The following is a 66,525-nucleotide window of genomic DNA, read 5'->3' on the forward strand; positions in this document are numbered from 1 at the left end:
TAATATAGGTAACAAGCAAATAAAAATAAACGTAGTTGATTGATTAATATAACAACAAGAAAAAAGAGGTAAGATAGAAAGCAAATAAAACTAAGCTCTTCAAATCCTAACGTTTAGTAATCAAATCATATTGATACAAGCAGCCAATCATGTATAATAATAGTCTTGCGCTCCCGGCTTATAATAACAGACAATAAGCATGCTTTCTGCAGCCAAGTGTTTTAAGGTGTCACTATATATTTTTAGGGCTCCAATGAGCATCCACGGGTTAAATATAAAACACATACAAAACCTACAAACTCATGGGTGCAAGTCTCCACCCATACCCGAACCCATTGGGTACCAAAGCCGTTAGGGCCCTAGGCCTGTCGGTCCAATTGCTATTCCTATGCATGCACTAGGTAAACTAAATAAGAAGTTGATTATAATTATTTCTCGGTTTTTTGTTACTGATAGTTATGTTTTATATTATGGGATGGAGAGAGTATGTGCTTGGGATGGGTTCACATTGCTGAAGCCACCCTCAATTCGTTCCATTATGTATCAATAGTCTCTCCACTTAATTCTATTAACTGGTTAATTGGTTCTAGAAAACAAATATAGTATTATATTTTGGTGTAAAGGCCATCTTAAAAAATATAATTATGTTAATTTAGTTATAAAAATCATCTAAACAACTAGAAGTTTAGATGGTCTTTACAAGTTGCAAATTATTAGTGAAAGAGCATGTAGCCTAGTGGTTACAAATGTTTTAGTAGCAACTTTAATCTTTTTCAGGATTTTCTAACGACTTTGTGCTTTCAGCCGGAGACGAAGTTGTAACGTGTTCATAAGTTAGTCAAGACAAATTAATTGGATAAACTAATGTGTTAATCAATCATGCGGCGCGTGCGATACACAATATATTTTAAGAATTCCTACCATATGTATACGTACATGCAAAATAGACAAAATATTATATACTTTATTTTTCTTCACGAATTCTATCATTATAATAATAGATGGTTAAGACTAACTAATACACGTGCGGAGTCCAGTCGCGTCCCAATTGCATGTTTTCACTTTGTCTTTAAGCCATGGTGTAATAATGCTAGTAGCAAGGTGTGCACGTTTGTGTCCTTTCTTTTTATCTACCTTACTGTGCATAAAGTGATTTTACTCATTGGATAAATACCCCATTGGCATTTCATTTTTGTTATTCCATTGGACAAGGCTTTATTAGTCTATTATGTACCTATCATCAAAATCATGCATCAACCATGACCATGCGGTTGTCCCATTACAGAATTCTTATTAGTCTATTATGCTCCATCCCAAAATAAATATTATTAGTTTTTTACCTACACTATAAGAAAATAAAATAAAGTCCAGTTAGTTTAGTGCGGTATATACGATTTTATGATTCATTAAGAAAATATGGTCAAAATCTTGCATTCTCATATTATTACAAAGAAAATAAGACGGTGCCATAGACGTGGACACATAGAAGGGGAACAGATGACATATTTTCACTATCGCGTCAAAACCGGTTACAACCTAGCCTACAGCTAGATCGAGCTACAAATAAGAATTGACACTTCAAATTATGCTTATGTGGATAAGATTGTGGAAGAAAAACAATACGTAACTATTATATGAGTTAACCATTATATTAAAACATTCCCAGTAGTCTATCTATTCTATCCTCCATCCTAAAAATAGAGGATGAAGACTAAAAATTAAGCTCTAATAGAACAATCTATCATATCTTCTATTTTTGGATATCATCTATATTAGGAGAGAGAAACTTCATATTTACATGTTCTCTGTCCATTCTCCGAAGAGATATAGAGAATGTCGTATATGAATAATCTGCTAGAGTATAAAAAGATATAAAATATGAGATTGTTTTAGATAATCATTCAAATGAAGACATGGATGATTAAATTTAGATTAGTTATTAGGACGCTGTTAGTAAGTTCATTTTTAGAGCCATTAGTTAGCTTGCCCTAAAGCTATTGGTTGGTCGCCGGCTCGCCGCACTGAGCCTATTAATCTGGCACAAGGACACATGTCACACATGGCAGGGTCAGATACTCAGGGGGTGTTTAGTTGCCAAATTTTTTTGACAAAACATCACATCGAACGTTTGACCGGATGTTGAAAGGGGTTTTTAGACACGAATGAAAAAACGAATATCACGGCTAGCCTAGAAACCGCGAGACGAATCTTTTGAGCCTAATTAATTCATCATTAGCACATGTTGTTTACTGTAGCACTTATGGTTAATCATGGACTAATTAGGCTCAAAAGATTCGTCTCAAGATTTCTTAATTAGTTTTTTGGTTTATCTATATTTAATGTTTTATTTAGGTGTCAAAAATTCGATATGATGTTTTTGATAAAAATTTTGGGAACTAAACAAGGCCCAGATGACTCAGATGCGCTCTGCGCACTAGATCGATCGCCCCCAGTTTACACCAGGGGGCCCGCTGATTGGCTCTTTTTTGTAGTCTTGTCCGCCCGTCGTTTGTTACCGCGGCCTCCGTGTATCGATTGATTTTCGTTAGCCCTAGTGGTCCTTCGGATCGGATTGTCTCCGTGTATCGATTGAACGGTGCAGTTAGTTGATCAGTTTGATCAGACGAAGGGCTAAACGCATCATGAGTTAACGACTTGAGGGCAAGGGCAAGCTCTTGTTCACCCAGTGCATTCATATTCATATTATCATATCCGACCGTAGACATCTACCAGCACAACCTATATTTCAATCGACTGTGTATTTGGAAAGCTGTAATGGTATAATTTGTAAAAGGGGTTTAATATGGTTCCTAACTTCGCAAGTCAATGCCATACGTACATATCTACAGCCACAAGAATGGACATACGTAACCAGGCTTCACGATTTGTTCATTCAACCTGCATCCTCCATCCAATTACATTTATTGGATGCAACCGAAAGCGATTCCCAATACTATCTATACACGCAGGTATATAAAAATTGAGCATGTCTTCGAGTCTTGAATGATGTGAACATTTGGACGTGGAATGCTAATTGTTCATGGGTTCCATCTGCATTTGCTTTTTACCTCTCAACAAATTTCTCGATGCATGAGATCAGTGTACTCTCAGGCACAGCTCCAATCACTGCATCTTTCTTTTCGCCATTCTTGAATATCATCATGGTTGGGATGCTCCGGACTCCATACTGAGTTGCTATATCTGGATTCTCATCAGTGTTGAGCTTGTAGCATTTCAGTTTTCCTTCATACTCCTGGGAGAGCTTGCCAACAACTGGATCTATCATTTTGCACGGTCCACACCATGTAGCCCAAAACTCAACAAGGACAGGAAACTCGCTCTCCATAACAAGTGATTGCCATGTTGACTTTGTCACATCTGGAACTACAAATAGAGAAGTATCATAATGAACAGTTCAAAACACATGAAACGATGCAACCGTAGATACAATACTAGAATATCAGCATCATATAGCTTGCAGAGAAGTGTAAATCTATTGTGAAAACAAAAGCTAACTATGGGTGGCTGACAACTGAAAAGAGAAGCTTAAAAAGCCACACTGACAGGTAATTTTTTTTTAAAAAAAAAGATATCTAGCACTATGTTCAATACATTAAAAGACATACCTACAATAAATTGGGCTAAAATACAAGTAACATATCACAGGTTTAATTGTTTTGACCTTTTGTTTCGTAGCCATTAAAAACCTTAAATCTTCAAATACTATATTATTATATTCTATGCAATGTACCATACAATCCTACATTGCTCAGATGTATTTGCCAACCAGCGAGTATATCCAAATGTTCACTGATGTGCTGTTGACCAAAGAATTATAAAAACAATAAACGAAGAAACAAAAAAAAATACCAGTTTATAGAAAGCAATATCGTAGTTGATGACCATATTACTGGAATTGTTTATATGCTATCCAATGATCTATAATCCAAAAGACCAAAACCAACCAATTTGGTTGATTCCTGGTAAAGTCAGAAAATTTATATTTCAAAGAATATTCTGGTATGAAGTGTAACAATAACATGAAACAAATTTCTGAATACATAAGTTTTAACTAAACACACTGGAAGCTCAACCACCCTATGTACAGATCATGGGTTGTGGCGTGAGTTGTAAAACCTTGGTGGTGGTGCGTTAGGGTTTAACTCTAGCACTCAGTACCTTTCTTTCTCCTTCTTAATGAAATGTTATCAGATCTACGTGTTGAAACAAATGTACAGATCATAGGTATCTCCCTCGTAAATTGGCTTATAAAATTTCATTAGGAATTCAAAACATTTATGTAATACTGCCAGATTTGCCAGCTTTATGTCTTGCACTGGAGGGAAATAACTTTTTCTTTCTAAAGGGAGCCATAAAATGCATTTAACCGCAGTTTCAATCATGCAAGTTAGATTATTAACCGGAGCTGATATGTATTCTCTTCTTTATCAGTGAAATGAGGCAGAGCCTCTGCCTATGTTTCAAACAAAATAGAAGCATGCAAGATACTGATCGTTGGATGAATTTTTGTCTTGTGTAGTTGTGTGAATGCAACATAACTAACCAACTATAAAAGAATATTAGGTTGAGTACATAGTTACCATGCTTATAGACCTATCTTATATAATATGCAACTGAATTTATGAAGTCATTTATCTTCCAAATGACAACTGGGCAAATAAGAGGCATACAAGGAAATATATTAGCTGTGTAACTCCGACAACCGTTATCAAAATTATAATTATAGTTGTTATACAAATCTATTATTCCCTCTGTTCCATATTATAAGACTTTCTGACGTTGTCTAGATTAATATATGTGTTAATGAATCTAAACATATATACAAAATATATACATTGATACATAGATAAATCTAGACAAACCCAGAAAGTCTTATAAGATGTTACGGATGGAGTACTTATTAACAATTGATCAAGGAGAAAATTTCTAGATTAATTACTTGTCTCAGATTTTCCTTAATCTTAACACTGTCCTGGTGCCCGGTGCCTTTTGAATCCCACTGATTATTCTAATCCATATAAATGTAGCCCCAGTCTTTCTCATGCTTATATCCGAGTACTGAGTGCATGAAAAGGGTGGTTTGCTCACACGTCGAGCTAGTGTGCAATGATATTGCTGCACGACAGTACGACACAGGTGCAGCGTACAGAACCATGAACAAGAAGTTCCCTGAAATGCCACTGGAACTCTACACTCGAAGCCAACTTCCTGCATGTACCTCTTGCATGCGCATACAAGTAAGCCCAGAGGTACAGGCATAGACGTTATGCTCACATACTCACGCACGCGTAGTAGCTAAATTAGCGCATCCAAACGAGATGAATGCGCTGCATCTCACGGTTAATATAGCTAAACTATCTCATCCAAACGAGATGAATGTAGTCAATGTGCTGACTCTCACGGTTAATAACTAACAGGGATGCTTCCGTAGAGGAACTACGCCTAAATGACCGAATCCTCGTGTCGAAACGAATTCAGCACCTGAATACCGACGGCAAAAAGGAAAAATCCCTATGCAGTAAAATATTGTGTGAGATCCATAAAGATCGCACCAATTGAACGAGGAAGTTCGCCACCTAATCTCGTAAACAGATCGACATCAACCCACAACCCATGTGTGAGATTCAGCACGAGCAGAAGACCAGCGTGCATACCTTGGATGGATGTGTCCTGACCCTGGACCTCGCACATTACCGACGCTCCACGGCCGCCACCCTGACGGTTCGCGGCGAAACCAGGGACCGCGCGGAGGGCGTGGTAGCGGACGCCGCGGGAGGGCGGGACCGCGCGCAGGCGGCGCGCAGACGAAGCGGAAGCGTAGGAGGAGGAGGAGGCAGCGGCGAAGGGAGAGGAGCAGACGGTCGTGGAGGAGGTGGCGAGGGCGGCGGAGGCCATGGCTGGGGGCTGGCGATCGAGACGGACGGGGGTGGAGAGAGAGTTCGAGAAGGTGGGGGAGGGAGGCGCGTTTGTTGTGGTGCGAGAGGGAGACTTGCGGGGAATGGGACGGGAAGGAAAGGGAACGTGGTGGGGGTTGTTGCGATTCCGGCTCGCGTGTGGTGTGGTGGCGATGCGCCTGCCCGCTTCGGCTGGGCCCCGCCTGATGCCTCATGCAGTACGGGCCGCACACCACCCACTGGGCCGCTAGCCCAGAAGGCACCAAGCCGTCCACTAGACGCCCCCCCGACGTCTTCGATAACAAGCAGCGAGATGAGAGTTCAAAATCTGAACAGTTTGTGCCAAATTTTATTTCATGGCATAAATTTTGCTGCAGTGAGCAATCTTATACCCAAGAAATCTTTACAGCAAGCAAGATTCTTGTACAGTTGTACAGCAAGCACGTTTCTACAAGCAAGTTTCTTTGTCATGCTTCGATGAGCAGCTCGTGTTCTTCCTCTCCCACCATCAGAACATGTGTTCCCAGGAACAGCACCCTTCTGCCTTCAGTGTTGGCTGAGCTCATTAGCTTGCAGGGATCGACAGTGATTCCCAAATCAGTGGATCTGCCAGCGACAGTATGCACACGCTCAAAGCCAACTAGTTGTTTGATAGGGGATCCAGGAAAGCTCGGTTTCGATCTTGCAAACAATAGAACAGCATGGCTCCCGTCCATGGTACCATCGTTGGAAACCGAGATGTGAACAGGAAATTGTAGTGCCTCGCATGAGGCAATGTCTTCAACTTGGGCATAATCAAGTCCATCCCTCCTTGTGTATGCAGGCTTCCTGCTGATAAGATCTGGAAGTGACGAATGGGACAAGCTAATTTTCTTTGGCGCCTGCAAGAAGCTGTACGAATATTTTGAGTAGCTCAGACCATACCCAAACCCATACACAACATCTCCTGTGTAAAATCTATATGTTCTTCCTGGGTAACCACGTGACTCGTCAGCTCTCATGTTCATATCATTCATTGGAACAGCAGTGAAGGATTCAGGGTACCAAGTTATGGGTAGCTTTCCTCCTATTATCACAGCGCACAAGATTAGCAACAGCCGCAAGTTTTCACTATGCTGCACTCTAGTGAGCTTTTGTTTATAAGAAATTTATTCACTCACCTGGGTTGTATTTGCCAAAAAGAATTTCTGGAAGAACATGTCCGCCAACTTCACCAGGATAGCCAATCCAAAGAATACTTGCAATATGTGGATCGTGCTTTGCAAATGAAACATCAACAGGACCACCACCCAAGAGAACCAACACAAGTGGTTTCTTTGTTACACCAGCAATAGCATGTACTAGATCCATCTGGCTGCCTGGAAGGAGAAGGCTCACTCTATCGTGATCTTCAGTTTCTTCAGTTAGGTTCAACCCAGCAATTAGAACAACAATATCAGCTCTTTTAGCTGCTTCAATGGCTTCACCAAATCCATCTGTTGAGTTACAGGGAACATCCTTGCATCCGGCAGCAAAGGTTGTCTGGGAAACATAGGTTTGCATGCCTTTAACAAAGGTGGTGGAATCACAAGGGACACCTGAAGAAAGTAAAATTACCATTAATATATGTAAAACAGTAAGGTAAGGCAGATGTTTGATTGATTTCGGTGGTAATACCTGTGTAGTCACCACCTAATATATATGGATCATCTGCACCTGGTCCAATAATAGCAATATGACCAACTTCACTTCTCTTCAGAGGCAAAAAACTGTTGTCGTTTTTCAAAAGGACAGCACCCTGCCTTACAGCTTCTGCTGCAAGTTCCCTATGCTCTCTTGTGCACACATTGTTGGGTCCTAATTGTGTAAACCACTGATTCCCGTTGGACTGATCAAAAAAACCAAGACGGAGCTGAACCGAGAATAGATTAAAAAGGGCATGGTTGATATCTTCTTCTTGGATCTTTCCCTTCTCAATTGCGGACTTCGTATGCCGAATTAGAAAAGACCCACAGTTGATGTCCATCCCTTGAAAAAAAAAAGGATCATAAATCATTGATAGCAACTCTCAGCAAGAAATTAGATGCTTGCTTGAAGACTATTCAGAAGTGGTTCTCAGATATTTCAGTTTAAACTTCTGATGACAATTTTGGTAAGGTGTCTCCTAATATATGCTTCTAAAGTGCTTATTGAACAGAAAAGTTTTGAGAGTTCAAACTCCTAATCTACAAAGACAGCAACATGCTTATGAAATTTCATATGAGATGCTTGGAAAAGAGAGAGAGAGAGAAGGTGTTACAGGCCACTAACCTGCCTTAAGAACAACGGCAACTGAATCTTCATCTGAGACTGTGTATGTCTGGTTTTCATGAATTATGGCCACAGCATCACAATCAGATGTAACATACCTTCAAACAATCAAATGGCCAAACATAAACAGCAATGCAGGTTTGGGCTGATATTATGAAAATTTCTGCCCATATCAGAATATTTATTTGTTCAATGATCAAGCAATGTTCTGGGCAAGAGAAAGTAGTATACCCTTGAAATCCCCATTCATCCCTAGCCTTCTGCAGGATATCTTTGCGGGCACATGCTGGGACACCATTTACCTGGTTGTATGAACACATCAAGCAACTTGCACGACCTTCCTGGATGCAGCTCTTGAAGGGAGGCTGGTATGTGTCTTCCATATCTTGCACATTAACCTGTCAATAAATGGTGCCTTCTTGCTTTTAGGTTTCATGTAAAATGAAAATTGTATTTTGATGCATTGTTTGAATATTGCACCCCAAACTACATGGAAAGGAATTTTTCAGCTGAAGGATAAATCCACTAATAAATTTAATATTTCATTAGTACCAGGATATACTCACTATTTTTTCGATAACTTGTAGGAGATATCTGTGTTATATTGTTAACAAGGAGAATAAAAGGGGTACACAAAGGATACATTCACTTTGAAACTCTTGCTTAAGAAAGTAAATCTGCATGAAATTTTCGTGGGCGTGGACTGCTCGAGTACTGTGCTAATGTGATGTCCAATATTCTATCATCGATATGCATTCATAAGTTCAGAACATTCAATTGTGTAAGCATCACGCTCTTGTACTGAGGCACCCAACAACTAAATGAGCGCAAATACTATTAGGGGCTAACTACGCAACAAATATAATAAGTTCAGCTACTCAACCAGACAGAAAGCAAGTTGGTATGTCGAAGCCGGGAGTGTTCCCAGAACAATTGTATTGCCTTGATGTAATTGATCGAGTTCAATAAAACTTCCATTATCTAAAAAAATTGGTATCTTGAACGTGGAAGGGACCAAAACATTCATCACCTTGGCATCGAAGGTGTAACGTGTAAAACCCTTCCATTTCTCCAAATCATACGCGATGTAGTGCTTGCAGCAGGCGGAGAGCATCATCCTGCCTTCCTCTCCGTAGTCCCCCTGGAACCCCTTCACATACTCAACAGAGTACGCGGAGATGACGGCGGGGTCCTCTCCCGGCGTCTCCTGGCCGCGGCCCCACCGTGGGTCGCGGAAGACGTTGATGTTGGGTGCCCAGAACGTGAGCCCGGCCTGGCCGGAGTTGTGCATGGCGCGCGCCTCCACCGCGATGGCCTGGGCCACTGTGCGCCACAGGGAGCGGTTGAACGCTGCGGCTGAGAGGATGACCTGCGGGAAGGTGGTCGCCGAGCGGACGGGGCCCGAGGAGAAGTTGATCCCCGGGCCGTTGTCGCAGACGCCATGGAGGGACTCCGACCACCACTCGAAGGGGGGGATGCCGAGGCGGGGGACGCCCGCGGCGGTGTTGGAGAGCTGCGCTATCTTCTCGTCGAGCGTGAGGAGGGAGACGAGGGCGCGCGCGCGTGCAGGGAAGGGGAGGGTGGCGTTGCAGAAGGGGTGGGATTTGGCCGCCCACGAGCCGCACGGGCGCGCATTCGACGCCGCCGCGGCTCCATCGCCCGCGCCCGCGCCGGCGCCAGCGACGACAAGGAGTAGGAGCAGGGGAAGATTGTACATGGCGGGTTTGGGACAACAAATTGGGGTTGGTTGGCTGAGCACTTTGCCCTGCTGCTTGCTTCGTTTTCCACACCACGGTGCTCACGCCACGGGGGCAGCAACCAAAGTATGAACGGAGTCTGACAAATGGAACTGTTTAGGAGGATCTTATTTAAACTACAGTATTAGCTAGTATCAATCTTATATTTTTCTTGCTTATGCTTATAAGCTAAAACTTTAATTTTTAATCTTAAACTTAGAGTTAGATTTAAGGTTTTTATCGAAGTTTATTTTTTCATCTTAACTTTTATATTGCTAAGAATATATATATATATATATATATAAGTTTTATTTATAAATTATTTTTTATTTATAAATATGTTGTTTATTTTTTCTCGAAAAAGTCAAACAATCCACGTCTATATTTTGTTTTGTAGGTTACGATTCACCCAGTTAAATTAAGGGTTAATTAAATCCCAATTATGAGATCACCGTTTTGAAAAAAAAAGAGAACAGATTGAATTTGGCATTCATACTTAAGTAAAATAAAGTTTGCCACTACGTACGCCTCATGCGCTTTTGGAATAATAAAGTTTACTCAAGGTCATCGCGTCCGAACAACATATCGCCGGCTACTGCCTTCAATTCATATACAATCAATTCATACAATAGTTACCTATAAATATATTTATCTTTTTAAAATATGTTTATAGCTAGCTTAGAGCAGATACAATAGCAGACTATAAGCCAGCTATAAGTATATTTTAAAAAAATAAGAGGAGAGAGAAAAAAGATGTGGGCTACTAATTTATAGCCAGCTGCACACGGTCTCTAAAACAAAATGTGTGTATGACATGTGCAACCATATATTAATGTTTTATAGGTAACTATTGTATGAATTGCCTATTAGATTGACTTTAGATGAATTGGAGCTAGTAGTTGGCTATAATATTAAACTTACTCTTATAGTTTACTAGTGTACCTGGTCTTAATGAACTAACATAGCGCTTTTCACGTTTGCTTTGCCATTGGCGCCGGCTTCCCCTATGCTGCTCCGTCTCCACTCCTCTACCCATTTGTGCTTTCCCTCTGTCGGCGTCGACCTCTCCACGCGTTGCTCTCCTCAGTCAGCTTCGAATGTCGGCGACTGCCTTCCCCGATGCTCTACCTCCGTCATCCGCAATGCCTCGCAACCGGCACAGATGATACTAGTTGATACACATTGGTATTGTGGGTAGCAGACGATATCAATTAGTATCATATGGTAACATATAATACTAATGTTACTGGGTACCATGATACCAATTAATGTCATTCATTACCATTTGGTATCAGATGATCACCTAATACCAAACATGAAATTGAGGCAGTTTCTCCAATGTGAGATGTGTGGGCATATCTATGTGCTCAACTTTGTCAATATCTCCCGGTGCACGGCAGTAGGAATGTGCTTTCATAACTTCTCCCGTCCACACGAAATCCCATTGTGTAGTCCATAACTCCACATGTTTACAAATTAATCTCATTTAAACCGATAAGCGTGCCATTTATAATAGCATGAATCTCACTAACACGTATGTTAATGTTGCATGTTGCATATTTAGTGTAGAGTTTTGAGTATTTATATAGTCATGATTAAAAATATAGATAAATTTATACTCCTTCTGTTTTAAAATCTAATAATTTCTTGTTTAATTAGCAGATATTAAAGAAGATTTTGGTGTCTCACGATAACAAGAGATGGTTGATTGCGAAACTGGAAGGATGAATTGGAGGTATAATAGAATAAAATTTGAATAGGAAGTAGTTGATGGGATCAACACTACCGTAGAATCCTTGTAGCATAAAAAAAATTTTGGGGCGAAGAAATTCTTTAGTAATATAAGAGTATCGTTTACTATTCTTCATTCAACTATTGAAACAGCAAAGGTTGTATGATGATAATCATGATATGATGACTATTTCATCTTGGCTTGTATGATAATATGATGACTATTTTATTTTGGCTTGTCTTCTTGCATTCGTCTTAGTTTAATTTCTATGGATAACCCATGTCTTAGTTTATGGAGTTTTTGCTGGACTGGGCTCTTCAGTAGGGTTTAAGTATTTATAGAATGCATCGCTCAGTTGCTTGAGTTGTGCATTTTCTTTGATAAGAAATGGCTATATCAGGTTGTTGCTTGGTAAGGCAGACCACAGCACAGTAGACTATTGTGGCACCTTCTGATTGCCGGCCAGCGGTCTCTGTCTATATGCCCTTTTTTTCTCCTTCCAAATTTTGGGTTTCTTTGGTTTGCTGTGGAAACAAATATTAGTATCTAATTTTATCGATGCTAATAAAATATGGTTACCTTCCGTTTGCTACCAAAAATTGGTAATGCTTAGTTCACCGTAAACAAAAAAGGAATTATGTCAATGGCTTGGCACTCTTTTAAGTTTAAACTAAACAATACCATAATCAATTGTACATATTGTTTTGTCACTCCTTTATGTTTAAACTAAATAATAGCTTAATCAGTTGTACATGTTGTTTGTTTATTTGATAACTCAGATAAGGTTTAAACCACTAGTACAAAACTACTGTTGCATATATTCCCATTTAGTTTTTCAACGGGCTAAATAGAGGCCCATTGTGAAAATGTATGGGGCATACCTGACGAAGACTCATCTAAAAAAATCGATTTTCACAAACAATCGACATAAGAGAACCGTATGTAAAAATACACATACTTTTTACAAGCGGGCATCCAATAGGGACACATTGGAAAAGTGTGACTTGGATGCCCACCCATGACTCCCGATCAAAGTTCCTCTGTCTCTCTTATGGCTTCTCTTATAAACTCGATCACACCCTCTTTCTATTATCTTCATTGGCAGGGACCGGCGGCAGACGATGGTCGGAGTGGCATAAAACGAAGGGAATTAGCATTTTGGTAGGGCTGAAAGTGATTCGGATAATTTTCGTTGATCGGATTATTTTTCGGATTCGGATAGCTTTAGTCGGATAGTTCCGGAAATTTTTGGATTCGGAATCGAATTTGGACTTTTTTTCTTCGAATATGAAAACGAATACGGTAAGGGTGATATTCGTTGGATTTGGAAAACGGTCGGATATTATCTGGATTCTTTTTCGGATATCCGGACCAGCGCATTAACCATCCAATCCAATCAGCACAACCTAAAAAGCTCATCCCAATGGCCCAACTAGCGTTAACCTTAGTCGGTTCTGACTAACTGGCTTCAAGCAGTCTAGGCATCCATGACCTACAACCGTCGTCATGGATGTTTCTTTTTATGGTATTACTAATTACTTGTATTTGAAAATATTGATGAGTTATATACTTATATTAAAAATTAACAAGTTATATTTCTTCAATGATCTTTGGGGGTTAGTTTAAGAGGTTTTTCCGTATTCGTTTCGATTTATATATGCTCTGTATTTGTATTCGATAATATTCGATTCCGTTTTATATCCGTGTTTCTTATTTCAATTTCGATTCAGAAAAAATAATATGAAAATGAATATAATATAGCTAGTTTTCGACCGACCCGTTTTGGTGACAAGCTTTGGAAGTCAAGAAGTGCTTACGAATTTGGTATCATATATTGAAATCTCTCAGTTCTAAGGATCTAGTGCTTCCACGAGAGTTTGCTATGAGTAGGCATGTGCATTAGACCTAGCTAGGAGCAACAAACCATATTTGCTTTTTTTGGGGGCCTTTTCCACATCTGGTCTGCATTTTGAACAGACCTACTCCCTCCGTTTCTATCTTAAGATATTTAACTTTTCTACTTATAATATTTGACTATTTGTTTAATTAAAAAAAATTATGGAAATATTTTTTTTCTTGTGACTTACTTTATTATCAAAAGAACTTTAAGTACAAATTATTATTTTTTATATTTATACTAAACTTTAGAATAAGACGAATGGTGAAACGTTATAAAAAAAATCAAACATCTTCCGCTGTCAATCGGAGACGGTAGCTAGGAGCAACAAGCCATATTTACATATTTTTTTTCGCCAAAAATCGTTTGTGCAGTTGGTTGTCTTAACATAGCCGTTTGTGAAAATCGATTCCTGTACACATCCTATTAGTGGACCAGGCGCAAAAATCAATTTTTCGTGTGCGCTAATGGTGCCCATATGTGAAAAATTACGTCTGATTCTAGGTGGGTGAAACAACCACCTACGTTCTAGCACAACTTACAAATGCTTTTTACAGTGGTGAACGTTTTAAAAACCAAGGAGATGATCGTTGACTTTTTTAAAAAAAAAGATAAATAACCTATCTATTATATATCTAAAGTAATAGGAAAAGAAGGGTCCACGTTCGCTCTCACGGCTAGAAATTATCATGTCAATCGGAGAAAAAGAAAAAAATATGAACCATTAGATCACGGTGGGTCCAGATTATAGCGGTGTAGATAAATAGGAGAAAAAGAAAAAAATATAAACCGTTAGATCATGGTGGGTCCAGATTACAACGGTGTAGATAAATCAGAGAAAAAAGAAAAAATATGCACCATTAGATCATGGTGAATCCAGATTATAACGGTGTAGATAAATCATAGAAAAAAGGAGTTTTTTTAGAGAAAAAAGAACTCGATTTTTTTGGATAAAATTGAACGTGGATTTTTTTGGGGAAAGATTGGATCTTTTTAATATGGATCAGACAAGAAGGAAATATACGTTCGCTCTCATGGCTAGAAATTACCACGTTAATCGGAGAAAAAGAAAAAAATATGAACCATTAGATCACGGTGGGTCCAGATTATAACGGTGTAGATAAATCGGAGAAAAAGAAAAAAAATATAAATCGTTAGATCACGATGGGTCCAGATTACAACGGTGTAGATAAATCAGAGAAAAAAGAAAAAATATGCACCATTAGATCATGGTGGATCCAGATTATAATGGTGTAGATAAATCATAGAAAAAAAGGAGTTTTTTTAGAGAAAAAAGAACTTGATTTTTTTGGATAAAATTGAACGTGGATTTTTTTTTTGGAAAGATTGGATCTTTTTAATATGGATCAGATAAGAAGGAAACATACGTGATTTTTTATAGAAAAAAGAACATTATTTTTTTGGATAAAAATAGAATGTGGATTTCTTTGGGAAGGATTGGATTTTTTTAATATGGATCGGACAAGGAGATAAAAATGTTTTTTAGGAGAAAAAAGTGATTTTTTGGATAAAAAAAGAGCGTGGATTTTTTTGACCTGGATCGGACAAGGGGAAAACATGATTTTTTTTATTAAAAAGAACATGATTTTTAGAATAAAAAGAACTTGATTTTTGCATAAAAAATAACGTGATTTTTGGATATAAAAAAGAACGTGGATTTTTTTTAGAATCTGGATTGGACAAGGAGTTTTTTTAGGAGAAAAAACGTGATTTTTTGGATAAAAAAGAACATGATTTTTTGGATGAAAAGAATGTGGATTTTTTTGGAAGGATTGCATTTTTTATAATCTGGATCAAAAAAGGAGAAAAAACATGATTTTTGGATAAAAAAGAACGTCGATTTTTTCGGAAGGATTAGATTTTTTAATCTGAATTGGACAAGGAAAAAAAACGTGAATGTAAAAGTTTGATCTAAGTTAAGTCCGAGTTTAAAACTATATTGCCACTTTAATATTTATATTTTATAATATAATATGAATCTATATTTGATATTATAAGAAATTTCATAACGAAGCTAGCCGCGCAATCTGCGCGGGCCACGATACTAGTTTGTAATATAAAATAATTATAAATAAAACTTAGAGAGAGCCTAAAAGCAAATCCCAAAAAATAAATACGATGAAAATCTTAAAATAAACTCTAAACCTAAAATTAACTATTTAAATTTGGGTTTATAATTATAAACGGTAGAGGAATGACGAGGGTGTAAGTCTCGATGTTGTTCAAAAGGAACCACTTCGGCAAAGCATTGGGTCTTTTAACTGTGCTCGGTTTATTATCTTACCAAAACTTGAAACATTACAGGTGGAAATAAAACAAGCATACCTAAAACGTCAATACGACATTACATGTTAATTTGTCGAGTATTCTTTTCTACTATCGCCAAAGCTTTCTAAAGAAAGTTGTTCAAACTCTGTTGTCGTTCGAGTTGATCCCCCGCTCGATACTCACCGATCCTTCGTCGAGGCTGATTGGCGGTGGGCCAAGATCATGGCATAAGTAATAACATGTTTATGTTATTACTTATTACGAATACGTCTCGACACAACTAAGAAACTTACTTATTACGAATACGTCTCGACACAACTAAGAAACTAAGAGAACTGAAATACGTTACCACATTCTCTCCACCAACCTATCCGTTTGTTTCTATTAAACGTGAACATGGTAAGATATGCAAAATTTCGGCATGGTTTACAAAGTATATGTTGTGAAATTCATCACAACAAACATGTCTGTGACACTTAAAATAACACCACTTTCATTGTATTTGTTTTCAGAAAAAAGACTTCCATTGCACACCGTGGAAGCCAACCTTGGTAATGAGCCCTCTAGCTTTGGAAAAATTACAATAAAGTCCTTGAGCCTTTAGAGCAATCGCTATAAACTCGCCCAAACAACATATTTACAAACAAAAAATAATTTATAAATATTTGTCTCATATATGTATTCTTAGCGATCTAAAAATAAAGATTAGAAATAAACTTTAGTGAAAACCCTAAAATCAACTCTAAATTTAAGGTTTAAAATTCAAATTTTAGTTTATAAGTATAAGAAAAGGCGAAAAAATGGGGTGAATATTAGTCGAGATAGAGTAGAAAAAAAGATAAGAGACAAGAAGCTGTCCTCACGCAAAGATCAACCTCTACACAAATTTCATGAGAGAAAAAACACAGCGTTAGTGGATTGGAAGTCAACAAATAAAGTTTATTTTTAGAAAAAACTATGCTAGCCACCACTGGTGTTTATACTCAATCATATTTAATAGATGACATGGTTAATTTTTTGATATAGGTTCGATCATTTATCTTATTAAAAAAATTATAAACATGTGAACATCTAAGTTATAATTAAAAAACACTTAGTTATAAATCCAATCACAATAAAATAATTGCATAAAAGAATAAGTTAAGTGGTCAAACATGCGCACAAAGTCAATGATGTCATCTATTGAAATACAAATAGAATATTAAATAGTGGTATAAAAACAAATGAAATACATAGCTACAGTGTATAAGGTTATTGTATTAGAGGTAAAGTATTGTGTATGATGTCTCTAAACTGGTGACTTGGTGATGTGAATAAATTAAAGTGACAATAGCCTCTACCGTTAAACTTGCTGTATATACTAAACAAAATACTCGCTCCATAACTCTGAGAATCACGTTTGACCATTCGTCTTATTCAAAATTTATATTCAAATATGCAAAATTATAATGCATAATTAAAGTTTCTATAATAATAGATCATATTATAACAAAATAATTAATAATTATATAATTTTTTTAATATGACAAAAGGTCAAACGTGGACCTAAAAATCAACGGTGTCATATAAAAAATATGAAGGGAGTAGCAAAATAGACCCTACTTCGAAGAAGCACTCACATTGGGCCCTCCAATTTATTATCAATCCTTCTACTCCTAAATGACTAAATGAGTGTCTCCTATCACATAATTCCTTGGTTACGTCTCTGTTCACCTCCTATCTCAACTTCTCTCATTTAATATATTCACCTGCTTTCTCCTATTAATTAACCAATCAGAATTATTTCTCGCCTTAACCTTAATTCATCTCAAAATGACGCGTTATGCTTTGAATAGGAAGGAGCGCGCGTCTATTTGTTATTGATCGATAACAAGATACGGTGGGTAGACATGACAAAAAATGATTCCACGGTACTACCTTACGTTAGTTTTATGTCGTAAGTTTGACTTTTTTCCACTTTCGATTATTTATCTTATTTAAAAATTTAGTATAAATATAAAAATAACAAGTCACGCTTAAAGTCCTTTTATAAAGTAAGTCACAAGCAAAATAAATAATATTTTCATAATTTATTAAATAAGATAGATGGTTAAATATTACATTATGAAACAATGGGAGTATTTTAAAAACACAATATAAACCTGTGGTACTACCTTCATTCCAAAATAAAATCATTTTTTGTTTCATTCCAAAATAAAATCATTTTTTGTTTAATGTTTTGACTCTTCATCTCATTTGAATTTTTTTACGAATAATATTTTTATTGTTAATCGTAAAAATTTTTTAAATAAGACGAATGGTGACGTGAAAAAACGTAAATGAGGTTATTATGGGATGGAAGTAGTAGTCAATATTTACGTGTTTCGAGGGCACCAAAAGACATGACAGAATGACACCCCCCCTTTCTCCTTTTCTTCTTTCTGAACACCATGTTTTCCGTAAGATTTAAACGCATCAGGTATGGAAGACAAAGGCCTACGGAGCGATACATTTGGGTTTATTCGTACGGTACATTAAAGATGAAAGATTATTTAATTTTTATATCTATTTAAGGTATATATATGATAAAACTATCATACTATAAAATTAAAAATATACCTTATAAAGATAAGATAAAGAACATCTATATAGAATTTTCTTTTGTAAAAAATACATTATTTAGCAATCAGTAAACACATATAAAAAAGACAAAGAATAATCTAGTATTAAAGAACATAATCTTGGTATTTTCTATCTCGTATAGGGATTCACGTCGAAATCCGTGCATGTTTAATAAACTTTAAGATTCTGAAAAAAAAGTAGGCGTGAAGAGGCTAGCTTTTCAATTTCTGACTTATAGTTCAATATCTTAATTCTATAACTAGAGGTTCTAGAAAAAAAAACTGCCGATTTCAAAAGCTTAAAAAGGACGGTTTTCCAAATCGAAAATAAAATAGACCAAATGATGAAAATAGCTAACTATAAGGGACATGAAAAGTGTCAAATACTCCTATACTAAATGTACTATCTTCATCCCAAAATAAAGTTATTTTTCAGTTTTTTATAATGTTTTGACTCTTCGTCTTATTTGATTTTTTATTAATATTTTTGTTTTTACTGAATGATAAAACATGAATAGCACTTTATGTGTGACTAATTTTTTTAATTTTTTAATAAATTTTTTAAATAAGACGACTGGTCAAACGTTGGAAAAAAAATAAAATTATTATAGGACGAAGACCAGTAGCAAAATAGATTAAAGTTTAAGCCATTCTAAATAGTCTCGTCTTGGAACGGATAACGTACCAAGGTGAGCCGATAGGCCACAGGCCGTACAGCCGTGCACCACACGTGGCGCGCCCGAGCTCGCAGGTCTCTCGCTGCCCAAACTCGCAGCTCGCACTCTCGAGGCACGCGGGACTGGAGCCCTACACGCAGACGCAGGTTAGAGCAGTACAGCCGTCTTCGTTCTCCCCGTGAAAACCAAAGGAGGCAGCGACCCAGAACGCCTAGCAAAACTCGGAAACCAAACTACAAACCCGAAAAACCACGGGGGGATACGCGATACATACCTCACACACGTCTTCGTCCCTCCAGCCTGTCCCGGTCCCCCGCCTCTTTAACTCCGCATCATCTCATTCCCATCCGCCTCTCGTCTCTCTCGTCCCCCCACCCCCGTGTCCATAGAAATTCTATTCTTTGGTTGATTGATTCTTTATTATCATTTTTTTTCTCTTCTACCTCTCAGAGGAGGAGAGGAGATTTGGAGAATAATCAACGTGCATTGCGCAGTTTCACACTCCCACGATCCTCTCCAGGGCCGCCGCAATGCGCGTCCTCGCCGTGGTCCTGCTCGCCGCGGCGTGCGCGGCGGCTGCGGCGGCGGCGGAGCTGCCGGAGTTCCGGGAGGCGCCGGCGTTCCGCAACGGAGCGGGGTGCGCGGGCGCGCCGACGATCCAAATCGCCATGACGCTGGACGCCACCTACCTCCGGGGCTCCCTCGCCGGCGTCCTCTCCGTGCTTCGCCACGCCGCCTGCCCGGAGTCCATCGCCTTCCACTTCGTCGCCTCCTCGGCCTCCCCCGCGCGCCGCCTCGCGGCGCTGCGGCGGGCCCTCGCCGCGGCTTTCCCCACGCTCCCGGCGACCGTCCACCGCTTCGACGCGCGCCTCGTCAGGGGCAAGATCTCCACCTCCGTCCGCCGCGCCCTCGACCAGCCCCTTAATTACGCGCGCATCTACCTTGCCGACCTCCTCCCGCGCTCCGTCTCCCGCGTCCTGTACCTCGACTCCGACCTCCTCGTCGTCGACGACGTCGCCCGCCTCTGGGCCACTGACCTCGGCCCCGACGCAGCCCTCGCCGCACCAGAGTATTGCCACGCCAACTTCACCTCCTACTTCACCGACGCGTTCTGGAGTCATCCCGAGTACTCCTCCATCTTCACCAACCGGGCGCGCGTCCCGTGCTACTTCAACACCGGCGTCATGGTCATCGACCTGGACAGGTGGCGAGACGGCGGGTACACCGCGAAGCTGGAGTACTGGATGGAGGTGCAGAAGCAGGAGGCCAGGATATACGAGCTAGGGTCACTACCGCCGTTCCTCCTGGTGTTCGCTGGCGAGGTGAAGGCCGTGGAGCACCGGTGGAACCAGCACGGGCTCGGCGGGGACAACGTCGCGGGGCAGTGCCGGGAGCTTCACCCCGGGCCAGTGAGCCTTCTGCACTGGAGCGGCAAGGGGAAGCCGTGGCTTAGGCTCGACGCCGGCAGGCCGTGCCCGCTCGACGCGCTCTGGGCGCCCTACGACCTGCTCCGCCGCCGCGGCGCTCGCGACGACCTTCTCGCCGCCGTTGCCTGACAATGCGGGGTCCGCATCGCTGGAGCGATCGGTTTGTTCGAGTTCAGATCGGTGGTCTCGCGGCTCTCGTCGCGAGGTAGGTGTCGGCGCTGGGGCACTGACACTCCGGCCCGCTTGGCCTCCACGGATGGGCCAACATGGCTGAGGTTTGAGTGGCCCTGTCGGTACTGACACCCGGGCCCACATGTTGGTGACGGATGGCAAGATTTTGTTCGGAGGGGGAGCTGACGACGCATCGATGGGTTGTGTACAGCTGTCACGTTTTTTTTTTGCCTGTTTGAGGGAATAGACTATCAGGTATTCACATTCCATTCGTTTTTAGACGGGGTTAAAAATTCGTTGTCGATGTATTCCATAATAAAATACGCAACCAAAATGTATTACCAAAGGAATATTTTTTGGTATGTTTGGAACTAGGGTTATACACTTGTACTACTAGTAGTAGATCAGATGTTCAGTGGAAGCAGGAGATGTTGCTATTGGGAAACGGGATAAAGCTTGGTGTAAATGTAAACACTCCGTTTGTTAATTGTTTTCGAGAACAGCTAATTGGATGTCGTTTCTTGGCGCAAATCTCAAATCAGGGGCTCCAAATTTCAGGAATCTGATCTGACTTTTCCCGCCTTTGTTAAAAGCCTGATCGATCCATTATCATTTGATTAGTGGGTGTGTTTGGTGCCAAGTGAATGGCAAGCGCTGAAGTGAATCTCTTTTTTGTGTAAGGGCTCCAAATCCGTTGCTTCTCTGGCGCGTTAGGAAGGAAATAAAAGAAGCTGAGTTGCTTTCTGCCTTTTGCCCACCGTTACTGTCGATGGTTAGTAAAGGGGCGATCGGGTCACTCGATTGCAGTCGCGGGTGACCGTGATGTTTGCCGTCATAAACGTACTGCTTTGTCCTGGATTACTGTAGGACACCCTTTGCCTAAACTGAGGGGATGTTTAAGTTGGTGAAATGAAAATTTTTGCGTGTCACATCAGATGTTTTACCGGATGTCGGAAGGAGTTTTCGGATAAGAATAAAAAAACGAATTTCATGGCTGGCATGGAAACTGCGAGACGAATTTTTTAAGCCTAATTAATCCGTCGTTAGCACATGCAGGTTACTGTAACACTTATGGCTAATCATGTACTAATTAGGCTCAAAAGATTCGTCTAACGATTTTTCACATAACTGTGCAATTAGTTTTTCGATTTATCTACATTTAATACTCTATTTAATTGTTTAATAATTTGATATGATATTTTTTGGTGAAAATTTTTGCGAACTAAACGGGCCTAACCCTTGTTTAAGTACGCCACCTTTTGACGGGACACGCTGATCATAGCAAAGACAAGAGCACGTGCTCCATAGTACATACGGGCTTCATCACCCTACAGTCTACAAATGCGTCGTGCTTGCAGCTAGACTTTCCCTCGACCTGCACCGCTCTGCCATCGTACTTCTACAATCCTACTCACTCGGTGTCAAAATAAATTAACTTTTTAGTTTTTATATAATATTTAACTCTTTATTTTATTTAAAAAAATTATGATTAATAATTTTATTTTTATTAGATGATAAAATATGAATAGTATTTTATGTATGACTAATTTTTTAAAAATATTTTTTAATAAGACGGATGGTCAAATACTCGACATAAAAATGAAAAGGAGGGAGTACACTGTTTTGGTACCATTAGCTAGCATCGGGAATCAAGGTTATCTGAGTGGCGGCCGAGTAGGATAAAGAATTAAAGATAGCTTCCATCTTGCCAAGCTTCAGTCCTTATATATATCCATTTTGCTATCTTAGATCAAATACTAGCGAACAATTTCACGCAACCAAGCGAGCACGCGCTACGCGGTGCAGGTTCCAGCAGACAGCGGGGGGTGGTCTGATCATCTGATGGACCTGGGCCGGTGCACGGTGGTAGTTGAGCGTTAAGCTAATCTCATATTGACATGCAGTTGGGCCTCATATATAGGATGGTGAAGGGCGCCACCGACAGCCCTGGTGTTTTACCGGGGAAGGACAAGTCCCGACGCGACGCCCCGCCGGGCCATGAAGGCGCGCACTCCAGAGGACCGGCGGGCCACCGGCTATCTGGTTGTTAAGCTGGTTGGGACGGACTGGGAGTGAACGATGGTACCCACGACCCACCAGGTCACCACGATGTTGTCCGGCAGGCTGGGTGTTTACACCAAATTTACCACTGTGCATATGGTTTGGAGAAGAGGATCGAACTTCCTATGCTAAATCAGAACTCTGAGTGTGGGAATAATTAGGACAGGGTTCTTATCAAAACTCTGAAAATGCAAAAAAAAATACAAGATTATCAACTTCTACAAGTTAAAAAAAGATTTAATATTTCTACAATAATCATAATTTAATTTGTACTTTTGTTACAACTTATAGAGGTTAAATTTAGACATGCATGCTTATTGACTGAAATACGACGTATTAATATATCTTGTTATTTTTTAAAAATCTTCTCATAACTATTTGGATATCATTGAAGAAGTAAAGAAATATTCTTTCGAGCTATTAGAATTTATTTTGAAGGTTTTTTTACTGTACGTTGTTTTTCCAGCTTTGTTCTTTAAATTGCTAAGCATACGTATATATAAAAGTCATTTTTATAAATTATTATTTATTTTCAAATATACCGTTTGATCTTTTTATAAAAAACCAAACAATCACTCCCGGTCCATTTGCAACTGGAAGACACTAGTCGATCCCAGATCCATGATGTCTCACTCGTGCCGGTGCTAAGATGCTTACAAGTTTCATGGTTTAGAGCAGAATTGGTGTACAAAGTTTTTGCATATAAAGCTCCTTTTTACAAATCCATCGTAACAAATATTCTTACCGAGAAAGGAAAATGCTTCTTGCTATAACATGAAAGAAAACCACAACAATCTGCCCTTTCGATCAAGAATCGCTCTCCCATGCCGTGCATCATCCATACGGTAAGCACACGGAACAGGGCGGCGATCAGGTGATCTGGTCTCTGCTCTTGCGCGCGCGAATCCGGCGGGAGCAGGACACGCTCTCACCCCTCTGCCTCCCCTCCCTGCAGTCATCCACCACGCAGGCCGCCGGGCCCGACGCACCGCCCGCGGCACGACGCGTGCACGTTACGTGGTCGCCGCCGTTTCCCCTACCACGACGCCACATCCATGTGGGAAGGGCGAACCGCGTGCGCGGGTCCATCTTCAACGCCTATAAAGACTGCGCCGGCCACCGCGCTCGGACTGGATCTCGTCGTCTCGCCTGATTGCCAGTAATCGCTTCGGCGGCCGGCCTCGCTCTCCCCGGAAGCACCGACTCCCGGATCGATCGAAAGCAAGGGCCGGCCAGCCGGGCGCCGCGGGAGGTAGGAAGGTCAGAAGATGGTGCAGGGGATGCTCGAGGTGTTGCTCGTCGGAGCCAAGGGCCTGGAGAACACCGACTACCTGTGTACGCTTCGGTTCTCTTAACTTGCCCTTGGATTGGATTCTGGACATGGTTATTTTTGTAGCCTCGTTGATCAACTCTCGTTTCTGAAAGAAAGATCTTGTTTACTGCCTGCCGATAGCTGGTCAGAATTTGTGACTTGCTGATGATGAGTTACGTTGCTCCTGCAAACCTCCCTGCAGGCAACATGGACCCGTACGCGATTCTGAAATGCCGCTCGCAAGAGCAGAAGAGCAGCGTTGCATCTGGTATGTTCCAATACCTTTCCTCATACACAACGCAAAAGAAACTCGTTGCTTCTTTTGTGATCGAACTCTAGGCAGGCAGGCTACGCACTTACGCACATCGATGCTAACTTTTTTTTTAATAATACTCACCTAGCAATGTTTATACATATTACTCGTATTTGATTGTATTCCTTCCGTTTTAGGTTATAAGACTTTTTTCATTACCTAGATTCATATATGTGCTAATAAATTTAGACACATATATAAAACATATACATTGAGATATGGATGAATCTAGATAAAACCAAAAATTCTTATAACCTAGAATGGAGGCAATAGTGCGTAAGCCATTATATACTTATATATTATATGCGGAAAACGACGTGTTTCTTATACTCTGAAACCCCGAGCACTTGTACAGCAGAACTGCAAAAAAAAAAGTATAGGAACCAACTTCAATAGGAATAGGGAGCACTTAAACATCATCTAGATAGTTAGCAGCTGACATTGTCATGGATCATCAATTGTGTCAAAAAGAACCCGGACTGGTGAAATTGTATCAAAATGAAAAATATTAGATCCTATGGACGTGTTTAATACTAGTACCGAGTTATTAGTTTTTTAACGCTAAATTGCTAATATCATGCACCAATGACCACCCAAGTGAATGTAACTCGATCAATTTGGTGCAGGTAAAGGGTCTGACCCTGAATGGAACGAAACCTTTATGTTCAGCGTCACTCACAATGCAACAGAGCTCATCATCAAGCTGATGGACAGTGATAGTGGCACGGATGATGATTTTGTTGGGGAAGCAACGTGAGTACACCGTGTCACTCATTGATGTGTATACTACTCATAACTAACCATATTGTTTTTACACAGCAAATCCAATTGAACTAGAGGTTATTTATTGTTGATCCATGCTAGCTTCCAGGGCTTTGCTAATATCAAACAGCATCCATCTGAATATGGGGTGAGCCTAAACTGCTCACATGTCTGTTAGGTGGTACTGAAATTATACTAAACTCTATTTTGAGTGGAATGGTCTTTAAATGACTAGTTTTTTTCTTTAGATCTAGTACTATAATTCTCACACTGTAGAATCCAAACCTGCCCATTTCAACTGAGTATCTGATTCTTTCAGGATTCCTTTGGAAGCAATCTATACAGAAGGAAGCATACCACCAACTGTTTATAATGTTGTGAAAGACGAAGAATACCGTGGAGAAATCAAAGTGGGTCTGACGTTCACTCCAGAGGTAATTGTCACATATATTCATGCCCATAGCTAGCACCTGGTTTATCTGGTGCCATCGCCCGCAATGTGCTGTGTCATCTTAATGCTCTTTGCTATTCTGGGACCAAATAAAAACTTGTGTCAGTCCGTTAGGAAATTCTGACTAGTAGCAGTGTTTTTCGTTCTTAACTCTAGCATTTCTGTATTGCAAAACCTAATATCTGTGAGCTGTTTTAAGGTACTCCATCTTACCAAATATACAATCACAAAGGAAGGTGAATAAATAATATTTATTTCCTTAATTATGGGGTATTAAATGAGAGTGGAATCTCTTACCTCCTAGGAGGTCATAGAATTACTGTCCATTGGATACATACTCAATGAGGAGCACCATAAAAAAGTCCAACATATATATTCCAAAGTCCACATGATAATTTTTTTGGCTGGGTCAGGCAGACTGCCGACTGAAGATTTAAGATTAATAAGTAACAAAGCATACAAAGTACAGGATCGACAGAGATTGTCGGGGGGAGCAAAGAAGAAAAAACTGAAAAAACTGAAGAGGCGGGGGAAATGCACTATGTAGATTCTCTCCCAATTTTACTCGTACGTGTTATGTATGCTAGTGTTAACTCCATGCAATAAACTAAATAGCTACTGGTAATTATTTTTCCTCCTTTGCATTTTCACTACATATTCCTGCAAATGGCTGCCCTGAAAACGAACAAGCTGAACCCATCTTTTGATCTGCTGTACATTTTTGCTGAATTTCTCTATTTATTCACAGGATGATCGAGATCGGGGTTTATCTGAAGAAGACATTGGTGGATGGAAGCAATCATCTTGAGAAAGAAGCAGATACTTTGATGTCGTACTGCATCGCTACGAAGTCGTGTGGTGGAAGCCTGGAGCAAAGCATATGTAAAAGGGCAGTATTTTCAGAAGTACTTCTCATGATTCATGAAGCTCTTAAAGTTGTAATAATGGTGTTCGCCAATATGCCCTATACGTAAGGAACTTGCTTTGATGTCCAGTAAACTGTAATAACAATGAGAAATTTCTGATGCCACATAAGAGCTCTACTCCTTTCTGCGATCATAATTTCCTTTTACTTTTAGTTCTCAATCGAGAGGCTAGCGCAGTAATTTTTGGGGGAAGAAAGGATGATGAAATCCACTTGCGGTAACAAAAACAATAGAACTTATCTATGATCCATGTGCAGCACATTAACCATGCTAGTCAGCACCACGCACGTTCTGCACTGACAGGTTTCTGATGATGGCTTATGGGAGTATACTATACTAGCTTAATCTTCACTCAACTAGAGATACTGAGAGCGGGCTGTCCTTTGACCTTCCAGCAGCATCTCCACTTCCCAGTCTCCATGGTCGCACCGATCGATTATCCTGAACTATCAACCATTTTTTTATCCTCTACACGACGCCTCTTACCATGTGAGGGACGAGATAAACAGAGGGCACTGTTGATTGCGTGGTCGCAAGAAAACAAAAGGGCCAGTGACAAGTAATCATAATAAAACGAGGAGCGACAATGGCACAATGCACCCGCTTGTCCTGGCCCCCCATGTCTGTTTGCTAGCCTAGCTACATTGCTCGTCAGGGTAAAATGGAATACACACCTCGCCCGGAAATCACGTGCACAGCCGGCCGGCCGCCTCAATCCAATGCAGCTTTGCAGCTATCTCACAAATATCATTGTCCTAATGCAAATCATTGCTCAAAAAGGACGCAAGAGAAGGAACACATGTAATTACAGAGAAACACGCTCTCATCTTTGGATTTAGACTTTTTGAGAGCTGTGCAGTGCTAACTAATTACAGTTAAATCAGTTACAGTGATTCGAACACTGTGTATGGGATTGTATTGCTATTGCACATCTGCACTCCCCGCGAGCTAAGAGAAATGGAAGCTAGCGAGGGAGAACCTGTGCTAGTTGTGCAGCGGGTTAGAGCCCTGCGGAACCAGCCTCTTGGACTCACCGAGCGCCGCCGCCGCCGCTGCCGTGTCTCCTGTCCCGGCCACCACCGTTGGTAATAAGGTCGTCTTCATCGTCGTCGTAGCGCGCGAAGTCTTCGCCGCCGTCGTCGGCGCCACGAGCGCGTGGCGCTTCCATGCCGCCACGTCCGCTCTGGGGATCCTGTGGCCACAGCCGAGCGTGGCGAACTCCGACGCCAGCAGGAGCAGCAGCGCCGCCAGCAGCACGCCCGGCACCGGCAGCAGCGCGGCGCCGGTGTCTCTCATGGCGAGAGAGACGACGTACGGCGACAATGGGAGAGGGAAGAGGAGGAGGGTGGAGAGCGCCGGGAGGGAAGAAGAGACGGTCGTGCCGGTGCGTGTCTCTCCCTCTCTCTCCCGCCGGTGTTTGTATGGAAGGACGCGAGCGAGAGCAGCAGCAGCAGCAGCGGACGAGCGGGCCGGGCGGTGTTGGGATCTGTGGGGAGAGTGGCCCGGTTTGTCGCTCATGTGTGTCTGTTGCGTCGCGTTTTCTAGCTCTGTCTGTGGGAGGAGGACGAAGGAGCAGCGATCGAGCAGCTACGCGAGGTCCAATGATAAGTAGGTAGACGCTGGCCGGGCCGTGCCCTCCTCCTAAATACGACGGGGTGAACCTTTTTCTGAGGCGTGGATCGATGTTTGTCCAGCTAGCCCGAGATGATTGAGAGGCGGTGGTCAGCTGATCGCGAGTCTACGGACAAAGCAGCAAACCTAGCTATCAACTCGGGCTGCATATTCATGCATCTATGGAACGGTATGATTCTGTACAGTGTGTGGGTTTGTATCTCAGTGGAAATTTAAGTTGTGTAGCCGTGGTGACTGAGATATGATGCAGAGATGGTGTGAGGACATCATCTTTCACAGCATGGCCGTTTGGATCTACCGGTCAATAGTTAGCTTCCAAAGTTCTATATGTCGCTGAAGGTTTTCGATGAAATTAATGCCACGTTTCATCTTTATGGCCACTCTGTCACTCTGCGCTCTGGGCCTCTGGTCCTGTCGATCTCACGCTTTCTTCCGGTGGAAATTATTCAAGGGGTGGTTATGATTCATCCTGACCAAGATTAACAGTTTAACACCGGGGTGATTGGGAAAACCAAACAATATATTTACAAACGAAAAATCATCTATAAATAAAATTTTCATATACGTATTCTTAGCGATCTAAAACCAATGCTGAAAAATAAATTTTGGTAAAAAAACTCAAAAATAAACTTTAGATTTAAGATAAAAAGTTTAAATTTTAACTTATAAGGATGAATATAAGCGATAAGCGAAAAGATAAGTGTGGTGGTTCATGCTTGCTCAGCAGCGCCGAAAAGGAGAACGATAAAGGTGACACAAGAATGATGGCGTCAAACTGAACGATAAGAGAATAGATTGAAATGTAATAAAAAAAAAACTAACTATAATTTGAAAAACTTTTACCCAGATGAAATTTGGCAAATACACGCAAAAAAGGTAGCCATGTAACCCCAATCAGCTTAGCCCGGTGGAGGTGGGCCAGGTTGCCAGGCCACCACAGCCCAAACTTGGGCTTTCACGGACCGGGGAAGTTGGGCTTTTCTTCACTCCGGCCCATATAAGGATAAGCTGATAGGAACTCACGGCCTCGGATGGAACTGGGAGAGTCAGTCAGAGGAGTGGACGCGGTGCCCTGTTCGCGTACGCAAGGGCCAAGGAGGAGTTCGCCGCGGAGTCCTCCAAAATTCGCGGGGAAAAGAAAAAAGGCGGAGCCGCCGAGCGGAGGCGGCGGCGCGGGAGGGATGGAGTACCGCGACAAGCTGGTGCTCGCGCCCATGGTTCGCGTGGTAGGTTCTCCTATCGATCCAGCCCCCTCTTTCTTCCCCATACCGCAGCAGCGTCCACTTCGTTAGCTAGCCTTCTCAGGCCCTCCAGCGGACAAGGGGTGGCGTATGAGGTGGGAGAGTAGGATCCGGGTTTTAGCCCGGGGATCTGGATCCTAGGTTGAGGCATACTCAAGGCTAGAGCTGCCCCGTGGGCGAGGGTTGCGAGCTGCTGCAAAAACCCTACTAGCCTGAGTCATGTGTAGCTAGGAACCTGAGTTTGAGCTTCGGAGGACTGGAGCCTAGTGTTGTTGTATCACGATATGCTTTGGATCCGTGCTGTAAGTGAATAAGTAGCATGCTTCTCTATTGTTGAGCTGATTTTGGCTGAGTCTCGCACTCTGGGTGGTGATGTTTTGGATCAATAATGTGGTGTATGAATCAGGTTAACAACTCTAAAAACCCTAATTGATAACGTTCGTTATGTTAATAATGCGGAGATCAATTAAAGGGGTGAAACATTTCGTTAAACGCAGTAAGGATAGCTTTTGTCAATGCTGAATTATGGGGCATCATTATTGTTCTACTTCTTCTGAATGTCCCTGTGCATACCATCCCTGATAGATAGTCACCATACCCTTTGGAGATAGTTACCACTTACCAATGAGTGTTCTTGATGGGATTTCTGAATACATAGTATTTATCCTCCATGCTTACTAAAAGGTTTTTCATCTTAATTCAAAATTGTATGAAATATTTGCCTTATTCTTACCAAATTTTCATTGCAGGGTACCCTGCCGTTTAGGCTACTGGCTGCTGAATATGGTGCTGATATCACTTATGGAGAAGAAATAATAGATCACAAGTTCTTGAAGTGCGAACGTGTTACAAATGGTATCGTAGTTCAGTTGGCATTTGGCATTTTATTATGATCTCACCGCTATGCTTCTGCATTAACAGTTACGTAATTTTGTTCTTCTCGGAAAATTCTGTTAAGCAGTTAAGGGCATACATGTGATCATATTTTGGATGAACTGACTACAATAATATTCCACTTGAAGTACATAATCAAATATGTTCATCTTGAAATCATAAATTCTTATTGATGGTAAAGGGTTGGTAAGATCAAGGAAAAAAAATTTCAACAGCCTTGCAAATTTAGAATTGGATGCTTCAAGAAGTAAACTTCTTGACTTTACCTATGAAGTTAGAAAACATTAAGCACTTCCAATTAATTGATCTCTGTTGCATCCAGTACTGTCTAGATTTGTTCGTTTTGTGTCCTGTGATCCTCCCATACTAATCATGTTTATTGATGCTACTCAGGAACTCTCGGGACTACTGATTTTCTGGAGAGAGGGACTGATAGTGTAGTATTCCGAACTTGCCCACAAGAGAGGGACAGGGTTGTATTCCAAATGGGAACATCAGATGCTGTGAGAGCATTGAAAGCTGCACAGATTGTGTACGTCTTATTTCTGAAATCATGGATCCAAGTTCTGAAGCAAAATAACTTACATCATTGGTTGCTACCTGAATCGTTTCAATTGATCAAATAATTGGATTAATTGTTTTAACCCCTCCTGCTTTAGATCTTTTCTTTGATCATAGTTCATCCTCCCCAGGTGTAATGATGTTGCTGCTATAGATATCAACATGGGTTGCCCCAAATCATTTTCTCTTAGTGGTGGAATGGGGGCCGCATTACTCTCCAAACCTGAGCTTATTCACGATGTATACAATCTCACTATTTTGTTTTATTACTTTAATATCCTGGAAAATTCATTCACTTATTCAGGTATGCAAACTGTATCATGTAGATTTTGACCACTTTGCGGAGGAACTTGAGCACAACTGTGACATGTAAAATCCGTCTTCTGAACACACGTCAGGACACTGTGGAGTTGGCACGCCGAATTGAAAAGATTGGTGTTCCAGCTCTTGCTGTCCATGGACGGTTAGTTTTACTTGTACTTTTGAGTTCTGATATAAAATCGTACATGCTCACTCTACTTTATAATATGTTACATCTGTATGACTGTATCTCTCCAACTGTCCACTGAGATAAAACACCTACAGTTCAAGAGCCCAGGCAAAAACTGTACTGGAATGCACAACTATATTTGGCTTGTTTACCATATTTATAGGGCCCAAAATGATGCAGCTAAAATCGATGAACTGTTCAACCAAATTGTTGTCAATTTTTCCCCTTTTGCTTTCCTAAACACCTGAGCATTCCGTTGACTACATTTTATTTCTATGTTTTCTAAGTATTTCCTTTTGCAATAATGAAATGTAGCATAAGAATGCTATATGTCAAATGTCATTTTCAATCTGCCCTAGTATTTCTTTTTGGGTCAATTGGTTTCTCTGATGTTAGATTCATTTACACTTGCAGAAAGGTCAAAGACAGGCCAAGAGACCCTGCTAAGTGGGATGAGATTGCAGACGTTGTGTCTGCACTGTCAATTCCAGTTATAGCTAATGGAGATGTGTTTGAATATGAGGATTTTAAAAGAATTAAAGATGCTACAGGTTTATATACTCAATTAATATTTCTCTGTTTTCTTTATTTACTAAGGCAGTAAGTAGCTGCCTATTCAGTTCCTTTTGGTAAGTAACTATAATTCAACAGAGTAAAGCAAGCAGAGGGAGATATACATGTATCTGAAATCTGTCCCATTTGGATTTCTCCACTTACATGTTATCAGTATTGAGCTTACTTTTGTCCTACCTAAAGCACAGATCTATGTGCATTGGGAGTTGCCTAAATACCTAGGATACTAAACATCTGAAGAATTCTGTAACTACAATATTCATTTATGAACAACTGTATGTATCACAGGCTCACAGCATTTCTTCAAAACTAGCTATTGTTGTCCTTGCTATACGTGTTACTTGGAGAGTTGGATTGAATTGGTAGATGATACATTTTTTTTTGTGTGTTTCATTTCATTTTGGTTCATTTATATCTTGGTTTGTACAACTGTCAGGTGCTGCATCTGTAATGGTTGCTAGAGGCGCAATGTGGAATGCCTCAATTTTTTGTCCCAAAGGAAAAACACCTTGGGAGGATGTCAAAAGAGAGTATGTGAGAAAGGTATATGGTTGTTCTTCCAACATCTTTTCCATCTGAACTTCAAAACTAAATTATTTTAGCAATGCCCTACTTTTCACATTGGGTCTAAAATGGGTTTCTCTGTCCTAACATATAAGTGAATAATAGGTGTGCTTTATTTCTTTTATTAAAATGACTTACATTTTAATTCTTTTCCCCAGAGTATTTTGTGGGACAATGATATGAAGAGCACAAAACAAACTATAAAAGAAATGATAATGCACTATTCTTGCCTTGAACTCCCCGAAGGGAAAGGTGTGAACAAGTGTGATACAGCAGCTGATTTAGCGTAAGTGAAATCCATTTTCTGTTTGCTCCCCATCACAACCTTTACAATTAACATGTTGAATTGTCTGTTTTGCATCATACTATATAGATACTCTAGATGACAGGTTTTGTATCTCTTAACTCAAGATAGTTCTGTCCAGTTTGTTGTCCTAAGTTAGGTTTATATGCATTTTTGTAATACATCACATGCCAAATACCATCATTTATCTCTAACCATTCTGTTCATCCCCATCCAAACATTTGGGTTGGTAATCATTTATTTAAGTGTACCAAGTAGATAGCAATAACATATCAGTTGAATTCCTTGGATCCATTTACCTATTCACGTTAAAGTGTTTTTCATATTATCAGTTTCAACAAGTTGTTACCAGTATACTGTGAAATGTTTTAATATATTCTAGATTTACCTATTTGTCTATTGGTATTTCGAACTCTACTTTTAAGTGAACCATATCTTGCTAAACATGCTAACGAAGTTGGCTAGAATGGATCAATGGAAGAGCCTTTGCATTGGGGCTGGCCAAACACACTGATGCCAGTGAACAAACCACAGAGCAATACTACTTTTTAGAAAGCAGTAGACTTGCAATTGGCAGCCTCCAATTGTCTTTATGTTAGCTGTGGTTTGAATAAATCAATGAGGGCGCACAATATCTTTAAAAGACACATTCTGGTGTCTCCATGATAATTGCACATAATTCTGCAGTTTTTCCTCCTTTTCTTATGTCTATTATTAAATAGACATCCTTATTGGCAGTTGATCTTAATGTTTATTCTTGTATTTTCAGGAAATTATACGGGGAAGAGGGATACTATAATTTCATTCTTTCAAAAAGGAACTGAACAATTTTGCTAACCTCATGTGACACAGGTATTTATTACAGCTGCATCGTACTTCAATAATGCAACTTGTGAAAAACAAATAAATGCCTAGTGAAGTTTCTCGTCATGCAGAACTTGCTTGCAAAGCACAAAGTGCTTGAATATTTCATATTTATTAATTTGGATTTTAAAACATAATGTTGTTGGAGAGGAAAGTTCCTGTTATTTCAGCTCCTTAAAACTTACTCAAATACCTAGTAAAGTTTGCACTACCTTGTCAGTTATCACCAGGAGAAGATGCTTTGCTTGAGTATGAAATACATGATAGTATGGAATACGCCAATATGTCCACTTCGAGAGTTAGATGAAAATTGAGACCGGGTGTTAGGCTGTCAAGTCCGCCATAGCAAAATTACCTAGTGAGAAATGCCTATCCCAAGAAATACAACTCACAGTAATGACAGATCAATGATGCAAATCCAAATTTGTTTAGCATAACTATGAACCCCATGACTCATTATTTGGGACTGGGATTGCGGACTGTGTGAGTGAGCCACACTTTCAATGGGACATCTCTCTTCTTCAGATTACAAGTATGACATTGTATCTCCATATCAGCAGCTTGTGCTTTGTTGAACTATTTTTCCGTTTTCTTGTGCTTCAGTTCTGACTTGAAGCGTTTTTGCAGCCGCATATCAGTTTTATGAATTGGTTTTGGAGGAATCTGCCATGTTACCAAACAAATGCCTTGCAGTTATGGCTTGTCTTGTACCCTCTGATCTAATTGAACCAACTTAGTGAGTTGTTGGGTTTGGAGCGCACTGCATATCTGGAAAGTAGGATTGTTCATGACAAAGGCTGTTGATGTAAGAGCACTACAGGCTGTATTTATAATATAGATTTAATCCATGCCAGACACCAAGAAAGACCACTCTTTTTGAAGCTCATATATTATGACTATGCTAATTCAGACGCCAAGGCTGGGCCATTTATTTTTGTTTGAAACAATGTGTGTTATTTTGAAAAGTTCAAGCAGATCATGATCTATTGAACAGTATTACTTTGACGATATCCCAAATGCTTTAATTCATGTGGCATATTTGCATTTTGATAGTGGCGTATTTGTCGGGCCTGGTTTCTGTTCCATGCACCTGTCACTATCTTATATACTTGTTGTCGGTTTATTGTGCATATTAAGCTACAAAGAAAGTGTTTTGCTTTAAACTAAATTTGGAGAATGAGACATTTCATGTTTCAGTTCTTAATAATTTATACTGTTTTCGGACTGACGTTTGCTGCTATTTGCTTGTGCACACAGTTGGATTTGATTATATCGAGTTGTTGGACATCAGCTATGACTATGAGTGGGGACTCCAGTCTCGATCTCTCGTGTTCTTTAATCTGGATTCTGGAAGCACGACGTCTGCATCACTGATGACACCAGAAACTGTACCTGGATCAAATGGTAATTTTTTCGAAGTGACTTATATCGCAATATCTAAGACAATCGCTGCAACAGACAAATTATGGTGCGGTTGCATCGTGATTTCCCAGAAATTCAGTACCTTGCAACATAAAACATACGGTTATTGAAGATCAAATGAACTTATATTTCTCCAATACCAACTACCTCAACAAACGGAACCTACTTTTCTACTATTTTGATGGAGCAAAATATGTACAGGCCAAAGGATACTGTACCTTGTGATGTATACTAATAAATTTTGAGGCTTACCTCAAGGAATCACTGAAGCAAGTTTATTCAGAAATTTTGGCCCTTTATTGAAAAACCTGCAAACATATCAATGTTCTAGTAACTGGAACTTATCACGATACGGAACCTGCAAAGTGCAGACTCCCCGGATCCCCAATTTATGCTCAGTGATTTGGTGATTGGGAGGGGTTTCGTCATCCCGGTTACATTAGATTCGAGAGTACGGGAAGAGTGCAGACGGTAGTTATAAATCAATTGTGAACAGAGGAGAAAAATATAGTTGGAGGTAACACTCGAAACCTCTACTTTCGATCGGTTATTTCTCAACTCATGATCTAACACTTTACACCAAGGATACCGACACTGATCTTAACAAGACAGGAGGGAACTTAGTTATAGACATGGATTAACTACATAGTATTCAGCTGACGAGAACGGCCTCATCTCCCTCCGGAGAGGTCAGAGAAGGTGCCGGCGCTGGTGGAAGTCATCGGGTAGGACATGACGTAGGGGTCGAACCCCTGGTCCTGCATAAGCGCCAGCATGTTGAAGTTCTGGTACGTCGGCGACAGCTCCGGCAGCGGCACGTCGCCTTCGAGGTATTGCACGATCTGCCTCGTTCCCGGCCGGGCACCGGGCAGCGGGTGCGAGCACAGCAGGCCCAGCCGCAGCACCAGGCTGGCCTCGCTCTCGACGAAGTCGCCGTGCAGGCGCGGGTCCACCGTGTCCGTGATCGCCCCGGCGCGCCACCGGTCGAGCACCCAGTCGACCAGCACGACGCGGCCGTCGCGCGCGTCCTGCGCCACGGGCTTCCGCCCGCACGCCACCTCCAGCATGAAGGCGCCGAACGCGAACACGTCCGACGCCTTGGACGCCTTGCCGGTGTGCCCCAGCTCCGGCGCCAGGTAGCCCATGGTGCCCACCACGTGCGTCGTGTGCGGGTCGGCGCCGTGGTCGTACAGCCGCGCCAGGCCGAAGTCGCCGAGGCGGCCGTTCATGTCGGCGTCGAGCAGCACGTTGCTGGCCTTGATGTCCCTGTGCACCACCACCTGCTCCCAGTCCTCGTGGAGGTAGAGCAGCCCGGACGCGACGCCCTTGATGATGCGGAACCTCTGCCCCCAGCTCAGGCTGATCTTGCCCTGGTCGTAAAGGTGCTTGTCGAGGCTGCCGTTGGGCATGTAGTCGTAGACCAGCAGGAGCTCGCCTTTGCGCCGGCAGTAACCGAGCAGCTGGACGAGGTTCCGGTGCCGGAGCCGGCCGATGCTGACGACCTCTGCCACGAACTCCCTCATCCCCTGCCTTGACCCGTGCGCCACCTTCTTCACGGCGACCTCCGCCTTGGACGACGGGAGCACGCCACGGTACACCCGCCCGAACCCGCCGATGCCGAGGAGCCGCTTGTCGCTGAACCCGTCGGTGGCGTGGAACAGGTCCTTGTACGAGAACCTGTGCGGCCCGAACGTCACCTCCCAGTCCTCCTTGAGCTCCGAGAACATGCGCCGCCGCCGCATGAACAGGAAGACGGCGGCGGCCACCGCGAAGACGAGCACCGCCGAGGCTATCGGCAGCATGATCTCAAGCGTCTTGGACCGCGGCTTGGGGAACGTGACCGGCAAGGAGGGCAGGGAGGAAATGTTGAGCGCCGGTGCGGCGCCGTTCATCTTGAAGCTCCAGCCGAGTACGTAGTGGCGGCAGAAGAGGATGCCGGTCGCCGACGAGAAGCCGACGTACGCGGTGTCGTCGATGACGTCGGAGATGTTGACGATTTTGGACAGCAGGGGCTTCTTTGGCCGCGCCACCTCCAGCGGCGCCATGGTGACATTGACCTGCATGGTCTGGCCGTCGAAATCCACCCACACCTGCATCGGCCTGCGGTTCACCAGGCTCATGTTCTTGAACTCGCCGGTGCCATCGTCGTAGTACCCCGCGTTGTCGGCGTCGACGGAGTTGAGGCCGTTGACGTCGATCCCGACATGGTTGCCGCTCATGTCGTTGAACTCCGAGTTGAGGATGGTGTCGAACTCCACCGCGAAGAGGTGGTTGGTCGCGTTGCCGTTGTTGGCGGAGCTGACGAATCCCATGAACTGCCCCGGCAGCGCGGAGGTAAAGTTCTTGCTCTTGGCGATGATGAACATCATGCCATGGCTGCTCAGGTCCTCGAACGCGCCGATGATGCCGATGACGAAGGCCGTGGAGAAGGACTGCATCGCCGTGCTGTTGGGCGACCTGTGGAACTGGAGCGGCGCCGGGTAGAAGGCGTGGCCCTTGAGCTGGTTCGTGCCGTTGGTCAGCATGAGCAGCCCGTTGGGAGTCACCGTCGCCATGCCGTCGAAGCTGAGGTTCGCGCCGGTGAACCCGTCGAAGACGAACTGCTCGTCGGCCGCCGTCGCGGGGCGGAGGCCGCCGAGGCCGAGGAAGAGCAGCAGTACAAGAAACGGCATTTTTGGCTTGGGAAGAAGCACCATGGCTCCCGCTCTCTGCACTTCTTCGCCTAGTGCTAACTCAAGCTGAGGTTCGCGCCGTGGCGCAGCAAATGTTGCAGCTTCTATTGTAACCACTCTCAGTACTGTGCTCCGCTGTTTAGCTCAGGTTACTCAGCCACCTGTTCATTGCCTTCTGTTTGTGTGTGTGAAGCTGACCAAAGTGACCAACCAGGAGGAAAACTCAGGGGGTCCAGATACGGTCTGGGTGATTGTAGCCTGCAGTCCGGGATGGTGACGCGCGGTGAGAACGAGAGGAGTAGTCGAGTAGATTCTCCTCACTCGATCACCAACCATTCAATAATTGCGCGATCATATACGACGGCTGAAAAACCGAAAACGGGGATAGCTCCCCAACGAGACTGACATGTAGTCAAAGGTCAGCGCCCTCGGCGTCCTCCTTTACGGCCGTGTCTCCTTTCCTTTCCGGCTCCACATTAGCGCGCACAAAGTCGCCAAGGAGGTCGCGAGCGCAATAAACTCTCGGCCCCGTGGGCGCTCGCCTCTCTACCTATCTGCCACGAGCGCGGGCCACCGTGCCCAGCACACACAGGCGCACGATACAGACGCAGGGATAGCCCGGCTTTCGCGTTCGTACGAAGCTTCGCCTTCTGGGCTCTGGCTAATCTCTGCCGTTTCATCAGCACGGCTGGCATATCCTGTGAGGAACTGTGGATCACTCACCTCTCGTTTGTCTGTTCCACTCGCCGCATTTTCTGAAGGTAGTTGGGGTGTTTCAAGTGTTTCAGATCGCAAGTCAAAGCACCACCGAGCCAACTGTAGGGAGATTGCTACGCATCTGCTGCTTCCAGATTATTTTAAACACGACATTTTCTTTTGACTATCTTCAGTGACGGGGTCCCTTTTTTATGCTGCATTGAGATGACCCCAACATGATATTTTATCCTCGGAAGAAAAAAGAGGGCGAAACTGGCTGCGGATGCGTCAAAAGAGTGAGCGTCACCAACCCAATTTCGTCGTAGTTGGCTGCCCAGTGTGTCTTCATTTCGCCGTGCTGCGCTGTGATGCATTGACGCTTAGCCGCTCACTCCTATCAAACTCAGCTTAATTATTGCTCAAGCCTCGTGATTTTATCTGTATTTCTTCGACTATGATTCGTAAAATCGTTGAAATCTAAAGATAGTTTAATGCAATTTGAGTGTAGAACAACCACTGTATATGCCGATGTCAGTGCCATGGCAACCGTGCTACTTGATTCCCCGTTTTAGTTGTAACTCCCTCTTGAATCTTGATTGTGAACTTGTGACCCAGCATCAAATGTCTGAACACAAGACTTGCTATTCGAGTCAATGCCTGAACAGTGAACACCCGACACCAAATATCGCAGGCATGACTTGCGTCCCGTTTGTGCGTGCCAGCATCTGGAATCAATCAACACTACAAACACACACGGATTGACTTTATAGACAGGCAAGCAGCAACTGCAAACGGACACACCGCCGCGAGCAAAGCTCCCGATGGGTAATCACCGCCTCCTCCTGCTGCTCTTCTTGCTCGCTGTCGTTGGCTCTGACCATGGAGGTGTGCTCGCCGTCGACGAGTTCACCTACAACGGCTTCGGCGGCGCCAACCTCACGCTCGATGGCATGGCTGCCGTGGCGTCCAACGGCCTCCTCGTGCTCAGCAACGGCACGAACCAGATGGCCGGACACGCGTTCCACCCGACGCCGGTTCGCCTGCGGGGAGGCGCGGGCGGCGCCGTCCAGTCCTTCTCGGCCGTGTTTGTCTTCGCCATCGTGTCCAACTTCACCATCCTGAGCGACAACGGCATGGCGTTCGTGGTCGCGCCCAGCACGCGTCTCTCCACCTTCAACGCCGGCCAGTACCTCGGCATACTCAACGTCAGTGACAACGGGAAGCCCGACAACAACATCTTCGCCGTCGAGCTCGATACCATGCTCAACCCAGAGTTCCAGGACATGAACAGCAACCACATCGGCGTCGACATCAACAGCATGAGGTCCGTGCAGAACCACAGCGCCGGCTACTACGACGACACCACGGGGGTCTTCAACAACCTGAGCCTCATCAGCCGACAGCCGATGCAGGTGTGGGTGGACTACGACGGCGCCACCACGGTGCTCAACGTGACGATGGCGCCGGTCAGCGTGCCCAAGCCCAAGCGTACTCTCATCTCCGCGCCCGTCAACCTCTCGTCGGTCGTGACCGACACGGCGTACGTCGGGTTCTCGGCGGCCACGGGCGTCATCTTCACGCGGCACTACGTTCTTGGCTGGAGCTTCGCCTTGAACGGCACCGCTCCTCCTCTCGACACCTCGAGACTCCCGGCGCTGCCGCGGTTCGGCCCGAAGCCCCGTTCCAAGGTGCTTGAGATCGTGCTCCCGATCGCCACCGCGGCGTTCGTCCTCGCGTTGGTCGTCGCCGCCTTCTTGTTCGTGCGGAGGCGGGTGAGGTACGCCGAGGTGCGCGAGGACTGGGAGGTGGAGTTCGGCCCTCACCGCTTCTCCTACAAGGAGCTCTACCAGGCGACCAAGGGGTTCAAGAACAAACAGCTGCTCGGCACCGGCGGATTCGGCAGGGTGTACAAGGGCGTGCTCGCAAAATCCAATCTTGAGATCGCCGTGAAGAGGGTGTCGCATGACTCGAAGCAGGGGATGAAGGAGTTCATCGCCGAGGTCGTCAGCATCGGCCATCTCCGGCACCGGAACCTCGTGCAGCTGCTCGGCTACTGCCGCCGCAAGGGCGAGCTCCTGCTGGTGTACGACTACATGTCCAACGGCAGCCTCGACAAGTACTTGTACGACAAGACCAAGCCTGTTCTTGATTGGGGGCAGAGGTTTCAGATCATCAAGGGCGTCGCCGCCGGCCTGCTTTACCTCCACGAGGACTGGGAGAAGGTCGTCATCCACCGAGACATCAAGGCGAGCAATGTGCTCCTTGACGGGGATATGAACGGCAGGCTGGGTGACTTCGGCCTCGCGAGGCTGTACGACCACGGCGTCGACCCGCAGACGACGCACGTCGTCGGCACCATGGGGTACCTGGCCCCGGAGCTGGTGCGCACGGGCAAGGCGACGCCGGTCACCGACGTGTTCGCGTTCGGCGTGTTCGTGCTGGAGGTCACCTGCGGGCGGCGGCCGCTCGGCTGCATCGCGCCCGACGACCAGAACGTGCTGCTGGACTGGGTGCAGGACCACGAGCGCCGGAGCGCGGCCCTCGACACTGTGGACGCGAGGCTGTGCGGCAAGTACGACGCCGACGAGGCGAGGCTGGCGCTCAAGCTGGGCCTGATGTGCGCGCACCCCTTGCCCGACGCGCGCCCCACCATGCGCCAGGTCACGCAGTACCTCGACGGCGACGCGCCCATGCCGGAGGTGGCCCCGACGTTCATGAGCTACACCATGCTGGCGATGATGCAGAACGACGGCTTCGATTCGTTCGCCATGTCCTTCCCTTCCACCGTCACGACGAGCGCCAGCCCCATGTCAGCCGACTTCTCGGCCGTGTCCGGCCTCTCCGGTGGAAGGTGAACAAACCTCCAAACAGCACATCCGCCGTAATAACGCCAATTACAACAACCCGTACGTCAACAAAGTGTAGAGCACTAGTAACTTAGTAAGGTCACTGTTCACAGCTGATTACCAGTAGTATTGTACCCAATTAAGCAGTAAATAACAGTGTCAGTGAGTGTGTAAAGTTTCGAGAAGGCATTAGCATTTCAGCGCCGTGGGAAACTTCTCTTTCGCTCTTGACTTCGTGAGCCGTCAACCCGTCACCATTCGGAGTCGCCCTCGAGGGTAGTGGCACGGCGTCTTCGGCGGCGGCGGCGGCGGCGGCGGCCCCGGCTTACGCGGCAGGGTGAATGCGACGGCTGTTTTGTTTTCCCGCATTGGCCGATGCGATAAGGATAGCGTGCGCATACGCCACGGCGCACACGGCCAGAAAAAAGGGGACCGTAGTGCACTACCGCGCCCGTTGTTTCGCTTTGCAACCCCACGTGCAGATTGCGCGGACGTGACGATTCGGGCGTTCGGCTGGTTTGTATTTATCGCTTCATCAATTGTCCCCACCAAGTTCAAGATGGACTGCTCATTTGGTCGTTTGGATGGGCATTTCAGTCAGTCCACTCTGGCTTTCAGGCGTTTCAGCAACCTGGACTTTCTGACGAAGCTGACATAGGAGGACACACTCGCCATGCCGTATGAGTAGTGTGTACATCGGTAGCGAAGTGTGTACGATGTGGCTTTATCTTTCCAGCGAAGTCGTCGGCTAGCCGTATATGCAGGACCCAAAACACTGGCTGACGATTAAGTTTAATTATGGTCGCTGTACTCACCAGCTGTAAAGATTCCTGAACGAAGCAAAATAAATCGATACTGTCCCACGTGTTGCAAGATCTGCAACGGCAATAGACAGCTCAGAAGCGCACTGAGCAGTAAGCACACAGAACATGGGTCACTTTAAACAATCCTGCCTCCAGCATTGGAAGGGTTAATCCTAAACAACCCTGCCTCACCTAGGAAAGGAACACTGAACTGAATCTCTGTATTCTCTAAACAAATGCACACTCCTTTAATCTCCAGCTGTTAGTTTGACAGTTAACAAGGTTCTGAAAACCAGTTTTTATATGACAAACAAAGCTGTTTGAACGCTGAAAGTAACACTTCTCCCACCAAAGAGCAGGCCGAGAAAGAGTTTGATTTCAGGCCCAACAAACAGTTCAGGTCGTATCAGTTTGGGCCAAGAGGTAAGGGAAGAGGTGGAAGGGATGAACCATCTGCTCGGACGCGCCGCAGTTCACATTCCTCGCACCGCCGCGGCGAATCGGGGACGGAGAGGAACCATGGAGGCGGCCATCTCGAATCCGCCGAGCAAGAGGTTCGCCCTGCTTCGCTCGCCGTCCACCTTTCCACTGCCATCCGGAATTTTACCGCAGCTTTTTTCCGCTGCTAAATCGTGCGTTCGTGGCGCTGGCTTGTCATCAGGATCGCGCTGGTTACCGGAGGCAACAAGGGGGTGGGGCTAGAGACCTGCAGGCAGCTCGCGTCCCGGGGGCTCAGGGTCGTCCTGACTGCGAGGAACGAGGCGAAGGGGTTGGATGCGGTCGACGGCATCAGGCGCCCCGGCGCCGGGGACTCTGATGTCGTATTCCATCAGTTGGATGTCACCGACCCTACCAGCGTTGCCCGACTGGCTGATTTTGTTAGAGATCAGTTCGGCAGGCTCGACGTCTTGGTATGGCTTCCCTCGTGATTTTGGCTCTTCGATGCTCAGGGTCAGGGCCTTACAAATTTGGGAATTGGTAGTTGATACTGTTCCACTCACTGTAAGAGCTTATCAGGGAGAGAGCTTCACATTATGTTCAAACTTTCAGGCATAAACTAAATTTAGTAAACGGAGTATAAAAGTCACTTTAGTCATTTGCTGCATGCAGTATTTAATTGAATAATTTTCTTAAACTGGATAAGTGCATATTTATTCATGGATCTACATTAGAAGTACATGAACATTAGTGCATTATCCAATTCTAGGAGACATGGTAGCCATTAGCTTATTTTATTGCGCTTGCAATTGTTAAAAAGTTCAACATTAGTTGATGTTTTCACAGCTCTTGAAAACCTTACCTGTTTTCAATATACTGCTGAACTAAGCTGTGTGAATTCACAGTTCTGGTAAACAAGAGTATTGTATAACCCACTTGCATCTCTGAATACTTCTCATATAAATTACATAGAAGTTATTCTCTGTCTGCATGTGCGCTACCATAATCATGTGTTTCTGTTGTTTGTAGATCAATAACGCAGGAATTTCAGGTGTTGATCGGGACCCAGTTTTGGTTGCCAAAGTTAAAGATCAGGTAGTTGAACAGAAATTGAAAGAGAGACTGCACTTTATTGATTTGCAATTTATCAGCAATTCCTGCTTATTTCATTTTAAATTGCAGCATATAATTCCTGTTCCTAAAGTTGTTTGCAACAATCAATATAGTTGATTCTTATTGTCTACAATCATAGCAGAGATATAATATTACCTTTTTCTTGATGTGCAACGAAACACACCGCGCTGATATTTATGATTCTTTGTGAGCACAATAGGATTAGAAGCATCATCATTGTTTGAGGTTGACATACCTGAGGAAACCATGTTTCAAACAACAGATCATGTATTTATTGTCCGATGCTTTATGGCCTATAACCTGTCCATGTTGTGTACATGATTAGATCTCTCTACATCTTCTAAAAAGTGTGCATGAGACTACAAAAAGAAGAAAATATGTGTGGGCATAGGTTTGTAGAACAGCTAAACTCATATATGCATGGACAGATCGAAGGCATGGATGTAGATCAGAGAGTTGAATGGATGAGAGAAAATTCAAAAGAGACTTACGATGAAGCCAAATCATGCATTACAACAAACTACTATGGTGCCAAGCTTGTCACAGAGGCATTACTTCCTCTTCTTCTGTTATCCTCCTCGGGAAGAATTGTCAACGTATCGTCAGGATTTGGACTACTGAGAGTAAGATCTGTAAACTCTGCTCCAATTACACAGCATAAGTAACTAATTAGTTGTCTTCAGTATGTTATACTAATATATTTATGCAGAAGCATGATTAACTAGGTCTCCTTTTTTTGGATTCACTGGAATGTTAAATTCTCTAGGGACCTTGTAGGGCAATTCTTCTGTTCCCTTGTAGTTCACTCATGACCAAGAGCTTTTTCATAAGGCATTTCTATGACCTTCATGCGGTGTAACATGTTTTGTTGTGTGCAGTTTCTGTTTTTCTTATGTGTAGGATGTATCATTGTTAAAACTTATGTACATTAAAATAGTGACTAGTAATTACATTTTACTGGGGATTAAATGAAATAAGGAAGTTCTTATTGCTTCCAGCTATCCCAAGTTTCTTGCCTACACGCATGGTAATTTTCACTGAATTATATCATCTGTCTTGAGCAGAACTTCAACAATGAAGACCTTAGAAAGGAATTTGATGACATCGACAATCTTACTGAAAAGAGATTAGAGGAGCTGTTGGATCTGTTCCTAGACGATTTCAAGGCGAGCTTAATTGAAGCACATGGTTGGCCAACCGGTGGATCTTCAGCCTACAAAGTTGCCAAAGCTGCCCTTAATGCATACACAAGGATTCTTGCCAAGAAATACCCTACACTACGTATTAACTGTTTGACACCTGGTTATGTCAAGAGTGATATGTCAATGCACATGGGAGTACTGACACCTGAGGAGGGTGCCAGTAACCCTGTAAAGGTAGCTCTATTGCCTGATGATGGCCCAACTGGTGCTTATTTTGATCGGAATGGTGAGGCATCTTTTGTGTGATTGTATCATAGATTTATATACTATTTAGAGTAAATTGTCCCCAACAAACAACGTAGTTTGACTTGTGCTCAAGCCGGTACAGTAGAACTCTACATCAATATCCATGATTTCATATACTTTTCCTCTATATTCTCTAGAAATGGTTGCAACAAACCGTGTCTGGATGGAAGCATGCCGCGGTTTAAATATTGTTGCATGACTGCTTAAGGACAGAACAGAAACCGTGGTACTGATATTTCATCAACAAGACTGAGGACACCCGTCTTGCTTGCTTCCAGAAATTAGTGGCACTTGGATTCAGAACGAGGATCCACACCATCCGGTCCCATAATTCATACCATTTTATAGAATGTTAAGACTAAACTTTCAAAACTTTGATTACTTTTTAATTATTTAGTTTGAAGGTACTAAGATATGTATAGATGAGTCTTAACCAGAGCTTTAACAAGTATTTATTGTGTATATATTATATTAGGAAATCATAATTTTAGATAGATATTCAAATCATAACATTATCTAAAACGATAAGAATTATTAAACTGAAAGGAGTAATACACAAAGAGTTGAACTTGAAGTTCGTAATCAAGGAACGTGCGCAACTCCATGCCTCCAATAAGCTTCATACTTTGTTTTGGGTCCTCGCCGCCATCACATGAACGGTGCCTCCTTGCCCTCGTCGAAGTACGCGCTCGTCGTCCCGCCGTCCGGCTGGAGGGCCACCGTCACGATGTTCCTCCCGCCCTCCTCGAGCGTCAGGAACCCCGAGTTCAGCGTCATGTCGGTCTTCACGTAGCCGGGGTGCGCGCAGTTGACGCGCAGCGCGGGGTGCCTCCTCGCCAAGATCCTCGTGTACGCGTTCATGGCCACCTTGGCCATCTTGTACGCCGCGAAATCCGTCGGCCACCCGTGCGCCCCCAGCGTCCCGGCCTCGAAGTCTTTCAGGAAGTTGTCCAGCACCTCGTCCAGCCGTTCCTCGGTGAGGTTGTCGATGTCATCCAGCTCCTTCTTCAGATCCTCGTTGCTGATAACCTACTCGACCGAGAGTAAACAAAGGAATTGAGTACGAAAAATCAATCGGTTTAGATTTAGTTTTGCTTTGATCGTGTTAACTGGAACACAGTTTGATTAATTTGAAGGACCTACACGTAGTAGTCCGAAGCCTGAGGAGACATTAACGATTCTTCCTTCCGAGGAGGATTTCACGAGCAGAGGCAGCAAAGCTTGGATTACAAGCTTCGTCCCGTAGTAGTTCGTCTGCACGCCGTTCTTCGCTGCCTTGTGCGTCTCCCGGCCTTGTTGACGCAACCATTCAATTCTCTGCATCTTTTCCATGCCAACGAACTGTTGCGCGCGTCAGCAAATAAGCTTGGTTCAGTTCAGCTTACAAGCAAGGTTCTATGCTGGATCAAATTCAGTACTTTCGATAGAACTATGATGAAGAATTGAATTCTGTTGGAATATCGTAAGCCGGCTAAAATATGAATCTTGCCATGCGTGAACTCACCTGCTCCTCGTTGGTATCAACTCCCTGGGCATAATCCATCCCGCCAACTGCCGCGTTATTCACCTGCAAGCAGAGCACAGCTCCTCTCACCGGTCAGGTCCGAAGCAGAGTAGTATACTAGTAGTTGCTGTACCGAGCAGGGGAGAAGGAGAGCTTGCCAGTATATCTAGCTTGCCAAAACGAGCCTTCAAGAAATCAGCCAAACGAGCAACGCTGGAACTGTCCGTGATATCCAGCTGATGGAAGACGACGCTGGTGAGACCCATCCCTCTGAGCTTCTCGGTGGCCCCAGTGCCCCTGGTCTCGTCCCTGGCAGTCAGAACGACCGTGACGCCGTCGGCGGCCAGCTGCCGGCACACCTCAAGCCCGATACCTTTGTTGCCGCCGGTGACCACAGCAACCCTGCACTGACAGTCACAGGGCGGAGTTGCCGGAGCAGAACGTGTTACACCCATGGAGTATTCTACCGTGAATGGCTCTGGGTTAGAGACTTGGTGCTTCTACCAACAGAATCGTACGTACCTTTTGCTCGGGGGGCTGGACATGGCTCCTTCCGATTTTTTTGGAGCACAAGGCAGATGCACACAAAGCACTATCAAGGCCTATCCACACCCTTCCGTTTCTACTAAATAGATCAGTGATGCTCTGTTCCTTAAGAAGAGCAGACTTATGGCAATATATACACATGGCAACGGGCATGTAGTTGATGGGTTTTGTTATCTTATAATTATACACATGATAATAAAACTTTTCTGCTCTAATACTTTTCCCCGCTGGCGGCTACAAGATTTTTCTCGTACCTATACCCATACTCATAACACTAACTTTAAGTACGTGATTATATGCAACAGTTAGATGATTACGATAGTCAATTATCAAAATCATATTAGGTAGCAATAGAGGTGAACCCAAACTACATATTTACAAATAAAAAATAATTCATGAATAAAATTTTTATATACAGGTTATTGCGATGTAAAAGTCAAGACTGAAAACTAAACCATGATGAAAAAAAACTCCAACGTCTACTCATATTTTAAGATTAGAATTTAAATTTTAACTCATAAGTATAAGAAAAATAAAAAGATTAGGCCGAATGATTTTAACATTAATGTTCAAAATGAACGTGAACAAATCGTACCACCACAGTTCAGAATCAAATAATTATATAATAATTTTCTATAACTGAATTAGAACAGAGTCTTCGCATGCAAGTTTTTTAGTCATAGGTTTGCGGATACTGGTGACTTAAAAAACACATACTCACATACCTAACAGTTAAGTATTTTTATCATATTAGATGATCCGTGGGTACGAGAATTAGACCATATATAACTTTTTTCTAGAAAGAAGGGTAACACTACCCCTTCCATTTCCTTTAACGCAAAAGATAACAACCATATTTAACTTCTAACGGAGAAAAACAATTGGCTTCAGGTGAGGGGTGGCCGGGTGGGGGGTGGGGGGGGGGGGGGCATTGCCATCTCTAATTATATATCTCTGGTGACTTTTAGTGGTGAATGGTGGTCACAGATATCCCTGCTAATTTTTGTGGTGATGTTGTGATGGTGCCAACAGCTCTGGTTTCTATCTATGCGTGAGCAATTCTGAAGTACTAGCCAACTAGCCATCGATTACTCACGGACTGCCCAAAAATAAATACTCTAGAATGTTGACATCTTCAATGACCAATTTTTTTTAAAAAATACATTATTTTAAATGGGAAAATATATGAAAAAACCACATCTTAGGTCAAAACGTGTAAACTTTCTTATAGAAACCTTTATTTAAATATATATATTTATATATATGTGCAAGATAAAATCAATTTTATATTTATAGCCATGTAGAAAAATCAAAATATGGTGAATATTCACTATTTAGAAAAAAAGACGGGCACCGTATCTCATGAAATTTATTTATTTTAGATTATATTATAATATATTTTGTTTATTTATAGTAAAGCATTTGTGTTCAGCTACTACACTTAACGAAAACAAAATAACCTGCTAGCATAATTGCACGGCTACCGCAAAGCGAAAGGGGACACGGCGGAAGCTGCTGGCCCTTGATACAGTGACTGAAAAGGGCCCTTGATAGAATAGAAAAGGACGTCCATTATTATCCACGTTCCCACTTCGCCCTCGTCCTCTTCCACCCTTAGATCAGTCGGGTCTTAAATCCAATAACGTGTTCAATGACGTTAACTACGAATCGACCAATAGTTAGATGGAAAAATCAGATGGCAAATAAGGGCTAGTTTAGTTTCCAAAAATTTTTGAATGGACTGTTACGTCACAATGTTTAACCAGATATCGAAAAAGGCTTCGGACACAAATAAAAAAATAAATTTCATAGCTCGCATTAAAACCGCGAAACGAATCTTTTGAGCCTAATTAATCCGTCATTAGTACATATGGCTAATATAGTACTTATGGCTAAACATGAGCTAATTAGGCTCAAAGGATTCATCTCACGATTTCTCCATACATGTGCAATTAATTTTTTTCATCTATGATTAATGTTTTATTTAGGTATCCAAAGATTCGATTAAATATTTTTGGAAAAAAATTCTGAAACTAAACATGCCCTAAGAGTATTAGTTCTAGCAAATTAGCGATAATTTCCAACAAACCCGACGATCGACTACAACAAAATCATAATTTCAAAGTACGCCTGACTGCTCATCCATCACATATTCGACGATGAAAAAAAAATGTGATTCAATTTCTCCAATACCTTCTTTATTTTTAGCCATCGTCATAAGGAACAGTGATATAAGCTACAGAGACATTAGATTACGAACGTATATGAACTACGGAGTAGGGAATTTTTCGTGGTTATTCAAACTACGAACGTATATGAACGTATATGAAGCTACAACCGTAGCGGTCCCTCCTGGCAAGCGAAAGTGCGAAACTCTCCACATTTATCACACGAAGGACGCCTCCTTGCCGCCTTCGAACAACGCTCCCGTCGGCCCGCCCTCCGGCAGCAGCGCCACCGCCACCACCCTGCTCGCGCCTTCCTCGGGTGTCAGGAGGCCCGAGTTCCTGGTCAAGTCGGTCTTCACGTATCCCGGGTCGACGCAGTTGACGCGCAGCGCGGGGTGCTTCCTGGCCAGGACCCTCGAGTGCGCGTTCACCGCCGCCTTGGCCACCTTGTACGCCGAGAACTCCGTCGGCCACCCGCGCTCCGCCACCGCGCCGACCTCAAAGTCTTTGATGAACATGTCCAGCAGCTCGTCCAGCCTCTCGTCGGTGAGGCTGTCGGGGTCGTTCAGCTCCCGCTTCCGCTCCTCGTTTCTGAAGAACTGCATGCGTGACGTCAGGCAAAGATAAGATCAGCTTGCTGTTTTATTCAGTCCTCTCCTCTACATCAGCATTCAGCAATCTGGGATTTTGTAATTGTAAGAACAAGATCAAATCATCGGAGACGATGGAAATCTGTTACTCTTAGCAGCCCGAAGCTTGATGCGACGTTAACGATTCTTCCATCGGAGGAGGACTGCAGGAGAGGGAGGAGAGTTTCAGTGACATGCTTGGTGCCATAGAAGTTTGTCTTGAGGCCGGCCTTTGCCATGTCATACGTCTGTCGGCAATTTTTCCACATCCATTCAACCCTCTGATGCCCATCCATGCCGTTGAACTGCACCATACAACAACGAACGAATTAAACAAGTGTAAATAAATTAAGAGCAATTTTACGGTACTTAAGAAGATACCTTAGGTACTAGGATGTACTAAATGTTACTCTAAAATTTTAGTCTCAGGGATAGTAAAATTGCTGTTAAATTAAAGCGCACGCTGCAACCTAGTACTTATTATGACATTTTTCTCAAAGCTTAGATCGACTGGTTTGGTTAAAAAAAGAATACTTTAGAATCAATAAGCATAAAAATATTAAATTTTTGAAATTGATTTTGAATTTCATCTACTTTTAAATAGCTAACATTGCTAATAACACATACTATATAACAATTTTACCTACGAATTATTTTTTGGTTATTAGTAAACCGTGACGCTTATAATCAGCCTAAGAAAATCGATGACAGGCATCTCAGGGCCATGGCTTTCAGCAGTATATTACGTAGTAGTATTCAGTTAACTGATAACCTTGTCTTCAGTGGGCAGCAGACCAAAAGATGGATCGTTCACGGGCTCAATCCCTCCGACGGCGGCATTGTTCACCTGCAGGTTGTAGCATCCAGCATACCAGTGATCATGTCAGAGGCTGAAAAATGTATGTGAGCCAGATGCAAGAGCATCCTAATACTCAAAGAGAACAGAGAGATCTCCAAGCGATGAAAATAGAACTTGCCAAGATGTCCAGCCTCCCAAAGCGGGACCTCAACGATTCGGCTAATCTAGCGATGCTCGAAGCGTCCGTGACATCCAGCTGGTGGAAGATGACATTGGAGAGCCCCAGCCCGTGGAGCTCGTCGACGGCCGCCGCGCCCTTCGCCTCGTCCCTGGCTGTCAAAAAGACGGTGATGCCGTTGCCGGCAAGCTGCCGGCACACCTCCAGCCCGATCCCCTTGTTCCCTCCGGTGACCACAGCAATCCTAGCATCGGCAACCAAACCCAGGTAAGATGTCCTACACGACAGGATGTATCGCCAATCTCACACGAAATGACAGTGAGATCCGATATGACACGTACTACATACCTTGTGTCCGTGGAACTGAAGATGGTTGACTCCATGAACGGGCACCTCGAGCTCCAGCAAGATTGCAAGAAGGGGTAGGAGATGGCTTGCTCAGGCACGGGGCTACCGGACGGCTACAAGCTGTCAACAGGTAACATAAACAAAGAAAAAACGAGATCCTCGAGCGATTTTTCAAACTAGCAGCAGAGAAGTATTTTTTGTACTCATCTACCAAAATAAACCAATCTTCTACTTTTTTAACTATAATTTTTTACTCTTTATCTTATTTAATTTTTTAGATTAATATTTTTATTTTTATTAGATGATAAATTATAAATAGTATTTTCCGTGTGACTATTTTTTATTTTTTAAAAATATTTAAATAAAACAAATAGTTTAACGCGGGGACGAAAACTAAAAGTTTTGCTTTTATTACGACGGGGGAGTAACGTTTCAATCCCCATGGATCTGCACTGTGTGCCGGCAAGTTCTGACCGTCTGACGCGATGATTTATTAGGTGTGACGTAGGGTCGAGCTAGGAGGGATCCTAATAGGCTGCATCTGTGACTGCAAAAGGGTGTCATTATTTGTTTGGTTTTTTATGTTAAAAAATCAAATGTCATATTAAAAAATTAAATTAAATTTGTATATGGTTTTTAGCTATCTAAAGTAAAAGGGAACTTATAATGTTTGCGAGATATTTAGAGGAACACGGATGTGATGTGACATAAGCAAATGACTAGTAGGAAAAGAAAGAATTGTAATCGATGGCAGTGATATAAATATAATGGTATTACAATAAAAAATACACTATCTTTCTTTCACATATGAAATATATGGAGAGGTATTACTCAAGTTGGTTGTGTGCGTCCATTAGTTCTTATCATATGTATTGTTTACGTGGTGTTTAATCTGTTATGAGAGGAACAACGGTGGATAATCTGTTACGAGAGAGGGATGGCAATGGAGACGTGACCGGAGGGAGAGGCACCGACAAAGGTGAGGCTGAAGGAAAGGGCAGCGGAGGAAGAGGTTACGAAGGAACTTGTGTGGCATTGCCTGTGATCACTAGAGAAAGAGACGGTCACACGGTATAGTCATCTAAGTTCGGTTTTGGTTGATTACGCTAATCTTCCTCATTGATTTGGGTTGGGTGCCATCAAAAATCGACTACAACATAACACAATTTTTATCCCCACCTTATAAATAATATTTTATCGGTATATTTCAATCCACCTACACATTATATTTGTGAGACCTTACGGTAAGTCTATACCCTTGTGTACAATTAACTTTTAACCTTAGTACATTTATACCTCTAATATCTTTGATGAGATAAATTTCGCCATGAGTTATCGGGTGTGTGTCACTTTAGGAATGTAAACACGGTAAAAGCCTAAAAATAAACTATATAAAAATATCTAAAATCAATTCTAAACTTAAAATTGAAAAAATATTTTTTAGTTTATAATCATAAGTAAAATTGAAAAGTCGAGGGAAATCAACAGCAGCAATATTCGGTCCCATTCCATATCTTTCTTATTGCACCGTGTTAATCATTTTTTTCTTTTGCAAACACCATAAGAGTTAGAGCTTTACTCCTGTCCAGCAGATGGTACCGCCAGGTACAGGTAGCACCAGGTACCGAATGTAATATGGCCGTTAAATCAAGGAGGGTACGATCGGTACCAAAGATAATCTTGCTAGAATGGTTCCTCTTAACCCCAGATGTTATATATTCCTACATCGTTTTTATCTCCTGTCCATCGTCTTCATCTTCTGCTGACAGCTCTCTAGAGCACTGAACAACTACTGAAAGAAAAGATTACACACAATTGTACCTTCTACAACAGACCACGACAAACTACAAAATGAACCTAAGTCAAATTGTATAACTCAGGGCTAAGAATCTTCACAAACATCACCTTTGCTGACACTGGAACACCTGGAGCATCAACTTGTGTGCAGCCACCAGCGATAATCGAGGATGAACAAACTCGCTACATAAACTCACCCCAGCATCGCCACCGCTGCCGACAGCTCCTAGAGCGCCGCCACTGCACTGACGGCTGCTGGAACATTGCCCAGCGCTTACCCCCATGGAGAACTCCACGCCGTACATGGCACACTCGTGCACGCGTCCCCTGTCCAGCTTGGCGGCAACGGCCGACGCCACACGGTGTCGTTCAGCATCTTTGCATGCAGCCGCGTGTGGCTCGTCTGGTGCCCACCTAGCACCTAGAACGACCGGAACCGCTTACTAGACATCTTGCACTTGAGCACCTCCTCCGGCGCTAGCGCCCTTCTTTTCGCCGGCGTCGACGCCATCGGTGCTGCTATAGCTAGATCGAGTTCATGTCGCGTTTGCATGCATAGCAGCTATGCCATTGAAGTATTGTTAGCTCGAAGCAGTCGTGCTGCAGAGTCTGTACTGTTACTTTGAACCCGTTATATTGTACTAGTGGGAAATAAAATTGGTGTGGGCTGACTAGATGCTGCACCAACAAGTCGCTCTCTATTCCTTTTCAACCAAGAAAGGCCAATCAGCTCAGGAAAGAGATGCTCACAAGACAGGGGATGGCAAGCCAAGCTAGAGCATCTCTAATGACACACCAAAAGAAGGTTGCAACGGGGCACCTGAAAATGGTATGATCGTCAGATTCAAGATCCTGACAGAGAATGCATTACCCATCACTCTCACATCGTGGACCCCATGAAAGTTTTATCATTATAAAAGATAACCACTGTCCAAATTCGTTCAAAGAAGTTGATTCTCTTTAGAATAGAGGGACTGTTCAAATTCATTCTTACAAGTTTGTTCTCTTGGGATAGAGGGGCAGAACCGTAGAAGTTATTTTTTCAGACAAAGGGGTCATCCAAAAGTTGATTCTCTTTGGAATGGAGGACCTATCCAAATTCATTCTTAGAACTAAACTTTGTAGTGGTCTTCAAGTAAATCATCTGAGATCAATAAAAGTTTCCTTTATCTAAAAAAGAACTAGACTTTGTTCTTTGTTGGAGGCCAGAGATGGAAATCATTTTCATTAGTACGAGTGATTTCAGAAATTAGTTGAGTGATATAAAGTGGACTTTTCCTAGATTTATGTATCAACATTTACCCAACAAATGAGCTGGCCTGATTAGTTCTAAGTCATACCCGTTCTGTAACCCTTCAATTGTACTCCTTTTATTTCATATTACAAGTCAATTTAGATTTATTCTAAGCCAAACCTCTTCAAATCGAATATTTGCAATACAAAATGAGTATATTGTAATATCAATATTGAATTTAATGATACTGGTTTGGTGTTCTAGATGTTATTATATTTCTTTCGTAAGTTTTGTTAAACCTGAAGGTGTTTGACTTAGAATAAATATAAAATAACTTATAATTATTATAAAAATAAGGGAGTAGCAGTTTAATGAATGTAGAAGGGGATATTGATTGTGAAATTAGGGGTAATTGTTTGGCTTTTTTAAAACGGAAATAATTTATGAATAAAATTTTTGTATATGTATTCTTAGTGATCTAAAAGTCAATGCTGAAAAATAAACTTTGACGAAAAAACCAAAATTAACTTGATCATGTTTATTTAGTATTTCATGCACATCAATCAAGATGATGATAAGTCGACAATCAGAGCAACCAAAGAACGCGGGTTTAGAACTGGTTAAATATTCGTAATTTGATATGAATAGATATGAATTACTCTTATGTGCATCCTAGTATTATTATGAACAAATTAATTATGAGACTCTTTAATAAAGCTCATCCAGGTTGATGCCTTTTCATAATAAATTTGTAATTTAGGGATGAATTAACATATATCCACAGTACGTAAAATGACTATTTTATGTTAAAGTACATTAAGGGCTTATTGGGTGGGTGACAAAAATTAAGTAGCTGGCAAAAAAAATATAAAAAAGAGTTGATCGGTGATAAATTCACTGTCACTGCTGTTGCCTTTCTTATAACAGTATATGTAACATTGCTAGGATTAATTCATAGTAGTTACGAAACTACAAATTTTCACAGGAGGCTGGCAATCAACCGCATGCCATTGTTGTCAACCTGCCATTGTCATGAGCCTCGTATGAGAGAAGGCATTAGTACACTTACAGCTTGACAGACCAAGCGCGTAGAGAGGATCAAGAGCAAAAAAAGGAGGGAACAAACAGTCGTCGCAAAATTGATAAACAGAAACTCCAGATATCCGTATCACCGTATATGTTTGGCTCGTTTTGTCGTCCTAGTTGTCCTCTCTATTCTCGTCTTGCGGCGGCGCCGGTTGCTCTTCGGGCACCACGCCCGGCAACACCTCCTGGGACTCGCTCTTCTTCTTCATGTGGTTGTAGCTCCCTTTCTCCATGAACAGCTGCCCGAAATGTATCTTGCAGTACAACACCCCGTTGAGCGCCGCATAGGATGAGGTGGTCAGGATGCAGCCTCCATGAGAGCACTTGAAGCAGCTCTTATGGTACGACTCGCCTTCCAAAGTTAGCTGAATAACAGGATAGCATGGTGTCATGTTGCCCTTTCTAAAAATAATAGATACACAGATAGATAACTAATTAATTTATCCAGTATCAAGTTAATTGAGCTGTAACTTCATATTTTCCTCTTTTATGTACTCCATGTTTGACGATCTTGCAATTTGCGTCCACTACTTGATGGTTCAGAAAGTTCAGCAGTGTTGACATTTGTTAAAGAAGCCGAAAAGGTTCAGAAAAAAGAACAATCGGTTTCTCCACTGGCAGTGGCAGGTTGGACTGAAACCTTTTGATGTTTTTTACAGAATTTTCATGATATGGCATTAAGGTGGTGTTTAGATCGAAAAAATTTTTGGGAGAAGTGTCACATCAAATGTTTGACCGGATGTCGGAAGGGGTTTTCGGACACGAATGAAAAAACGAATTTCACGAATTGCCTGAAAACCGTGAGACGAATCTTTTAAGCCTAATTAATTCGTCATCAACACATGTTGGTTACTGTAGCACTTATGGCTAATCATAAACTAATTAGGCTCAAAAGATTCGTCTCAAGATTTTTTCCATAACTGTGCAATTAGTTTTTTATTCATCTATATTTAATGTTTTATTTAGATGTCTAAAAATTCGATGTGATGTTTTTGAAAAAAAAATTTGATAACTAAACAAGGCCTAATATTCTGATCATTAATGGAGTAAAGCAGCAATGCAACATTCCAGCGTGTACCTTTTCTAGTGGGTACACTGTTTTCTGACAGGCTGCACACTTATCCTGAGTACCAGAAAACGCAGAAGATATCTTGCTCGGGGCTCTTGCCTGCACAAGCATTTTTCCAGGTTCCAGATTGCCACGGCTGAACAAGAAAAATGAAACAGAAAAATGCTAAAAGTTGACAGGTCCTCGGGGCTGTACCAGTTCCTTGTCTGAAGATCTGCAACCTGATCAGTAACACACACAAAAATTACCAAGATCAATACTAAGCCACACGAACAGAACAGAACAATGAACCACGAGGCAGTGCATTACCTGGCGTGAACTTCTTGGAGAAGCTCCCCGTCTCCTTGAAGAGCTGCTCAAAGTGGGTCTTGCAGTAGAGGACGCCGTCCATGGACGAATAGCTGCACATCTAGAGCCCGAGCAGTTCATCAATGTGCAGCGATCACAACCATGTTCTGTTATCCCCAAACAGACACAATCTGGAGAAGCAAAAAAAAAGAAGAAGCTGTCGGCGTGCGTGAGCGTGTTACCGAGAGGATCCCTTTGCAGTGGCTGCACTTGAAGCAGGTCTTGTGGTACGGGACGCCGTCGGCGGTGAGGAGGTCGATGAAGTGGACGGTCTTGTCGCACGCCGTGCACTTGTCCTGCGTGCCGGTGAAAGACATGGCTGACAGACACGACGACGCACCCACGCCGCGAGGCCCAATCCGGTTTCCTTACCTCCGTCCGGGAGGAGTTGATAGATATAAGACGAAGCGCCCAAACGGGGTGGCTCCCGGAGATTGGCAAAGGAACGGGAGCGAGCATAGGGGGCGGGCGGGCTCTGCGCCGCACAGACTTCGTCAAGGAACGCTTGATTTAGAGGGCGGGAAATGGATTTTAGGCGCATGTGTTCTTGTACGTTGCATGTGGTTTAAGTACATAAAAATGCACGTATTAATGCCATATCATTTTTATTTATAAATTATTTCTTTAAATATGTTATTTGGCTTTTTCACGTAAAAAGCCAAACAATAATGGCCTTCAAAATAGAAATTGACTATTGTATATTTGACAAAAAACATACCAAAATTATTGTGGACTCTCTTTAACGCTAGCTAACTCCCCATGGTCCTTCCTCGCTACCTCGTGCTGTCACCTATTCCACGTCTCATCTTAAGGGTTGTTTAGTTGGCAAAAATTTTTGCTAAAAAGATCATATTGAACGTTTGACCGTATGTCGGAAGGGGTTTTTAGACACGAATGAAAAAACAAATTTTAGATTCTGTCTGGAAACCGCGAGACGAATCTTTTGAGTCTAATTAATACATCGTTAGCATATGTTGGTTACTGTAGCACTTATGTCTAATCATGTCTTAATTAGGCTCAAAAAATTCGTCTCACGATTTTCCCCATAACTATATAATTAGTTTTAGTATTCATGTATATTTAATGTTTTATTTAGGTGTCTAAAGATTCGATGTAATGTTTTTGGAAAAAAAATTTAAAACTAAACATGGCCTTATTCTCTTGTCTTCTTGGCACCGTATCATCGCCTGGCCTCCTTCACTTCCTCTTTCCCACTCTCCTCCTTTCCCCAAGCCAACAGCCACCATTCCACCGTCTTTCCCATGTCCGATAGATGGGGAGTTGCCGGAGACGGCAATGCATACCTCATTTTCTAACCACTCATTTACTGTCTTTGCTGTCGCCTGTCGACACTGTCCATTGCCAACTCCCAACCCGTTGGCTTCGGCAACGGTGAAAGTGGCTCGCTGCCCTCTCGTTCCGTCACCTCCATGGTCATCTCTCATTGTTTCCAAGAGCATCTCCATCAGACTTACAAATTTAACTCTCTAAATATTTATTTGATCACTCTTTATTTTATTTGGTAAGTTAAATTTATTTTTAACTTGAACAGTCTCTAGATCCATTCTCTTTATTCTACGTCTATAACATTGAGACCTCATCAGTCTCGGCGGCGTGGCGCTGGAGTGGCCGGCGCTGTCACTCGACACCGATGACGACCTCGGAGCGGGTGCGGGCGCACGGCAGCAGCAGCACGTACGCATGCGTCCGCCTCGCCGCACACCCTGCACGGCCTCATCCTTCTTATGTTCCCGCCGCCGGACACCTCGGCTACTCCTCCACCGGTCGTCTGCACGAAGCAGCACGACTGCGCGTCCTCGGCGTCGCCCTCCCCCTCGGCAGCGGCACACAGGGATTGCTGGGGCTGGCCGGACGGGCTGAGCGGCAGCGGCAGTGGCCTGGCCCAAGTGTGTCGCGGCGAGATCTAGAGGAGAGGATGGCAGTTGGGTTGGGGGCGGCTGGGAGGAGGGATGGAGAGGTGGAGTGTGAGCCCTACGCGTGGGGCCACATTTGGCAACTCTGGTTTGACTGACAATTTTGGCAAGTGGGGAATCTAGTTTGGCCAGTAGAATGGTTTGGTCATCCGGTTGACAAATCTGTTGGATTGTATATTTTAATCAAAATTCTTGGAAAGCCAAATGACCATGTTATTAGAGATGCTCTAAGCACATAAATCCCCCTCTTCTTCCTTCCCCAACCCAAAAACCTATCGGCCAAATGCAAACCCTAAAAAAGATCTGAAATTCTGAAATCTGCAAGAAATGCTCCCCAAATTTTTGTTGATGTGATTTAGCCGTTTTGAAAACTGGTCCATCCAATTTATAGTACATGACATTTTGACTCTTTTATTTTTTTTAAGTGCGACCAAAGTTATAAAAAACATAGGGACGTATAAAATATCTAATTAGTTTCATAAAATTCAACATCATAATATATTTGCTTTGTGTTAAACACGTTGCAATGTTTTTTCTATAATTTGATCAAACTTAATTTAGAAAAAGAAATCAAAACATCCTACCGTATCAAACGAGGGAGTAGTGAAACTACAGGTCTAGAGTATTGTACCAGTATCCTGCAATCGGCATGGAAAATCTGTTTTTATTTTTTTTCAGAAAAAACTAGCATGGCATGGTGGCCCACGCAGATTGCGCGGGTAGTATCGTTATAAAATTTTCTCTCACGATTACATGTATGTTTTCATGTTTTATTTTTAAAATATTAAAATTAGCAATATAATTTTTAAACTTTGTCTTGACTTGACCAAATTTATATGTTTGATATTTGAATTGACATAGTAATTCATATGTATAGAAAGCAAAAGTGATAGATCTTTTACTATTCTCATATTTATAAAATAAACTAATGATATTTAACATCTATGGTATATTTGTTTCTCTTCATTTTTTCATCTTTATCTTTAGAATATTAGTGATGTCTTCTTAGTATTAGAATATTACTTATTACCGGTGTTCTTATATTTTATTTCGTCAGTGTTGGTATAGCTTCAAGAATTAAATCTCATTTGTTAGTTGAACTTTTTTATATGGACAATGATAAAGCTATTTTTGTTTTCTTCAATTAGCATGTATAACAATTTTCAACTAACGTGAAAATTTTATTTCTACATAGACTTGTCTTTTAGTTTTCTCACTTTTTTATTCTAAAATACAATTTAATCACCTGTATTTTTCTCTTAATTAATACCGAGATAAGAGTCCATGTAGAAATATTTCTCTAGGAGGTGATTATTTTTCGTTTTGAATCCAAATTTTAGATTTTTTTTCCCTAAATTGTATTTCTACCTAGACTCTTATCTCAATATTAATTTTAAATTTTTTTATCTAAATTTTATATTTTTTGAATTTGTATTTCTACATGGACTCATATTTTAATTGTTATTCCTAATTTCATATTTTTTAAATTGTATTTCTAGTTGATCTCTGATTTTTTTTTAATTTTTACATTAGTTTGACGACTTTTACACCGTCAGAGTGAACATGGTGGATTTTATCTAATTTATTGATGAAGCTAATTTTGGCAAGAGGATTTCTAACGTGACAATTGTCATTGTTTTGTGTATTTATATTTTGTTTCATTGCCAGGTCTATGTATGCAGTGCCATGGATGTAGTCAGGATAATTAGCAAACAAATACATGTATGGCTCATGATTGGTGAGAGACCATAAATGACTATTGTTTTCCAAATCTAAAACATGATTCCGATAGAAAAGAGTCCAAATTTTCTACGTAAACATGTATAGTCCGATTGATCTTTTTATTTTTCCTTAAACAATAGATACAGTCCGATTGATTCTTTTTTATTTTTTTCTATTGTCCAGTTGACATTATTCCTTTTCTGATTTTCCCTCTTATTTTTCTTCGATTAATGTGGAATTTTGTAGCTCATGAGAGTAAACGTGGTAGCTCCTTTTTCTATTACTTTATACATATAATAGATTGTAGCTATATATATGGTCTCTTATCTTGATAATAATTATTTTTTAATTTTTAATTGAATTTAATTTTTTTCTAAATTATATTTTTACATCGAACCCTATTTACCCGTATTTATATGGTACATAAACTCTTTTCTATATAATATTTAATTTATAATTCAAATTTAGATATTTCAAATTCTATTTATATATTGATTTTTTCTCTCTTAATTTTTGCCAAATTTTAACCGCAAATATAGATCTTTCCAAATTGTATTGATAGATGAACTCTTCTCTCCGTATCAATTATTTTAAAAATTTTAATCGAGATTTGAATTTTACTAATACAGATGGACTTTTTTATTTTTTATTGCTAAACTTTATTACGCGCATGAACTTGTATACTTTCTTTGTCCGATTGATGCTTCTATATCCCATCTTTTATTTTTATCCTTTTTGTCTGACTTGTCCGATTGATTTTTGTGATCGATCTTTTCTCTTTTTTTTTATTGTGTCCGATTGATTTTTTTCCTTTCTTCCGATTGATTTTTTTTTCAAATTGACGTTTCTCTTTTCTGCCCGATTGACTTTTGTGATCAATCTTTTCTTTTCTTGTTATGTCCGATTGATTAGTTTCCTTTCTTCCGATTGATTTTTTTCTTTTTCTCTTATTTTTCTCCGATTAATCTCAAAATTTCTAGCCTGCGGAGCAACGTAAAGACTGCTTTCTTGTACTTTATTATAACATTCTAATCCAGACATGGAGCAAGCAATGACAAACAACGAAACCGACGCCCTCTTTTTCCCTGTTTTCTTGGCCCATGAGTCTGGCCCAAAAAGAACACATGGATCATGGCCTACTAGGCCCATGGCACGCAACCTCTCTCGTCTTTCTTGGAGAAGGGAGAGGCGAGAGAGACCAGACCTGCAATTTGCAATCTACTTTACTCTCTCTTTTTTGCAAGACAATCTACTTTGTTCTTACTCTAAACTTAGGAAGAAAAATATTGTTATTCTTGGTTCTCCTGCAGGCTTATGCACGCATGAGTTTTCTTTCAGGGATAAAAGTGAAAAGCACTGCATTAACGAGGATCTGCATTAAGGATAGAGAGCTGAATGACGATGCTGGGATAGCTCGGAACTTCAAGCCGGAAACAACAAATAAGGATTAAGAAGGTATTTTTTAGTGTTGATCTGTCTCTGTTCATCCACGTAGAACGTACCGATGAAACGAGCATCCTACTGGGGTTAGTGGATTGCTGCTGCAATTGTCAGCATGAGAACTACTACCAGTAGCATTTTTTTCCTTTTAATGTACGGAGCAGCTTATGATACGAGGCTACGAGCATCCTACTAGTTAGTAATACATCATTACATCAGTGAATGAAACAGTAGTCTACTTAAGATAACTCATCATCCTCCTCTCGCTCATTCGTTCGAGAAAATAGCAGAAGCCTGGTGAACGGTTCTCCGTGCATGGTGCAGTTCTGAGCAGAAAAATATATATATTTTGATGATCAAAACCGAATTCTGATGTGTGACAGTGTGAGAGCCTGCCGAGAGGAACTTGCTAGTCGTAAGATTCTATCGCTACAGTAGGTGTACTGTCAGGTTGTCCTGCTGCGTCATTTCAATGGGTATCGATACGCGCATGTAGAGGATGCAGGCTCTGCTTTGCCTTAATAAGAGAGTATCAAATAAGCAACTGGCAAACGATCGCAAGTTTTCTAAATTTTAGTTATAACCGCTAACTGATTTTTTAAAAACTGGTTCTGGCGATCCTTTGTGGATTGCAAAAGGCCATGCAGGCAGGTAGTTGTGGTAGAACGGAGCAATGAACGTCGACCAACGTCAACTACCGTCTACGTATATAGGAGTAGTACGTATCGCAGGCAGAGGAGCGAGCGTACGTAACACATGCAGACAGATTAGTGATGATCTCAACAGATCGCTCTCCAACAACCCCTGGCATGACGGAAATGAAAGAGAACACAATAACGCACGTTGCCTGGAGCATGGAAGAAGACCCTGCTTTCCGGCCCGCACGCAGATATATCAAAATGGCAAGCTGCAATTTTTGTAACATTTAGCTATACTAGCATCTATATATTTCAAAAGAAGTTACACCTAGCGCCCCGGAGTTTTCTTTATATCTTATGCATTCATTATTTTTATTTTTAAGAACAAACATGCCCAAAACTTATTTTTAAAATTGGTATCATTTGACTATGTCATCCCACCTAGCATGATAATATAATATTTTCACACTATTATCTGTAGGCATGATAATATTTTTAGCCATGTCAGTTTAGTTGGCATGGTAAAACGGTGCAAATTTTAAAAATAAATATTGGGGTGGTTTATTTAAAATTAAATACTAATGAGGTGCAAGAAATAAAAAAGGTTCAGCACACTGTCACAATGGGTGGTGTTTTCTTTTTTTTTAATAGGAGGTCCCTCGTTTTCTTTTTGCCATCGTAAAAAACTAACCAAATTTTCACCCCCTATCTTTTCGCTTATGCTTATATTTATAAGCCAAAATTTGAATTTTCAATCTTAAATTTAGAGTAGTTTTTTAAATTTTGTTTTCATCATAGTTTATTTTTCAGTCTTGGCTTTTAGATCACTGAGAATAAATATATAGTATTATTTATAAATATTTTTATTTAAAAATATGTGGTATAGTCTAAAGATATGCCAATGCAACCTTTACAAGTTAAAACAAAATGAGCCAATACGACCATCAAATTTAAACCTGCATGTTTGTGCTCAGATAGATATATAACGTACTCCCTTCACTTTACCATGTAAAATTTTCTAATATTACTTAGATTCATATAAACATTACTGAATTTAGACACACATATATATATATTGATTAATGGATGGATCTAGATATGGCTATAAAGTTTGACGATATGAAATGAGCGAAGTTTTAATTATCTTCCTATTTTTCTGGAAAATGACTATTTAAATGTTATAAAAAAAACAAGTAGACATCCGAAATCACTTTTTTCCGTCGTAACGACTGTCGACCAACGCCAAGAGTCAACTAGGCGCCAAAAGGAAGAACCAACAAGTGCGACGCGTGCAGAGAGCCTGTGTAACCTCAGTCGAGCTCGAACAACTACCCGATCATCATCGTGGCGGAGTGGACACATCGGTTGGAATTGGAAGAACAAGAGAAGCAAAAGAAAACAGATGTGCTGTGCAAGCACTGTTGGCGAAGCAGCCAATAATTCTGAGGGTGGTGCACGATACTGCAAGTGCCATCGGCGAAATCGCCGGGTTCTGCAGCTGTGGCAGCGTGGCACACCGGATAGATCTTTCCTTTTAGTGGGGTTCCGAGTTCCCTGCACTCCAAAATCCGATGACCCTACACAGGCATGGGCGCTCCATACACATGGGAATCTATCGATCGATTTTTGTTTAGATTTATAAACCAAAATTTAAATTTATAAACTTAAATTTAAAATTAATATTAAAATGTTTTTATCATAGTGTATATTTCAACGTTAGTTTTAAATTCGTTAAGAATATATATATAAGTTTTATTTATAAAATATTATTTTTATTTATAAATATATACGTTTGACTTTTCTTACTGTGAGCGAACCGAGTGAATGGTCGGGAAGGCGACAGGTTGAGTCCTCGTGCGCGAGGGGGGTCGTCGCCTACTAGCATGCAGCTGCTGGAAGCATTACGTTGTTGCCCGTCGTCGGCAGCGCCGCGTTGCAGGGGCCGTGCAGCTAGCATCCAAACAAATTCAACTGTTCGTTCAATCGTCTGAGGTTTCTGGCATGCTTCAGCATAACCATGTCGATCCATCCAAGAAGTACGGTCACTACTGAATATCCGGCAAGCTTAATTGACAGGGCCATTCTGTAAACAGGGACACGAGTGCAAACTCAGGCAAACATTCATTCCATGGTCAGATCTTCCCACCGACCGAGTAAGGTCACCGTCTGACGACTTGGCAACAACCTGCTTCTGGCATAAATAACTAGTTTTTATCGGTGAGGACAATAATAAGATAAAGAAAAAAAATCATCAACTCAATAATAATACCCATTCTATCGATTACGCTTAGCTAATCCGGTGACTTTTCAGAAGACCATAATTGGGCAGATAACAATAATGCTTGCGTGAGTTAACCATTACTGTATTAACACGTTCTTCCGAGCCCAGCTGGCCATGGACTTCAGCTTAGCAGATGTGTCGTAACGAGAAATTCTCTGCTCCAGCAAATGGCGCACCCGCAGCCGTGCAATACTTAACATCTCGAGGGATTCAGACTCTTGTCTAAGTGCGTTTCATTGGCTTGGTTCGGGGTCACCAACTCCATGAGAGCAAGCTAAACTAAGCTTGAGGCGTTGAGCAAGAGGACAGAGCAGCCAATGCCCCCCCAATGGCGCGCCGCGCGCGCGGAGCCAATATTGTGCCGTGAGCTGGCAATATTCCGCCGTGCTGTTCGCTAGCGACGATGCCGACTTTGCCCGTATTTTTTTTTCTCGGCACGGTCGTGGTCTCCCTTGGCCGTGGGTGGGGTGGCCGGTGACCACGTCCACGGCGGTGGTCCGGCCGGGGGTGCTAATAAGCTCGAAGAGCTGGAATGCTGGATGCATGCAGCCATGGGAAACAGTTTTTAGCACACCCGTGTGTTTGCATGTCATCTAAATAGTCACTAAAAATATAAAAAAAATTGATAAAATAGATAAATATGAGTTATATTACTCTACAAACATATAAGTTTAAATTCAACTTCTACAAGTTGTAGCAAAAAAAAACAAATAAAACTGAAACTAACTATATGCATATTCATAAGTGTTTTTATTATTTTTACTACAACTTGTAGAAGGTGAATTTAAACTTACATGTTGATGAAGTGATATAACTTAAATTAAACTATCATGTTAAAGTTTTTTATATTTTTTGATAACTATTTAAATAACATATAAATAATAAATATATATACATCCGTGTGTTAAAAAACTGCTTCCATGCAGCCATGCACGGTGACTCCCCTGGCGTGCATGTCTTGCCCTCTTCGTAGTTCGGACAAATCTGATGGTGCTATCTAACGTTGGTAGAACCAATGTAGTAGAATTTTTAAGTTTGTCTTGTCAAGTTGTCATAGGGAGTTCACATTTTACACCATCGTACTCCAATTATTTCAATATAACGTCATTGATTTTTTGTCTTATAAAAGATTTATGTAATTATCGATAATTCCGTTGTAATTGAATTTATCACTAAATATATTTTGATTATAACTTATATTTTCACATAGTGGCACAAAATTTTTAAATAAGACGAATGATCGAACTTGTGTAAAAAAGTTAATGACGTAATTTATAAAAATATAGAGGGAACATTAATTATTTGTTATAATAATTAAGGAGATGTATTCATTTTTATTGGTAATAGAATTCATAAAACAATAATTTAGGTCGTTTTTTTCTGATAGTAGTAGTAAAATACCATTAGTAAAGATCAATGTAAGAGTACTCACACAGTGAACCCAGAGCATGCAGGAACTGTTAAGATAAGACTAGGTCTCAAGAGCTGCTCAGGTCCTTAATATTTTGTAGTAGATTGGTGGTGATTGTGATGCTTTGTGTGCATCCTTGACCATGCTAGTTGACGCCTAACGGTGGAATAAAATAGGGAATAGAACCCAATGAACAGGAGCAGCTGTCACATTTTAATTCATTTATAGGGAAGAAATGCAGGAAGAGTTGATA

General features: G+C 42.2%; 10 protein-coding genes across 10 annotated transcripts; 5 read left to right on the top strand and 5 right to left on the bottom strand.

Moving 5' to 3' along the window:
• Positions 1–2,759: 2,759 nt before the first annotated feature.
• On the bottom strand, positions 2,760–6,005 carry LOC102719764 (thioredoxin M2, chloroplastic). The gene is made up of 2 exons (XM_006652494.3): positions 5,676–6,005; positions 2,760–3,384 (listed from the first exon to the last, which is right to left on the bottom strand). Exons 1-2 carry the CDS (start codon positions 5,914–5,916, stop codon positions 3,065–3,067), a joined length of 561 nt encoding a protein of 186 aa, XP_006652557.1. The 5' UTR covers positions 5,917–6,005; the 3' UTR covers positions 2,760–3,064.
• A 240-nt stretch (positions 6,006–6,245) lies between these two features.
• Positions 6,246–10,003, bottom strand: LOC102716034 (probable beta-D-xylosidase 6). Its single transcript, XM_006653556.3, has 6 exons — positions 9,235–10,003; positions 8,436–8,602; positions 8,205–8,302; positions 7,572–7,922; positions 7,076–7,492; positions 6,246–6,981 (listed from the first exon to the last, which is right to left on the bottom strand). Exons 1-6 carry the CDS (start codon positions 9,919–9,921, stop codon positions 6,383–6,385), a joined length of 2,319 nt encoding a protein of 772 aa, XP_006653619.2. The 5' UTR covers positions 9,922–10,003; the 3' UTR covers positions 6,246–6,382.
• A 9,382-nt stretch (positions 10,004–19,385) lies between these two features.
• Positions 19,386–21,249, top strand: LOC102716315 (probable galacturonosyltransferase-like 3). Its single transcript, XM_040523738.1, has one exon. The coding sequence runs from the start codon at positions 19,666–19,668 to the stop codon at positions 20,689–20,691; it is 1,026 nt and encodes a 341-aa protein (XP_040379672.1). The 5' UTR covers positions 19,386–19,665; the 3' UTR covers positions 20,692–21,249.
• Positions 21,250–23,668: 2,419 nt separating this feature from the next.
• LOC102720042 (elicitor-responsive protein 3) lies at positions 23,669–26,690 on the top strand. The gene is made up of 5 exons (XM_006652495.3): positions 23,669–24,129; positions 24,309–24,374; positions 25,046–25,172; positions 25,501–25,615; positions 26,381–26,690. The coding sequence occupies exons 1-5, from the start codon at positions 24,063–24,065 to the stop codon at positions 26,438–26,440; spliced, it is 435 nt and encodes a 144-aa protein (XP_006652558.1). The 5' UTR covers positions 23,669–24,062; the 3' UTR covers positions 26,441–26,690.
• A 2,546-nt stretch (positions 26,691–29,236) lies between these two features.
• On the top strand, positions 29,237–33,650 carry LOC102720321 (tRNA-dihydrouridine(20) synthase [NAD(P)+]-like). Its single transcript, XM_006652497.3, has 9 exons — positions 29,237–29,416; positions 30,181–30,286; positions 30,719–30,857; positions 31,018–31,126; positions 31,213–31,349; positions 31,791–31,927; positions 32,386–32,492; positions 32,672–32,799; positions 33,587–33,650. The coding sequence occupies exons 1-9, from the start codon at positions 29,372–29,374 to the stop codon at positions 33,639–33,641; spliced, it is 963 nt and encodes a 320-aa protein (XP_006652560.1). The 5' UTR covers positions 29,237–29,371; the 3' UTR covers positions 33,642–33,650.
• Positions 33,651–35,342: 1,692 nt separating this feature from the next.
• Positions 35,343–37,866, bottom strand: LOC102720976 (L-type lectin-domain containing receptor kinase SIT2). The gene has a single exon (XM_006652498.3). It carries the CDS (start codon positions 37,797–37,799, stop codon positions 35,775–35,777), a length of 2,025 nt encoding a protein of 674 aa, XP_006652561.2. The 5' UTR covers positions 37,800–37,866; the 3' UTR covers positions 35,343–35,774.
• A 1,392-nt stretch (positions 37,867–39,258) lies between these two features.
• On the top strand, positions 39,259–41,440 carry LOC102721541 (L-type lectin-domain containing receptor kinase SIT2-like). The gene has a single exon (XM_040523297.1). The coding sequence runs from the start codon at positions 39,293–39,295 to the stop codon at positions 41,324–41,326; it is 2,034 nt and encodes a 677-aa protein (XP_040379231.1). The 5' UTR covers positions 39,259–39,292; the 3' UTR covers positions 41,327–41,440.
• Positions 41,441–42,534: 1,094 nt separating this feature from the next.
• LOC102721264 (short-chain dehydrogenase/reductase 2b-like) lies at positions 42,535–45,369 on the top strand. Its single transcript, XM_006652499.3, has 5 exons — positions 42,535–42,674; positions 42,782–43,031; positions 43,588–43,653; positions 44,121–44,315; positions 44,757–45,369. Exons 1-5 carry the CDS (start codon positions 42,565–42,567, stop codon positions 45,138–45,140), a joined length of 1,005 nt encoding a protein of 334 aa, XP_006652562.2. The 5' UTR covers positions 42,535–42,564; the 3' UTR covers positions 45,141–45,369.
• A 210-nt stretch (positions 45,370–45,579) lies between these two features.
• On the bottom strand, positions 45,580–51,383 carry LOC102722109. Its single transcript, XM_006652501.3, has 9 exons — positions 51,313–51,383; positions 50,965–51,208; positions 50,760–50,834; positions 50,098–50,292; positions 49,583–49,957; positions 46,778–47,051; positions 46,645–46,724; positions 46,284–46,481; positions 45,580–46,169 (listed from the first exon to the last, which is right to left on the bottom strand). Exons 1-9 carry the CDS (start codon positions 51,345–51,347, stop codon positions 45,789–45,791), a joined length of 1,857 nt encoding a protein of 618 aa, XP_006652564.2. The 5' UTR covers positions 51,348–51,383; the 3' UTR covers positions 45,580–45,788.
• Positions 51,384–55,270: 3,887 nt separating this feature from the next.
• Positions 55,271–57,228, bottom strand: LOC102722389 (LIM domain-containing protein PLIM2b). Its single transcript, XM_006652502.3, has 5 exons — positions 57,029–57,228; positions 56,808–56,907; positions 56,694–56,719; positions 56,508–56,597; positions 55,271–55,794 (listed from the first exon to the last, which is right to left on the bottom strand). The coding sequence occupies exons 1-5, from the start codon at positions 57,161–57,163 to the stop codon at positions 55,543–55,545; spliced, it is 603 nt and encodes a 200-aa protein (XP_006652565.1). The 5' UTR covers positions 57,164–57,228; the 3' UTR covers positions 55,271–55,542.
• Between the last annotated feature and the right edge of the window lie 9,297 nt (positions 57,229–66,525).

Source organism: Oryza brachyantha, chromosome 4 (genome assembly GCF_000231095.2).
Source record: "Oryza brachyantha chromosome 4, ObraRS2, whole genome shotgun sequence".
Lineage (NCBI taxonomy): Eukaryota > Viridiplantae > Streptophyta > Magnoliopsida > Poales > Poaceae > Oryza > Oryza brachyantha.

Coding starts and splice junctions, on each gene's coding strand:
- LOC102719764 (XM_006652494.3), bottom strand. CDS start 5,916: ATGGCCTCCGCCGCCCTCGCCACCTCCTCCACGACCGTCTGCTCCTCT. Junction 3,385..5,675: donor TCAGGACACATCCATCCAAG/GTATGCACGCTG, acceptor CTCTATTTGTAG/TTCCAGATGTGACAAAGTCA.
- LOC102716034 (XM_006653556.3), bottom strand. CDS start 9,921: ATGTACAATCTTCCCCTGCTCCTACTCCTTGTCGTCGCTGGCGCCGGC. Junction 8,603..9,234: donor GTTACACCTTCGATGCCAAG/GTGATGAATGTT, acceptor ATTTATTGACAG/GTTAATGTGCAAGATATGGA. Junction 8,303..8,435: donor GATGAATGGGGATTTCAAGG/GTATACTACTTT, acceptor GATTGTTTGAAG/GTATGTTACATCTGATTGTG.
- LOC102716315 (XM_040523738.1), top strand. CDS start 19,666: ATGCGCGTCCTCGCCGTGGTCCTGCTCGCCGCGGCGTGCGCGGCGGCT.
- LOC102720042 (XM_006652495.3), top strand. CDS start 24,063: ATGGTGCAGGGGATGCTCGAGGTGTTGCTCGTCGGAGCCAAGGGCCTG. Junction 24,130..24,308: donor GGAGAACACCGACTACCTGT/GTACGCTTCGGT, acceptor ACCTCCCTGCAG/GCAACATGGACCCGTACGCG. Junction 25,616..26,380: donor GTCTGACGTTCACTCCAGAG/GTAATTGTCACA, acceptor ATTTATTCACAG/GATGATCGAGATCGGGGTTT.
- LOC102720321 (XM_006652497.3), top strand. CDS start 29,372: ATGGAGTACCGCGACAAGCTGGTGCTCGCGCCCATGGTTCGCGTG. Junction 30,858..31,017: donor TTGAAAGCTGCACAGATTGT/GTACGTCTTATT, acceptor CATCCTCCCCAG/GTGTAATGATGTTGCTGCTA. Junction 31,350..31,790: donor GCTCTTGCTGTCCATGGACG/GTTAGTTTTACT, acceptor TTACACTTGCAG/AAAGGTCAAAGACAGGCCAA.
- LOC102720976 (XM_006652498.3), bottom strand. CDS start 37,799: ATGGTGCTTCTTCCCAAGCCAAAAATGCCGTTTCTTGTACTGCTGCTC.
- LOC102721541 (XM_040523297.1), top strand. CDS start 39,293: ATGGGTAATCACCGCCTCCTCCTGCTGCTCTTCTTGCTCGCTGTCGTT.
- LOC102721264 (XM_006652499.3), top strand. CDS start 42,565: ATGAACCATCTGCTCGGACGCGCCGCAGTTCACATTCCTCGCACCGCC. Junction 42,675..42,781: donor TCGAATCCGCCGAGCAAGAG/GTTCGCCCTGCT, acceptor GCTTGTCATCAG/GATCGCGCTGGTTACCGGAG. Junction 44,316..44,756: donor CAGGATTTGGACTACTGAGA/GTAAGATCTGTA, acceptor TGTCTTGAGCAG/AACTTCAACAATGAAGACCT.
- LOC102722109 (XM_006652501.3), bottom strand. CDS start 51,347: ATGGAGTCAACCATCTTCAGTTCCACGGACACAAG. Junction 46,725..46,777: donor CTCTCCTTCTCCCCTGCTCG/GTACAGCAACTA, acceptor CGGTGAGAGGAG/CTGTGCTCTGCTTGCAGGTG. Junction 46,482..46,644: donor TTGATACCAACGAGGAGCAG/GTGAGTTCACGC, acceptor CGCGCGCAACAG/TTCGTTGGCATGGAAAAGAT.
- LOC102722389 (XM_006652502.3), bottom strand. CDS start 57,163: ATGTCTTTCACCGGCACGCAGGACAAGTGCACGGCGTGCGACAAGACC. Junction 56,908..57,028: donor ACTGCAAAGGGATCCTCTCG/GTAACACGCTCA, acceptor CTCGGGCTCTAG/ATGTGCAGCTATTCGTCCAT. Junction 56,598..56,693: donor GATCTTCAGACAAGGAACTG/GTACAGCCCCGA, acceptor ATGCTTGTGCAG/GCAAGAGCCCCGAGCAAGAT.